We start from the raw sequence: 70,622 nt of genomic DNA, 5'->3' as shown, positions 1-70,622 counted from the left end.
CTTCCCTAGGGAAGTTGCAGTGCCGGAAAGGGAGGAGGAAGAAGAAGACGCGGACGATAAGAGGAGGAGCAGAGGACAGAAATAAGGATCTCCTCCTCTTTCAGATCGAAAACTGGAACGATAAGGGCCGTTATATGACTCCGTACGGAAATTTTGGTAATATTTGACGGCCAAGATTTTGTTTATAGAGCAAATGTTTATTCCAGAAGACTTGGACCACAAATATTCCTGTATAGCAGATATCTTTCACCTTTAAGTAGGGCCGTAGGCATGTCAAAACCTAGCTCAAACCGATAAAATCGGTCAAAATCAATTAATAAAATTCAAATCGAATCAAATCGATCTTTATTGGATTGATTTTGGACCAAGATATGTGGATACCGACTAAAAATCAATTCAAATCAAATCGATCAATAATCAAACCAAATAAAATCGATAAAAAAAATAATAATTATGTGATTATAAACTGGTGAATTGACTATCCATTTTTTACAATATGAATGAGAACATTTTTTATTGTAAGGGGAATTGTTACAAATCATTGAATATTAGGTTAAATGAATGATTGCATAATAGGGTTCATTTTGTGATCTCAATATTAATTATCTTCTTAGTAATTTGTTATCCATTGATTTAAATATTAGTTATCTTTCTCTTACAATGATAAACCATAATTTAATCATAAATTTAAAGTGTTTTTTTTTTGTTCAAATATTGTCACTATAAGTTATGAATGTAAGATCCATTATAGTTTAAGCCCAATAATAAACTGATCTAAATCGGTATTAACCCGATATTGAAAAATCAAAATAAAACAAAATCAAACCAGAACTAAATCGAAACCAACTGAAAACCTAAGTTCTTTAATGGATTGGTTTTGGTCTCCCTCATTCCTAGACCGAAACCGAATCAAACCATCCAATTGACACACCTACCTCTAAGGTGTGAAAAAACCATACCGACCGGTCGAACCAACCGAAACTGACCAAATTAAAATGGAATCGATCAATCGAACTCTTTATTTGGTTTGGTATTGATTTTGATTTTAATTTGTTATAAGTTAAAAAAAAAATTGATAAAAGGCAACGTGTTCCCTACACCTAGGGATGTCAACAGGTCGGTTTGCCCTAGTTTCAAATTGGGTTGAATCGATTTCAATGTGGGAATGGTGAAACTAAATACAACCAATAAGGAAATTATGATTTTGATTTGATTTCGGCTTTTTATCCGGTTTCATTTTGATTTTCCAAACAATATGCAAAAATTTGGCTTTTCAATTAATTTTGGCCTTTTTTTGCTTTCTCACCGGTTTATTTTGGTTACAATCCGGGTTTTGAGTCAGTTTTGATTTGGCTTTGGGTTCATTCAGTTTATGGTGCAGTTCGGATTGTTAATGTGGCTACAATCTCCCAAACTGAGACCAGCTCAATAAGCCTTTGGTTCGGTTTGGCCTAGGTTCAACCGAATCGATCTAGGTGGTTCTTTTCGGTTCGATTTATAAATTAATACCCCTACTTACACCTAGACACAATGGGGTACAAAATGATTGTCCCACGCACCCCTCATAAAAAGGAAGAAATACCATCATTGTCGGTGTTTCTATGAGTGCTTCTATTGATCCACGTACTAATAAAATGCAATTTTTTTTATAATTTATTTTTGGAAAAAATAACGCTCCCCTAGTGCCCATACATCAACACGGGCAAATCAGGGGATGCACATGGGCAGCAACAAGGGATTTGACTCCTCTAATGTGCAATAGAGGCGACAACCCATATCCAACACCCCGACACAAAACCAAACCAAACACACTGGCACATGCCTTGAGGTACTCCAAGATGTTAGATCTGAGTTGTTGCCTCTGTTGTGCAGCAAAGGAGGCCCGTCCATCAACAAGGGGGTGGATTTATTGTATTTCATAGGGGTGGGAGTGTCATATTGCCAACTTCTGTGTCTAGGGATAGACGTCGTAGTGGTTTTGTGATCAGGGAGCATTTTATATATAGACCCAACATTTTCCCATATATATATATATATATATAAACCAAAACAATTCACCGAACATCTTATTGATTCGGTTTCCAACTAATTCATATAAAATAACGGAAAAATTGTATCAAAACAAAACTCAACTACCTATTTGACAATTGGAAAAATTTGGCTGTTGGCCGAGTGTCAACTCCTGCTGACAGTAAGTAAAATAGAATAATATATTTTTTTTTCTGAGTAGAAATGAATTTACCATTTACTATTAGGGTCATAAATTCCTTCATAAATTTTGATATTTTTAAAAATAATTTTTTAGATTCTATTTCATTAGCTGTCAATAAGAGTTGCAACTCCGCAGCCAAATTTTGTCCAAGAAACTAGAAAGAGTGCATTATAGTAATAAAGGAAAAAAACGAGAGAGACAGAGAGACCTCCAGTACTTTGTTTCTATGACACGCATGCCCTCATGTGTTCAAACTCTGACTTTTCCCGATAGACCCTGCCCAAAAACCGATAGACTCAGAGAGAGAGAGAGAGAGAAACATTGGGTTGGGGCTTCGCCAGATGCTGGTGTAGCTGAGGGGTATATAACGCTCCCCCACGGCATAATCGGCTTCGCTATTTCGATCATGTTGGGGTTGGAGAGAGCTCGACCAGTCATGGTAAGTCAATTTCCCAGATTCCCAATTCTTTGCTTTGTCTAAGATCTGTTAGATTCTTTTCTCCTTTTGGTATATAATTCATCTCCTTCCGGATGGGATTGTTGGGTCATAGATTTCTGTTTGTGGGTATCCTTATCGATTCTCCGATTGGTTTAGTAATGGGTTTTCACTTCTTTTGTGTTGTTAATGGAGATTATAGTTAGGGAGATGTGGAGCGCATAGAAAAGGATTTTGGGTATTCGCGTGGTTCACTTCTCTCAGCTTTTTCGTTCTTGTCTTTCATTGTCTTTTTTTTTTTTTTTTTTTTTTTTTTTTTTTTTGAGGAGTTGGATTCCGATAGTGAGTGTTTAATCAATTTATGGGCTTGACTTTCTCTTATTGGGAATTTTTGGGCTAGCAGTAAGTTGCAGTTCTTAGGAATTAGTTCTTTGTAGCTATTGTAATCATACATAATAACATTTCTAACCCCTGGCAAGGGTCAGTGCTGTTCTAACTCTTGTGCAATTAATTTTTAGGTTAAATACCATCCTTTGATCTACGCTCATGATAGGATAATTTTAGTTTAAAAGCTGGTTTTTTGTCTTTTCAGTGGATTTTAAAGTGGAAACAACATGGAAAAATTTGGACTTTGTTTACAATTCTCACATCAGGCTCTCTCATTAAGGCTAGTTTAGGTTGAGTCGCTTTGTTAGCTTCCTTGCTGTTAAATGTATGGAGGCTCTGAGATGCTGTGTGTGTATGGAAGGAGTGGAGGTATGAAGCCAGAATTTTGTTGGGTCTGTTACATCACTAGAGTTTGGAGAAGTTGTGGTGAAGGATTATGGGATTCGAAACCTGCTGTTTTTGTTTTTTTAGCCTAGCTGTGGTGTCTTGTTTGATTCCTTTTATGGCATGAATTATGAAACCCCACCTATGCTATGAGTAGTGTACATAATCTTGAGAAGTCCCTTGTTCAAGTAACTGCATCATGGAGTAACTTGTCCACTTAATATGATGAGGTTTTCATTTGTTTGCATTTTAGGGCCCGTTTGATAATGTTTCTGCTGTTTCTGTTTCAAGAAACGGCAGAAACATAAATTTCCGTTTCTAGAAACAGAAACGGAATTGAAGGTGTTTGATAAGTCATGTTTTTAGAAGTCGATGGTAACCAGTGAAAGAATTGCCACAAGTCGTTTCCAGAAACGGCGAAACAAGTTCACTTGGGTCGTTTCTTGAATTATAAATAAGTAAAAATTTCTATTTCTATTTCTAAAAATAAGTGAAATGGAACAGTTTTATCAAACGCTTTTTGCTCTATTTCTGCTGTTTCTGGAAACAGAAACGCGTTTCTTGAAACGTTATCAAGCGGGCCCTTAGATTTCTACTCCTCTGATATATATATATATATATTTTCATATTTTTTGAAGTTTATTAACCAAAGAGAATCACAGAATTTATTTAAAATTATCCCCTAGTATTTGTAATGCACCTAAGGTTTACCAAATCCTCTTTTCCTGCCAAATTTCTTTAGTATATGAAAGCATCCTAGTAGTGTGACAGGATGTATTTTATTAAGCTTCGAGGTTGATGTGTGCTTCAGAACTGTTCTCGGTTGATAATGCAATTGGAATTTTGCCATTGTTTTTTTACTCTTTTGTTCTCCATAGTTGTTTTTGTGGATTTTTTTTCTTTATAGATGCTAGTTTCATTGTAGTTGGAAGGTGGTCGAAATTTGGGAGGGAAGAGATATTCTTAGTATGACGCTTGGTTTTCAAAGATATGATGAATGGCATGTTTGATTACCTATTCCTCCTTTATTTGTTTCATAGTTAGATGGAGAATTAGTTTTATCTCACCTTTTTCATATATTTGTGTATGTGGCAATTGATAATGTAATGTGGAATATACTTTCATGCTTTCTGCTTTGGCACTCATGCAAGAGGAAAGTCCAACTTGGTCCTGGACCAAAACTTGGCAGTTGTTCCTAATCCTTAAAATTGATCTTTATAGCAATACGAAAATTGTTCTTTGCTCTTTTCTTGAATTATATTGATAAGCACTCTTTCTGTAGATTCATATTCACATCTACCATGTGCAGTGAGATTGAGTTTTTTAGGCGAAATCACAGTAGCCAATTTAAGCACATCTGGAATGCTATTGTCTTTGGAATCCTTGTAAGTCATCAACAAATACCATCAATTTAAGCATGGGCACGCCTCAACCACTCTCAAACCAGCAAAGCAGGACTTCCTCACAAGGGCCAGTGGCAAGCACATCTGGAATGCTATTGTCTTCGGAATTCTTGGAAGTCAATGGAACAAATACCATCAATCTAAGCATGGGAGTGCCTCAACCACCCTCAAACCAGCAAAGCAGGACTTCCTCGCAAGCGCCAGTGGCTATTCTCTGGGATATTGAAAACTGCCCTGTCCCAAGTGATGTCCGCCCCGAAGAGGTTGCTGGTAACATCAGAATGGCATTGCGTGTCCATCCTATTATTGAGGGAGCTGTTACAACATTTTCTGCCTATGGAGATTTCAATGCCTTCCCAAGGCGGCTTAGGGAGGGCTGTCAAAGGACTGGTGTGAAACTTGTAGATGTTCCAAATGGAAGGAAGGATGCAGCTGACAAGGCTATTTTGGTTGATATGTTCTTGTTTGCTCTTGACAATCGTCCACCATCGACCATCATGCTGATCTCAGGGGATGTAGATTTTGCTCCAGCTTTGCACATACTGGGACAACGTGGTTACATTGTCATCCTTGTCATTCCTGCTAGAGTAGGCGTTTCATCTGCCTTGAGTAATGCAGGCAGGTTTGTCTGGGACTGGCCCAGTGTGGCTCGTGGAGAAGGGTTTGCGCCTCCTAAAGCATTAATGTCCCGTGGGCCTTCTGACATTACTGGCTATCTCATGGGGTGCAATATGAATGACAATGCTAGTGGCCAGACTGAAGAGGAAGCAATTGTCTATAGAGGAATATCACAAAGTGAGTGCACTGCTTGGGCCAACTTCAATCAGTTTTACTGCTTCAACTCTAGGGATATCTCAAAGACATCACAGTCGTTGTCTGAATACAGCAGTAATTTGATTACCATGCCTTGTTTTCCCACTTCAAGATCTCATAGTCTCCCCTCTGGTCTGAACAATGATTCGGCAGGACCTGTTGATTGGGACCAGAATGAATTAGCAGAACCAACATTGTGGGTCCAGCCTGGAGACCTCAATGGTCTGAAGTGTCAACTAGTGAAGCTGCTGGAGCTGTCAGGAGGGAGCCTACCCCTCACCCGTATTCCTGCAGAGTACCATAAGATTTTTGGACGGCCCCTATATGTGGCAGAGTATGGTGCTTTTAAGCTTGTGAATCTTCTCAAGAAGATGGCAGATCGCATAGCCATGGAGGGGAAGGGCAATAGGAAGTTCGTGTACCTCTGCAACTCCACTATTCGACTTGACAAGACAAGCTTGAATACTCCAATAAGTGTGGCAAGGAGGGATAAGGGGAAGGAGCCGCAAGAGGAGGATACTGATGTAAGGGCATGTGTTAACACATGTTGCTCCTCGGATGAGTTTTCAGATGATGACAGGGTCATTGGTCATGAGAGGAGTGTCAATACTACGGGATTGACTCAAGAAATTGACAATCAGTTTGAACAGTTCAAGCAGGAACTACAAGAGCTTCTTGTTAGCTGGAGTGGAGGGATCTTCCTTGGTACTTTTGAAGCAACATACCAGCAGCGGTACAAGAAAGCACTGGACTACAAGAGATTTGGTGTGGATGAGCTCGAGGAGCTGATTGAAAAGGTGAAGGATGTTGTGATTTTACATGAAGAACCAGAGAGCAAGAGGAAGTTCCTGGTTGCTATTACTGGATAGGAATTTGTACCATGGTTGAACATTTTGAGTTTTGACTCACATCATGTCCTTGACCCATGGTTGAACATCTTGACTTGCATAACATCGAGTGGTCAAGGACTTGATGCTTATTCAACCATCTTGGTTTCCTCTTTTATGATGGCTTGGAAATTCAAGAGAGAGAAAATGTTCCTCTTGGTTGTGTCCAACATGGACTTAGGAGGCTGCATAGAATGCATGCAGAGGAACCCTCATTGACGAGAGTGGGAGTGTGTGTAGCTGGTCAACAACAAATGGGAGATAATCTGTAAAGTAACCTTCATCTTCAGTTATTTGATGTGATAATGATCCAGCTTTAGTGAACTTTTGTGCTTCAGAGCTGGATTTTAGCATCAAGTAAATCCATAGTAAATAATTAGTTCTGCAATGAGGAAGTTATGTGTTTGATGGTGAAAAGGTTGGACTCAAATTTTGATAGTTCCCTCTTCTGAGATTCCTATGCAAAACGAAGTGTCATGTCTATTACTCTGCTTTAAAATGGGACGACAGGATAGAAGATGGGCTATGGGAGTTATCTGATTACATCCTCTCTAGTGTGATATCAGTTATCAGACTACATCAATAGCATAACTACATGCCTAACTCATGGGGTTGAAAATGGTTCTTTCTTTTTCATTTTTCTCCCCCTTCAATGACTCAGTGTACCAGTAAGGGAGATTTTGAAACCCAAGGAGTGTCAACCTCAACAATATCAGGAAATAAGATTGAAAATTCAGTCTCTTTTCTTTTTCTGCTTTCCATTTCAGTTTGATGATGAGATTACTGATCAGTTTGTCAGGTTGTTAAGATGAAAGTGTGGGCAAGTTCATGAAACCCAATATTATATAACTGAGACGGCCTCAAGGCGTATGCCCAGATGCTCTCGGCCATCCAATGCTCACCTCCGTCGCACTCACTGCAGAGAATAACCGCTCGTTATCCCGAATGATACTAATTACATGAACACAATTAGTCAGACTTCCATTCCATATTATTCTCACATAATCACAACCCTTTTTGGATGCGGATATAAATTTCCCCACTTCTCCACCTAGTTCTGAAATTGTTTTGGCAACTTTGGCCATTGGAAATGTGTCATTATCTTATGAAAGAAACGTGTCACAAGTTTCAAGTTTCAGAGCCAATCATAATCTCCCCCCTCTCTTCTATTGGCATGAAGAATTCCTCTTATCCTGTCTTGGTTTGCATTCCTCTCTGTGTAATAATCTGGATATTGGCAACATCCTTTTGTGCCTTCTCAAGTTATGCTTTAAACTTGATAAGTGAACAGGGAAACCTTGGAGTCTTAAGGGCCCGTTTGATAACGTTTCTGTCTCAAAAAATGACAAACATAAATTTCCGTTTCTAAAAACATAAACGAAATTGAAGGTGTCTGACAAGTCATATTTCTAGAAGCCGATAGTAATTAGCGAAAAAATGACCACGAGTTGTTTCCAAAAAAGGCGACTTGTTTCGCCTAGGTCGTTTCTTGAACCACAAATAGGTAGAAATTTCAATTTCTATTTCTGAAAACAAGTGAAATAAAACTGTTTTATCAAACGCTTTTTGTTCCATTTCGGCCGTTTCTGGACATAGAAACGACAGAAACGCGTTTCTTGAAACGCTATCAAACAAGCCCTAAGTGACCACAAAATTTGAACCTCATCCAACCTGCCAAGTAGAAGATATTATGGGCTAACCAGATAAGCCCCCTTGGTTTCCCTTTTTCCTCTTTCTGGGTCATAGAGAGCTAGAGAATAAAGATTTCACTTTTATGGCTGAGGACAAAATTATCAGGATTTAAAGAGAGTGGAAAGCGAAAAAGAGGGGACGAAGGAGATGCTTGAAAATCTGCAATGAAGCATCATAATTTCCAATGTATACAAAGGAGCTTAAAAAGAATAGGAGGAATCATGCCAATATCCGAACTCAAATTCATTACACAGCTGGTAAACATGAGATTACAGAAGAAGAATCAGAGAGGGGTTGTGCGAACCCAAGTCAAGTACAGTAAGCATGTCTGCAGCAAGTCAGAAAACTTCATGGCCTTTACTTCCCCAGCAAACGACGCCCACGCTGAGTGGCACCTTTCATCCGGAAATTTAACTCATCCACATCGTCACCAACATTGCCCAAAGCTTCATTATGCCTGCAATAATCACAACAGTGTAAAGTAAATTTAAAACACTTTGAAACACAAAAGACTGGCTTAGTAAAACCAGAAAATTAGCTATTCTAAAATTCTGATGGCAAACCATGTTATCAAATACTGATAAAAGAAGTTTGCTAAAATTGTGTATTTCTAACTGGATCAAGAGAATCAGATAATGTCTAGCAGAAGATAGGGGAAAGGAAAACCTGGTGCACCCAGCAAACTACAAGATTTTATGTGGTTTTAAAGAACCAAAGTATTGTTTTTATACTATTTTACCACCCTCACAAAGGAGGAGAAAAAGTTCTGTTCTACAGAAAATAATGAATAAATCACTACTGTACATTATGGATCCAAGAGGTCATCCTATGACTGAGGAGACAAAAGAATCAGACACTCCATACATATGCTCACAAAATAGCAAAACAAGATCCACAAGTAATGAAGCAAAATAGAAACAAGGTTTATTATAATCTCCATATAAATTTGATTGTCAGATTTTTCAAGAAACGGCAATCATCTGTAATCCCCCCCCCCCCCATCAAGGCAATCTCTCTCATATATTAATTTCCAACCATTTTTCTTCTACAAACAATGAGGGAATGTAGAAAGATGGGAAAAGGGCTATTATCCCAAGAGAAACAATAAAGTGTAGGCAGATCATCTTTCAATGGAAGTACCACTGACCTTCCAATTTCAGTCCCCATATCAATGGCCATAACCTTCAGCTCACCCAAAATATTACTCAAGTCTGACAAGGCATCATCTTGCTTGGCCTTCTCCACCTGTTTTAGATCACCAAACAGAAAAAATTACGACCCGAACGTTTTTGCCTCAACCTAAAGTTCTAAAACACAATACAAACCTCTACTTTCTGTATTGCATTTGTGGGTTCAGGAGGAGGTTGTCGTGAGTTTGACTGTTCCTTGGGTACAGGTGCCAACCCCAACTTCTCCCTCTGCTCCAAGTGATTGCCCCTTCTTTTGAACAAGTCATCTGCAAACCAACATGATAAATCAAGCTCCAAAGCACGGATGAAGTAAACAAAGCTGTCCACCCATCAAGTTTGGGTGATTTTTACCTCTAGAGATCACTGGCCCTTTGATTGCATGGTTCTTTTTTGGCTTCCAGGTCTTAGAGAACATACCACCAAGACTCCCAAGAAGTTTCTCCCCCTGAAATCAGCACGAGCTAAATGTTCATTACTACTGAATGCACAACTAGCTCCAGGATACAGTGCTAACAGAAGCAATGCTCCCTATATGGGCAGTTTAAATTCAGGAGGCAAATTTATACAAATGGACACCATGTAAGCAGTACTTCTAGGTTTTAATGTCAACAATCTTAACAAAATTTTTTGAACTCTTCACCATATTTCCTCTGCTATTCAAAGAGGAATGTAATAAACTGCATATCTGATTGTCTACCAGGAGATGATGAATCAAAGTGACCATTTAGATGAGATTTATGCAGAGGGGGAGGGGGGGGGGGGGACCTTTTAGCATGTTAGCTAGAAACCTAGAAAAGAAGCAATGGATAGCTCCTTAGAGAGGTTTTGATAGAAATAAAATTATTTGTAAAAGTGAAAGATGTCAAAACAAAATTGACAGATTTGCTGTGTAAAATAATTTTCGAATAATCAGATTTTTTTATTCAGTTTTTATTTATGTTTCTTTGATGCAACTAAACATTGGTAGAATGCACGAAAAAATGGATGATTTCATGAGTGCTCTTCTACTGGCTGGCAGCCATCCACAAAAACTCATCCGAGAGAATTAGATATTCCATAAAATTACCAGATATTATGGTAGGTCTCACATTTGATCATGTGGAATGTTATCCAAGAGTTTCTCAAGGCGGAGGTCTTATGCCAAAAGTTGGAATTTTTTGCGACCTAAGAAGCATGAGATGTTCATGTTATATCTCCAACATTGCATCATTTAATAATGTAATAGTAAATTAGGAAACCTGAATTTGATTCCTCAAAAATAAAAATTATTCTTCCAGTTAGGAATCCTGAAGACAAAACTGAGGTGACAACAACTACAGCCTGCATTCTAGCTAAAAAAACCTAAGTTAAAGGGCAGAAAAAGCATAAGTGTTCAGGAATCTCCTCCAAATCACCACTCTGTTCATGATCCTCCAGTACCAAACTTAAGGTCTAGCAATTGCACTTTCTAGTTTTTAAGGGGAATATCATAACAGACAAGAAGAAAGGGAACGTTAAGAAGGATGTTTGGATAAACTTGGATTGAACCCAGACTTCAATGTGACAGACATGATTAACCTAATTGGACCTTGACACACATAAGTAATCTAATCCCATCTGAAGCTGTAAATCAAATAATATTCAAGTTTCTAGATACACTAAGATAACTGAAAACTATCTGTGGATGAGAATTTAAAATGAAATGGTGTGGTGGGAGGGGGCGGGGGGTGAGGGAACAATTAAAATTTAATAAATATGGTCACAAGACTTGGCTGAATGGATCAGACACATCTGATCCTCTATCCAAACAAAGAGATTTAACCAATAGAAATTTTCTGAAATTAGTTTGTTTTTCTTGGGAAAACCAGTGCTAACACTAATAATAGGAAGCTCTTAACCACAACCACAACAGCGCAGGGAGGAGGAAAGGAAGCCATGTACCCGACTGAGATCTTGATCAATATCAACAGTAATCTGGTGGGTCCTCGTGATTTGCTCACCCTGCTTATGTAAAGTGATCAGAGTATTAGTAGCATCCTCTCTGATATTCTCAGCAATCTTCAGGCAGCCATTGACGGTGTTCGTCGTCTCCTCGGCCTTGTACACAGCACAGTTCTCCAGTTCTTGTACAGACTGGTTCTCCAATCCTCCAGAGTCACGGAAGTCATTCTTGTATTTGTTCCTTTGGGCTGAAGGACGAGAATATGAAGATGAAGCAGAAGCTGCTGTGTTTCCACCGTCTTCGTCAAAAAGGTTGGCTTTGAGGTTGGGTGTAGTAAGTGTAGGTTCAGAAGAAGTTTTTCTTGCAGGTTTAAGGGTTTGATTGGAGTCAGATTCAGTGTCTGAATCAAAAGGGTTAGTACCAGAAAAAGCAGAAAAGCCAGGGTCAACCGAGTTTTGTTTATTGATCTTGGAAAAGGGTGATTTTCTAAAACCAAACATTTTTCAAGAGTAAAATGACTACAGAGATCGGCGAAGGAATCAGCGAAGAAAACTTGGACAGCCACAGAACTGAAACCTGGAAAACCCAAAAAAAAAGATCAATACATGGGAAGATGTTAGAGATGAAAATGACACCTATTTAAGTGTATATTCAAAGGTGATCCATGAGATCATGAAAACACCCGGAAAATGAGGATTAAGAGAGATTGCTCCAATTCAACAGCTGATCACAAAAATAACTAAATAAATAATTGAAATTATGACTTTAAAGAGTAGGAGCAAGATCATGAAACGGTGAAATCAATGCAAGCAAACACTTGAAGAAAGTAGCCCAAGAAGAAATAGAGGATATAATGAAATCAGAACCCTTATAAAGACACTAAACAGAGCAAAGAATCCCTACTACAAATTCAAAAGCCAATCAAATATAAAAATACCAAAGACGTAACTATATGAAATCAACACAGATACCAAACCGAAGAACCCAACATAAGAGAACAAATTCTGAAATCCAAGAAGAGATAAACAAAGGGTACCTAAAATTCCCTTTGTTAAAGAACAAAAGAGGGGAGTGGGGAGATGGGAAGAATAAGCTTAAACCCAAAATCAAACAAACAAATTCATTTCCACTAGAAAAAATATTAAAATGAAGAGTCAAGCAAAGAAAGCTAATAGAAACAAATCAAACGAATGATGGGTACCCTAAAAGGTACAAAAGTTACAGATACGCAGTTCAAAACATAAAAGATTGAAAGGAAAAAAGATAAAACCCAGATACAGAATATACATTGAGAGAGAAAGAAAGTACCTGAGATTCCTAAAATGAAGAATCAATGTTCTTGATACAACAATGAGCAACAAGAGCAGAGAAGATATAGGGTCGGCTAAAAAATCAAAGAAGACCAGACACGCAAATATCTCATCTGAGGAAGTCGTGGTTTGGAAACCGGTTAGAAAGAGGGAAGGAAAGACTAGAAACGGGTTAAGAAAAATCAGTTCCTCTCTCTCTCTCTCTCTCTCTGAGTTGAACAAATCAACCAGATAGTGAAGGACGCGAAGATATAGACTTTCTTACTCTCGTCGTCGTCTGACAAAAATTAGACCGTTTGTTTAATTTCTTTCGCCTATTATTAAATTAAAATTAAATCATCTTTTTTTTCCCCCTTCCACTTTAGTCTTTAATGCTTTTCATTAACTGTAATCTTTCTTTTAACTTTTTCCCAATTTGACCGATCTAATTTTGATTTTTTTAAATTCTGAAAAAATATTTTCTGCTTGAGAGCATAGCCCCTGCGACAGTGCCTTGACCAATGAGAGTTTTCGCTCAGGCATCGATTAGAAAAGGGATCTGGCTCCTCTTCTGATCGCTGATCGCCTAGGTTGATTCATAACTACTTGAGTAATCGACATGTGTCCAAGTGCTAATCCAATGGCTCCTGATGTGATGCCCATGTTCTAATTAGTAAAAGCATAATAGTTGGATCAATATTTAGACACATGTTGATCGTCCAAATAGCTATAGGTAAAATTTGAGCGATCAATGCTTAGGAGAGGCACAATGGTCATTTTCCACCTACATCTTTTCATCCACCCTTTAGATTTTATTAGCACTTAAGATTCTCCTTCACTTTTTTTTTTTTCCTATCAAATTTGTTTCAAGATTAACTCAATTTTTGTTTTTTTTTTTTTTTTTTTTTTGGGGTGGTAACAGTACAAACGTGTTATTAAATTTAACAATTCATTCGAACTAATATATGCCATTTGGCAGTCCATCGTGTCCTCAAATTTGATGTACTAGTAGGCATAACCATCCCCTATTAACATATTAAATTTATTGCTATCCGAGTTTTCCATATAAAGAAAGGTATATCAAAATATGATTAAAATAGGTAAACCACTTTTAAAATTATGCTTTCAATATTGGTTCATTTAGTTGCTTATGTTTGAAGACAATAAACCATTTGAGAAAACAAATATCTCAAGAAATACATTATTGGCCATATGAACCAACTAAATTTGACATGTGATTTATTCAAAGAATTTTCCATTTATCCAACAACTAAAATGACCATTGGGCATAATCACTTGGTCGTCGTGGCTAATTGAGCTATGCTAGATTTATGAACACATTCTCTCTAGCTGGGGTGGTCCTTTCATCTCTTCCTTCCTTGTGATCATTGGTACTTACACAACGGTGTTTTCCTTTTATACATCTTAAATCATTGAATGCCAACTAAAGCACCACACAAGGTTTTAGTTCATGGTATTGGAATGGATATTGGCCAATTTCAAAACCAATAATGTATTCAATATGTAGCGATTCGTATCAGGCATTTGTCCTCAGAGATATCAAGACAATATCATATTTTTACCATTTTACCCTTTGTCTATACTATATCACTAATCTAGTATTATCACTCGATACAGATTCCTAAAACCTTAGTACCATATAGGGTACCCACCAAGAGAGAGAGAGAGAGAAAAATAAAAACTACCCACTGGAATCTAAAATCATGCATATATGCATGGATTGAAGGCTGAAGCCTTCTTCTTTAAAAAAAAAAAAAAGGGCTGAAGCATTCTTTTAATATCCTCTTAAGTTGTGCGAGACATGTTGCTTATTGAAGCCGGTTGTTTGACTGTTATTCGGTTGGAAAGCTCTCCTAATCAAAAGCATGCTTCTTCTTCTTCTTTTTTTTTTTTTTTTTTTTGAGAATCTTTGGGAAGGTTTACTATTCAATGGAAATTTCCAAACACATACAATTATAGGGTGATGAGAGCATAAATTTTGGTTTTTGGTTTTTAGGGTCCTAATACTTTGAGATCTTCCACAAAATAAAGTATAAAACTGGAAAAACTTAGAAATCCAGTTCTCACTTTTTCTCTTTTAATTAAGGTTATGTTGGGTAACTAAGAGAAGAAAAGAAATGAAATGGTGAGAAAATAAAAAATGCATATATGTTTGGTTACTATTAGAAGAGAAGAAAATAAAAGAAAAGATTTTTTTTTTTTGTATTTTCTCATGTTTTCTTTTGTTTTTTGTAAGATTTTTTTTTTTTTTTTGGAGCAAAAGAATATTTTGAAATTCAAAAACTAAATCTTCTCTTGGATCAAGACATGCCAAGCATAAAAAGAAATTCTTAAACTAAGAAAAAAGTACAATTTTTCTTTTATTTTCTTCTCTTGTCTACCAATTGAGTCACACGCAAGCGAGTAGTTTTTTTTTTTTTTTTTTCCTTCCAAATTATAATTATCAAATTGAAGCTTCTACTACTGTTCCATTTTTAATGAACTTATTGTGGGATTATTGAAACCTAAGGAATAAGGAAGTTAGAACTGTTTAAGGAAAGTGTTTGATATCTGATTAGAGGATGAGCTTCTGGTGTGTAAGTTGCCATTATCATATGGGGGCGTATAAGTCATGAAGAAGACTTTTCTAATCTTATCATTATCGACAAATATTACATGTGGTAGTTAATTAAGTTGGAAACTTTTTAATCACAACTACTTAACCTATGAGACGTGTGTGACACTTCCATAAAATTAATTCAATTAATGCTGGGTCGATGTTGTCATAGTCTTGATGATCAACTCGTGAATGGGGCTACCTCATGACCAAGTCTTCTAATAATAATTTTCACCTAAAAAACAAGTCTTCTCATAACCAAGTCTCTCTCTCTCTCTCTCTCTCTCTCTCTCTCTCTTTTCAAAGGTTGTGTTAATGCACATCAGGCAATAGGGTTGGTAGCCTAATGGAAGGAAACCCTTGCTTATCATCCTTCAGGTCTGCTGGGTGTGGATTCAAATCGGCACGCCTCACTATCGCTTATTGGTCATGCAAAAATGCTATTTATCATATGGGGGCTTTGGCCTGGGGCTATGATATCAATCGTGGAGCACCCTTTTTATTGTATCAAAATCCTTCATATTGTGGCCCATGAGGCGGCAAAGTAGCTTAGATCTTTCTAGGCTAGCTCCTAGATTGGCAGGGTGCCTCCTTGGGTCTTTTCTATGGTAAAATAACCCAGAAAGAAGAAGGAAAATTTCCCCTCCCATTATGTTGGACAATCTCTTAGAATAAAGATTGACTATGTATTTTACCATCTATGATAAGGGTTCATGGCTAGCGCACCTCAGAATTAAGGGATGTGCCCTTGAATTTGCCACATGGCAGGTGAGATGGGACTGAAATTTTGTGGACAGATCATGGCTTAAGGAGAAGGATCCCTCACTCACATGTCTAGGCTTTAACTCAAACAGAATTAGCATTGAAAATTTAAGTGGCCCTATCCATGGTGGATGAGCACCCAGGAAGCCTTTTACCAGTTATCACATAAGTTTTAAAACCATATATGATTTTTAAAACAACTATATTCTTTCTTCAAGCAAAATGTAGACCTGGAGTGTCTGTACTCTGTATCTGCACAAGTAAAGCATTCTATCACCAAATAATTTGTTGGCAAGAAGGATCAAGTAAAGAATGTAATAGTGATATGGAGGATCCCTGGGTTCCATCCCTGCCAGCATATATAATTCCATACCAAAAACACATCTGCAGATTCATTTGATGAGGATGGAACTCACTGGGATGAAGAAGTCTTATCAAAACAATATTTGTCCATTTTACTGTTTAGAAATTCTAAAGATCAAAATACCACAGGTTGTTATGAAAGATAGACTGGTTTGCATCAATAACAAAATCTGTTCTGGCCACTGTGAAGCATGCTTGTACCTTCCTAGTGTATCAAAATCACCCAGTGTCATTTTTTTAGGGTTTTTATGGGGAGGGGGGAAGGAGAGAAGTGATTAATTCAATCCCAGGTCAGTACGAAACAAACTTTACCTGCAGGACAAGCTGGCACCTTCAACAATCCTAAGCATTAAAGCTATATTATCCCATGGTCAAAAACTTGGAAGAGTACTGCACCACCAAGAATGATCCTCTTTCTATGGAAATGCATTCACAATATGCTTCCAACTAGAAAGGAACTACTGCTGATTGACATACAACAACCTGTTACCTGTCCTTTCTATAATGTTGAAGAAACCAATGAGCATTACTTATTCAGTTGTGATTTTGCTCAAAGAGTTGGGTGGGGATTAAGAAAGGAAAATTTCATGGTTGACAATACTAAAATGTTGATAAAAGATATAGGTTCCAGAACTACAATACCAAAAGATCTTGTTTAAGTGCGAAGGGCCAAGGTGGGAAGGTCCAAAACAGTCCTTGAGTCAAAATCAATTGTGATGCCTCTTAACAGTTTCAAGTATGATATGTGTAACTGGCTTTATTCAAAAGAGGTGCTAACATGAGACTTGGAAAACTGGACAGAGCTTGTGTAAGTGCGAAAGGCTGAGGGAATCAGAAGCTGCTACTAACTGTTTAGAAAGGGTTAGAAGCAGCCAAAATGGAAAAATCAGGGAGAGGTTCATTTGGTATATTCTAAACAGTCCTAGGGCATGTATTGGTCACACTACATTACAACACCCTCATTTTATTGCTCAATTTCTCCAGACTTAGGATCCATACTGCACATGAAGTGGAAGAAGATGAAAAAGAAACCATCTTCTGGGTATACTTTTGTCCAAGTAGGTCCAAATGTAAGTACATAACATTTTTTTATGCTTCCAAGAAAACTATGCACTTGTGGTGGACATCTTCTGGCTGCATTTTTCTCCAAGTAATTCAAATGCAAGTACTAGTCAACTACTTACTGCATTAGTATATCCTTTTTTACTCATTGTACATTTCTGACAAATCAATTCAACATCAATAGTTGGTGAGAAATTTCTTTTTACAACCCTAGATTTTTTAAGGAGGATGATTTATAAAAAGAAATCCTTAATGGAATGGCTCTAGGATATTTCATTAAGTTTTTGCTCCTATCTCATCCATCATTCACATGCACTAGAAAATAAAATACAGCTTCAGAGGCCAAACTAATATAGAGTGTCTCTTCCTGTTTTAGATGGGAAATATGCTAGGTCATGTGATGCACACCCTTTTCACCAGACCTATGCTCATGAAACAAGCAGTTATGGCCATCAGCAACCAGTCAACCACACAATGTTGCATGTTTCTGGATGAATGAACGATTTTTCCTTTGAAGAATTATAGACATATGTTACAAGAAGACAAGGTAACCAACTGATCAAGAGCCAAAAAATCTGAAAAGGGACCAGACTACAGAGAACATACAAGAAATCTCTTCTAATCCCCCTTGGCTAGTTCATTAGACAAGGAAATAGAAGATCTCTTCTCCCAAAAGAAACTAAAATTTGCACCCAAACAAGGAGACCTTGCTCTCCTAATAACATGGAGTTATCTCCAAGAACCAGCAGAGATAGACTGCATTCATTGATTAACCAACTAGGCACTTCATAATTATATTGTGCCATTGACAAGAGGATTGATCTCCAAGCCTTTAATAATCACATAAGGCTCAGCTGTAGTAGAGTCATATACTAATGGAGCCAAGAAAACCAATAGGACATTGCCATTGTGGTCTCAAAACAAAGCCCCACTAATCCCTGCAGGGCTAGATTTCCCAAAGGACCATAATCGAAGTATAATTAAATAAATTCATGATGAGGGACCCACAATTGCTGAATGTGTTGGTGGCTCACCAAAGAATAGGAATCCAATGTCTCAAAGAGAAGTCAGGTAGGAAGCCTCAAAATTTCTCCAGGGTAGCATTTCATCTGGCTATTCTCAGCAAAATGATATCAACACCATCTCAAAGATCTAATCCAACCCTATTCAAATTCTTCCTCTCTGCCCTTGAGAGTCCAGATACCAACCAACCATACAAAACACTGCAAAAACATACCCTGCATATCAAGTGATATAGAACAAGGGAAAAACACTTGATAGTCTAATCATCTTGGCTCCTAAGCCCTAGTTCTTTTGTTTTTCAGTCCTTTTTCTGTATCCTAATAGGATTAGGCTAGCTTTATCTGTTTACAGATATCATTTTACTTTTAGAACTTCCATGTTCAAATAGGCTTCTAAGTTTCGTACATATATAGACAGATGTGTATCCAGGTCTGGAGGCCACAAATTTCATTACTGAGTCAATTGATTTCCCTCTTTCTCCCCAACCATGTGGATACACCATGAGATTGGATGGATTTCCAGCAACTCTTTGGGTGGATTCCATAGAATTTGATTTTTGGATTCTCAATTAGCTCTGTTCTTTCCTACTCTCTCCTTCAAGTTCCAGCAACTATTTTTTAAGTTTTAGAAGCCATTTAAGTTATCTACAGCAGTAGTTTATCTAATCAGAGATTTCTTTTAATGCAGGGATTATTTTCTTTGAATTGAATTCTATTCTTCAGTTATTCTGCTAATCTAGAAATCTTAAACTGGTATTCTTTTTGGCATCATGTTTTTAGCTATACTTGCATTCAAACATGGGCAGCACCGAAGCACAATAATTTATAATTATTTCTGTCTCTGGGATTCAAGGGCTGGCAGTTTGGATAAGGTGGCCTTTACCATCATTTAGAGTCCATGGGAGAATAAAATAATAGGATATTTGAAGAAAGTAGATTATCTCAAAGAATTTCTTTCATATGAGCTTTAACTTAATGGACTGGTCATGTCTGGATAAAAACTTTAATGGACAAACATTTTCATTTGATTTCAGGTTGTCCTCTATTATGCTGGATAATTGAAGAGTAAAATTATATTGAAACTTGAAAGAACATAATAAGCAAGCAAAAATAGGTCATAATTTTTTTCAAATAGCATAAGTGATAACATGTAACACAAACAACATAACTGGAAAAAAACCAAATATTCAAATGCTGTCCAACAAGTTTTTGTAATGCTCTATAATAGTGCAGTGCACCTCAATATAATGCAGCCTATTTACATTTGAACATTCACAACCCACTTATTTAGCCTTTTAAAAACTAGGAACTAAATCTTCGAGTATACTCCTTGACAAGCTTTGCAAATGATGAAGACTTGATCTCTAGCAATTTGGCTGGGGAATCATATTCCAGTATAAGCCCTATTTAAGACAAGAAAATATGTCAATTTGATTAGTTAAGTAAAAAAAAAAAAAGGATGAGAAGACATATTACCAAACTCAACTGAACCCAAATTGATTATGGTGTATAAATTATTAGCTACTAACCATTATCAAGAAGAAGAACCATATCGACATCAAGAATTGATGTTATCCTATGTGCTATTGTGATGACAGTAGACTCTGAGAAGTGTTCTTTTAGCGTTTGCTGAATTAGATAGTCGGTTGCTGTATCCACTGATGCAGTAGCTTCATCGAGTACTAACACTTTGCTCCTCTTGAGTAACACCCGCCCTAAACAAACTAGCTGCCTTTGACCCACACTCCAATTCTCTCCATTCTCAGTCACTGTTACAACACCATATACAAATGTGTTAGCTATTTAGGAACTTCCCCTACTTTTTTTTCAGAAAAGAGACTATAGGGCTGGGAGGTAGGGTTGTGCACTAGAAGTTAGAATATCATACAATAAGATTTTTGCAAGGGTTGTGCACTTGTGCATGAATAAATTGATGCTGAGCAACTTTGGTATAGAGTGAATATGAAAAGAAACCAACCTGCAGAATCAAGCTTCCTTTCCTTCTTTCTAACTTCATTACCAAGTTGGCATCTATCTAAAGCCTAATACAACAAAAAGTCCATGTCAACTTACCACCTTGCTTGATTATTCAAGATGACATAGAATTGATTATTAAATATGAGCTAAACAAAATATGAAATGAACAAACAAAGGGGTGCCAAAAGGAAATAGAAAATAGAGCAGTAAAAATAGTGCACTTTCTAGGTCCCAATTAAAAGAATCTTTTAAGCCAAACTTGGCCCAAAGATGATCCTCCAATGCATCCAATGGAATAATTTTAATATCTTAGTAACAAATTTAAAAAACTGAAAAAGAAAAAGAAAAAAAGAGAAGATAGATCATGAGAAATAGTTTATAGAGAACATGTCCCAACAGTCAATTGCAAAGTGTTTGTTTTGTGTGTGAACATCAATAAGCGGAAGATATGTCCACCCTATCTTTGTCACGGATAAAAGATTATTCATCAAATGAAAAAAATCCCACCTCCCAGATTTGTTCATCAGTGTATTCTTCAAGCGGGTCAAGGTTACTTCTTACAGTCCCCTCAAACATAGCTGGATCTTGTGGGATGATACTCAATCTTGACCGCAAATCATGAAGGCCAATATTGGATATGTTGATACCATCTATCCAAATCTGACCGGCTATAGGTTCAAGTATGCGAAAAAGAGCCTGTACGAGAGTTGATTTACCACTTCCTGTTCGCCCAACGATGCCAATCTTCATCCCTCCACGGAAAGTGCACGTGAGACCTCGCAAGATAAGAGGAAGGTGAGGGGCGTACTGGACCTACATACATATTATATATATATTATATCATAAAGCTTAGCAGAATTCCATAAAAGAAGGAAGAATTGTTAGCAACATTAGGCTTTTAAGGGTCTAATCCATGAAACAATAAAATTAAGTATAGAGATAAAGACTAAACGAAACTAGATTGGGGATTACCTGTAGATCAACAATATCAACTTCCCCTTGTGACGGCCATTCACGACCTGGCCTATTTTCTTCCACCAACAAGGGGGATTCACTAGGTATGCAGGAATATTGTAATATTCTCTCAACGGATACGATTTTATTCTCAAGACGACTAAGATCCCATATGACCCCGTGCATACTGAAAGTAAGCCCAAATGTGACTGCTAAACCCATAACACCTTCAAGATAGAAAAGAAAACAAAATGAATTCAAAATCATGCATTTTCCCTAGAGGATGAATTTATAAGATCTCAAGTTCAATTTTATACCAGGACTGAGTATTCCTTTCGGCATTGAGATCAAGAAAACCAAAGAGACAACATATGTGATAGATGCCAAAATATCCATGCGGAAGCATAACCACTCCATTGCACCAGAGAAATGAAATCTGGGCCGGGAATACCCATCTACCAACTTGAGGTTTGTGTCCATAAACCTCTTTTCTTGATTGAAGCCCCTAATTGTGGTTAAGCCTAAACTGGATTCAGCAAAATGTTGTATAATTGGAGCTTGACATACTCCGATCAGCCGTGATAGTTCTCGTGCTGCAGATGTGTAGAATTGCTACAAGACAAGGTTCATAAGAAAAGGAAATTAGGAAAAAAAAAAACGTAATAAATGTATATTTAGTGAAAAAAAAATGCTATAAAATTACTTTACAATAGGGATTTCTTAACGTGAGCTGCTTAAATTTAGATGGTAGTGACACCATCATCATTATGGATGAAATTGTAGGAAAATATTTCATTTTCTGTTATTTATTTCAACTGTTCTCTTCTAAATGGTTACTATTTTCTATATTAATTAGAAATTTATTGAATTATAAACATTTTTGTATGTTGACTATATCCAAAAAAATTTATCCCCGAATCCTTCAGTAACTTATCATTTTAACTATATATTAATTTATTGTTTGTTAAATTCTGTTAATGATTATCTTATTTTTAGTATAAGTCCAGGCATATATAATCTTACCACTAAATTAATTTTTGTGTGAACAAAGCAAATTCAGAATTCGTAGATCAAACAAAAGTTGAACCAACTTGTATTACGGCATGTTAACCATGGGAAACATAGCTGAGCTTGATTTGAAACTTTAATCATGAGAAGAGGAAATGGTTAGAATTACCTGGTACCAAATGCATATCACAGTCATCGGAATAAGAACTATTAACATTTGCCAGGCAACCTGTGACATTACTGCAGCAGTTCCCAAGAATTCTATGATTGAAACAAGAAACTCTCCAATTAGATGTGGAATAGAGGTATCAATTGCACTTTGATCCATGGATACCTATATACATAAAATAAGGTTTATTAAAAATTTAAAACGTATGAGTTTTTTCGGTTATCAAATAAGATCATTTAGATCAAAGTATTTAAGTATATTCACTTACTCGATTTAGAATCCTTCCACTCGGAGTAGAGTCAAAAAATGACATAGGAGCACGAAAAATGCATAAATGCATTTTGTTAAAGAGTAGAGTGGCCGTCTTGTATCCAGCAGTTACAATAAGCATGGACCTTGTAAGTACACAAATAGAGCTTCCAAGGGTCAAAGAAACATAAACAATAATGAGAATTGATCCTTTAACAAAAGGTCTCACATCCTCTGAAATGGGAGTAGCAAATACCATCCAGTAACTACTGACTATTAGAAGAAGTTGAAAAAGAATTTGTGCCAACAATATCAATGGTACAAAAGCCCCTTTATATGCAGTGCTAATATACTTCCAGTAGATTGAAAGATTAACTCTACCATTTTCTCTCTTTTCTTCTTGAACAAGTTGCCCTTCTAGCTTAACAAGTTTTTCTGTTTTGCAATTATTAGGTTCTGTTTCTTCATCATCTTGAATAGACTTCTCACTATGAAACTTATTATCATCTTCAATTAAATTATTAGAAGTAGCCTCATGTTCAACAGAACTAAGGTCTGCTAAAGCTTTCTTATGGGCACCCACTAATTCCATCAAATCAGTTCCTGAACTAAGAATTTCTTCATACTTTCCTGCTTGAGTAATCCTCCCATCTCTCATAACCTGCCAAACAAGAGAAGGTAAACAATCACTCCTTAATCAGGTTAAAGGACTTGAAGTCAGGAAAGAAAGTTGGCATATTCTCACCAGGATAAGATCAGCCGAAGGTAAAAACTCTACTTGGTTGGTAACATAAATTACAGTTTTTGAACTCAAAATTCCCAGTAAACACTCCTGTTACAAAAGTTCAGATGTTCACTTAAGCCCCCAAAAAGAATTCCATGTTACTTAAAAGAGTCTAATAGTTATACTTACTAATATAATTTACTTTCCAAAGTGATAAGTAACATCAAACCATAGGTTTATGCATAATAGTGCATTGTTGAATATCGTGAATTTGTATTGTCTTGTTTGTTCAAATATTTATGATTTCACTCTTCAGATCAAACTCAATTTCTAGTAAACAAAGTGACAATGTAAGCAATAATAATAATAATAATAATATTCATGCTAATTTCATTAACAAAAAGCTTTTGAAGTAAAGGTTAAAGAGAGATTACCTTAAAAAGATGAGTTCCTGTGTGAGCATCCACAGCACTAAAAGGATCATCAAGCAAATAAATGTCAGCATCATAGTATAAAGCACGTGCAATTTGGACTCTTTGCTTCTGCCCACCACTTAGGTTGATCCCCCTTTCCCCTATGATAGTTTGATCCCCAAAGTCAAACAATTCTAGGTCCTTCTTTAATGAACATGCTTCAAGGATCATCTCATACCTTTCCTTATTCATCTCCTTACCAAACAATATATTGTCTACTATCTTACCACTTTGTATCCAAGGTGACTGTGCAACATAGGCCTTCATCCCACTTAACTTAATGGTTCCAGATACCTTTGGCATTTCCCCTAGTATGCATGAAAGTAGGCTTGACTTGCCAGAGCCAACAGAACCACAAACAGCCACTCTCATCCCATGGTACACTCGGAAATTAAGATCTTTTAATGTGAGATTAGGGGAATGAAGGTTCCAAGAGAAATTCCCCTTAACTATCTCAACTGCAACTTCGTCACTATCCCTTGGAAACATTTGTACTGTATTCGGATTAAGATCTTCGAGGCAAAGGAATGAGACTATCCTATCAAGGGAAACTTTAGTTTGAATAACCATGGAGATCATGTCTGGGAGATTATAAATAGGACCTCGCAATATCTCAAATGTTGCAAGTGCAGTTAGAACATTCCCTGACTCTAGTGGAATTCCAATAAGCACACAAAACCCAAAAGTAACCATGGAGACAAACATAGGAGCAGACAAGTAGACAAAGGAAGTTATAGCTGTTGTATAAAGTACCTTTTCTAACCATCTTGTTTCAAAGTTTCTAAGCTCAATTATTTTATCTAAGAACTTTATTTCCCATCCCTGAAGCTTAAGAATCCTCATATTCCTCAGAGCCTCAGATGTCACCTTCATCCTTTGATCCTTAGAATCCATCAATTCCCCTTGAAATTTCTCTTGTAAATTTCCCAATGGAACATTTGTTAACATTAAAATCACTGTGGCAACAAAAGCTACAAATGAAGCGAACCCAAGGCTCTTGTACAAGATCAACAATGCTAGAATAATTTGAAGAGGCACCCTCCATAAATCGTGTAAGTACCAACTAAAAAGGGCAGCCCTCTCAACATCAACACTCATCAAATTAATGTTCTCTCCACTAGTGTGGCCCTGCTTTGATTGACTTGAAAGTTTGAGACCCTTCTTATAGATTATTGCAAACAATGCAGCACGGACCTTAATTGCCATCTTTCGTAATTGAAAGGACAAGTGCCTATCTGAGAGAGCCCTTAAGAGCTTTGAAAGAAAGAAAATAAACACTAGTCCATAACCTTTATATCTTAGTTGGTAAGGGCTATTGAGATATTGAACAAAGGTATTAATAAAGTATGGTCCAACATAAGAAGCCAATGTGCATACAATGGAGAATAGAGTTGTCCATAAAATTTCTATCCACATGGAGAGAATCAATGCCTTAGCCAGCTTAAGTGTGGTCACTTGAACTCCATTACCATTGACATTACCCTCACCACGACCACTATTACCCTCATCACGACAACCATTACCCTTATCACAACCACCATTACCACTGCCATTACTATCATATTCAAAAACATTCTCAAAATGAACAAAGACCATATTAGCACTATCACAATTCGCAAGTTGAGGAACGTCTTCAAGGTCTAGTGTCTTTTTACACCCAAGTGTAAGCAAAGGGCTTATCCAAGCGAAAGTCGACATACTAAAAAGATTGGCATTTGCATAAGGTGAAACACTCTCTCCACCAACAATTGGCCCTTGTTCTTTGTCACCATTGTTTCGACTTGGATTAATTCCCAAAAGAGGCTCCAAAAGATGAAAATCTTCAACTTCTTGTCCTTTTCCAAACAAACCAGTATAACAAAAGAGCAAACCAGCAATGATAGATACAACATCTGAGGCCAATAACAGGAATGACACAGATGAATATTTCCAATACAAACCAAGATGTATTATAATGTACGAAAAAAACATCAGGAAATAGAAGACCCACCAAATCCTTAGTAGAATAGGAAACTTGTGCTCACTCGATTGAGAAAATTGGATGTGCAAGTAAGCAAAGATCACAAACCAAGTGAGTGTTCTGAATGCAAAATCCAACTGGGCAACAAGCTTTAGATCAGACCAACCATGGGTATACCCAGAGAAGTAGTTTAGGACACATAGGAGAAGACCAAAGAAAGATAAAACCAAGCAAGATATAAGGGTTGACCAATAACAGAAAAAGTGTGTATTCTTCACCATTGGTTTTACATTTTCTAGGGTGGTCATTTTGTATCTTTTGCAAACCCAGGAAATGGACAAAACTAATAGCAAAATTAGGTGTGATGAAGCAGAAAAACCATGGAGGAAAATTGTCACAGAAGGCTGCGAAAAGAATATCCAGATATTCATATCATTCTTAGATTCTAGAAAAGCATCCATATTTGCGAATTTTTTCTTCTTCTGTTTGTAATTTGGTGCTTAGCTCAAGCAAGTCCAATACAAAAGCTGACTGAAGCAGGTCCAATACAAATCTTGTCAGCTTTACAACATTTTGAACTGATGTAGGCCGTTTGAAACTCTAGCATCTAAATACAGTCCATTTCTGCCTTTAATGTTCCAAGAAAAGGCTTAAACAAATATTGGATTTCTAATATCACCCTTAGATGTAGTTGAACCTGCTAATGAACTGAAAAAACAAAAACTGAATGAAAATATATAAAAAGCAAGAGAATTGGTAAAACTTTCATAGAAAAAAAATATGAAAGAAACTGTAGTTAAATATATGATTTAATCTATGTTTAAATACAAACATCAATAGAGAGAATACAAAGTTAGTAATACGAAATGAAATAAACCAACTAATACTTTAGAATTATCATATTCGAGCAAAATGCAAGGAAAGGCAAATGACTTCATACCATAGGAATAACAAGTGATGCAGTGCAGTAGATGGCCATAACAAATTAAAAGGAATAAAAAAAAAAAAAAAAAATGAACTTCCAAAATATCAGATCTATATACGAAGTTCTAAAAAAATGTTACCATACAAACATTATCAGTACCATAATTAACCTGTGAATAGAACTATTAAAAGTTGACTACAGTAGTATTACCCTTTCTGCAAGAAACCTTGCCAAACCATTAATGGCAACCTGGAAATCATTCAATGTGAAGGTGAAAAACCTAGTGACACAACACTGCGACTAACTATATTCAACCTGATTTTATCTACAAATTAATAACTGGATGGTAACCACATTTTTGAGGCACTAGTTAAAAACCATGCAACTTACTGCACTTGACCTGCTTTTGTCTAAAAAGCAATTACCGGAAGTGTCATTCACTCATTTCAATCTATTTCATATGACCAATATACATTCATTTACTATATACAATAAATGTATTCTTTGAGGTGCTAGTTTTACTTCACTACTCCTAAATTATTTCCACAGATTATGCAAGACGACAATTAGAACTATATTGCATGTGTATTTGTCAAATAACCTTTTTAACAAGATTAGCCTAAAGTAAAACTGCAAATAAAATTTATCAGGTCAGGAACAGTATGTTAGGTCCAAATCATATTTGAACTTGACAATCTCAGGAAGTCTAAAGTGTCCTTTGTCCCCCTCCCCCTTCCCTCTTGCACGTGCTTATTCCCCGCGGATAACTGCTATACTTGGAGGATCAAGTTTCTTAGCACCGATGGTGAAGAAGAATCTCAACATCCACTCCCATTAGTGCGATCGGATTGCATTATGGAGGGGTCATTTTGACTTTGTCAATAGAGGGTGTGAGTGTCATGACAACCCAAGAATCCAATCAGATTGTCACATCACTAGTGAGGAAGTAGTAAATTAGAAAATGTAGTAAAAGTCGAATAAGGGGCTTGCCATTGATAATAAAGTCAACTCCAAGATCAAGTTGATATAGAAGGATAAAGATTAAGCCTAACAAAACTCACAAAATAACAGAATGAATAAAAGAGAAGGCAAACATAAAATTAAAACAAGTAAGAGTTCAAGCACAGAATCACAACTCAGAATTAGGTTGGAAAAAAAAAAAAGAGGGGGCGGGGGGGGGGGGAAAGGGGGAGGATCGAAGATATATAAGATGAAGTTATTGATACCTGGAAAGTAAGGTCTCTTCCTGAGCAAAGCATCAGCCTGCGTCCAGAAATCAACAGGTTCATACGATGAATCTCCCATTGAAGCCTTCCCTCTTCCCTCCTTCTCTATCAAATCCACTATTAAGAACCAGAAGAAAAAGAACCTCCAGTTTCCCGCCAGAAAAAAGTTCCAGTTACTTAGAAGGCCCTTGTGGCTGCTCCGTCTAAGACCCCCTTTTTCTAGTGTGCTCTGCAACTTTGCGTGTCCTGCTTTTCTTTCCTTGTTGAGAGATATCCAAAAATAGTAATTGTAATGTTGAGATTTTTTTACCAAAAAAAAATATATTGAGATCTGAATTTTGAACTCCAGTCTTTGGTCCTTCATTCTTAGTGATTAAGTATCGACTCTCTCTCTCTTCTCTCTCTTAAAATCCAACGTTCGTTTTAAACCCTTCAATTATGCTCTCTAAAAATCAAAGAAAATTAGGAAGAGGAGAATGCCTGCCTACCACGTCTATGCCGTGGAAGGAAAAAGAAAATCCGTAAGAACTAGGAAGGAAGGTGGATCCCGTATCTCTGAAACTGCCAAACTCTCTCCACTATCAACCGCCAAATGGTCAATCTCACCAACTGTTTTTTTCCCTCCATATTTATTGCAAACCTTATGGGGAAGGATGGTTTCCTCTTTTACCCCCTCCATCCAATAGGGGTGGCCCTCTTTGGGCCCATATTTCTAAATAAGTGGCCCTCTTGGTCCTTTAGTGGATCTTGTATGGGCCTTAATGATACATGGAACAAAACAACAAACAAAGCATTTTCCCAATTTAATGGGTCGACTATATGGATGTACGATAAAGCAAGATAAAAAGAAAAAATAAAGCAAAAGGGAAAGGGAAAAGAAAATAAACCTCGCAAATCAACACATCTAGGATATTCCACCTAAAAACGATAGGTAATATGGATCTTTACCCTCTAAATAGTTCTATTTGATGTGATACTAAGATCCAACCCTAGCTAATGCATGTATTTTTTTTTTTCCCAACTCCTAAATGGTCATTTTAGGTATGCCTGTAGCTAAGGGTGTCAATACCTAAATCGAACCGGTAAAACCACCCAAACTGAGCTGATTGAACCAAGACCAAATTGAAACAAAGGCTTGTTGGGCCAGTTTTGGTTTGGGAGATTGTAACCCCGCTAACAAATCGAACAACACCAAAAACCAAATCAACCCGAAACTGACTCAAAACCCATACTGGAATCGAAAAATCCAAAATTTATTAAAAACCCAAGTTTTTTACATAGTTTTGTATGAAAAATCAAACCCAAACTAGACAAAAAACCGAAATTAAACTAATACAATAAATCCAAGCCAAACTACATCAAAATCGAAATCAAATCGAAACCAAAATTTCCTTATTGGTTTAGTTTCGGTTTCACTATTCTCACATTGAAACCGATTCAACCTAGGCCAAACCAAACTGTTGACACCCCTAACTATAGCTCTTTTAGCTCATTCCATATAGGTCTGATCACCTTTTTACAGAACATCTAAAGGTCTACGTTGAACATGTCCCAACAATCTAAAGGTCTTGTCCTGAATGAATTTTGCAATAGAAACAACGATTGCATTGTAGTTTCGTTTGGTTGCAATTTTTTTTTTTTTACAAAATGAGATCACTACCCAAAAGTTGTTTTTCAATAGGAATGCTGGTACTATTGGGCCAAAATGGAGCAACCTTACTCGAGAAACCAATGCCCACCATCTACACAAGGAGAGAGCCAAAATTGAAGGGAGAGACAATATTGATTGATCCCAAAACTCAACAGAATCATGGAACCAGTAGATGTTTCGTTATGATAGATCAATGAAAGTGCCAACTCCTTGGCCGGATTCTCACTTACATGGTATGATGCTCTCGCCTCTCAGTATCAGATTGGGTCCCACTGGACAGGTACCCGAGCAATCTATGGGCCACCGAATGCCACATGGTGTAATTAGTATATGGATCTAGCATTTCCATTGGATCAAGGATGGAAAAAATCTCTGTGGTTGAGACCCGATCTTTATTAATCAATCCAATCAAGTATCCAAGATTCCCATCTAAGCGTTTAACTGGAGGCATATCAATAGGTTCGGGTGTAGCAAGTGATGCTTCTCTCCCTTGGATCCAAACTAGCACTAATTACTGAAGGTTGACCTGAAGGTGACCTAAAACGAAAAAAAGGGGAAAAGTTGTCCCCAGCCCCTCCTAAGGAACATGAAAACGATCTGGAGTTTGGACTTGACCCGATAATTTGGAAATTTGCACGGATTCTGATATCATCATGATTCATGTGGAGAAAGTTGTGCACGAAAAATACAATCATCAATGATCATAAAATGTCGCAGTTCGATTTTTTATGCATCATCTAAATCTCATGTAAAAATTATATACAATTGTTGTATTGGTGCAGCAAGCATCGGGTGATTGGGAATCTCTTAAGATGTATACCTAGATATTCTCAATCATTTGATGTTCATCGCACCTCATCACTCGTTGCAGAGGATGTGGACTCTTACATCCCTCGATGATAAGAAATAAAGGGAGAGGATAGGTTCCTTCATATGAAGGATAAGAAGAAAAAAAGAGAAAGAGATTTATTTATTTATTTGAGGATTTGATCAATCTTTATAATATTGTTACCTGTGATTGTAAAACATAATTTATATGTACTAGTTTTATAAATTTTTTTACTATTTCGTAGCTCCATGCAATTCCTCCTTTTTTTTGTGGGGTAAACATCTACTTGTTTATAATGCTATATCACGTGGTCTTCTTATCCAGTGTACAACTGCAAGTTGCATCACCTTTGGTAGCTAAAAAAATGGTTATATCTCCACTCAATTTAATACCCAAACCATATAGTGAGAGTGGGTGTGATATCTAAAGAAAAATAGCGTAAACTAATTACAATCTAAAGTCGAGAGTAGCTTCAGGGCATCTATATGGATACATAGATCATAAATGCAAATAAATATAAAAACCAAAACATGGACAATAGAATCACCTTCAATGTTTGATCATTTCATGTTTAGAATCACCCAACGGAGAAAATTTCGCAGCTGTTTGGGTTACAGCCAAGGAGTTGCAACCCCATGGTAACAATCAAGATAATGGAATCCCCAGGTGTAGGTTCGAAAATATCCACCTAGGGTGAATTTTTTCACCCATACCCTTGAGATTCCATTCCCATGGCGGGAACCAGGTGTTGCAGCTACTCAGGTTGCAGCCAAATTTCATTCTTACCTAACTATGTTCATTTTGTTGACTGAGGGCTTCCCTTGGTGGTTGGCACTCTTCTCTTAAGAGAGTGCTTCGTGGAATTGGTTAGGGGATCTAATCCTCTTGACATGACGGCATCTAAGTCACAAGACTATTAGTTATCTAAACCACATGATATTGTGTATAATACACAAAATTGTATAACCTCACAGATTGTTAATCTAATCTTCAATTAAAGAGAGAGAGAGAGAGAGAGAGAGAGAGAGAGAGAGAGAGAGAGAGAGAGAGAGAGAGAGAGAGAGAGAGAGAGAGAGAGAAATAATACAACATTTGTAATCTGATTTTCGAACCCAAGCTACTTGATACACCATTCCCTCCCCTCTAGTTCTATTTTATTGGATCCTCGGTACCCATCTCATGGAAGATACAAACCCTAACACTTTGTTCCAAGCATACTCTAAAAACATGAACTAGTTATTTTTTTTTTTTTAATGTCCACTCTCAAGTGTTTGAGGATCGAGTGCATTATCACTTTAAGAGTGTGAATTCAAGGATTGAGAGTGGAGCTTCATACCTATGAGGAAGCAACTGGCTCGAGTGAGGAGAAGGGAGGCAAGAAACGCTGATAGCGCAAATTTCCGATTTTCAATGACAATTTTAGCTTAAAGCAGACAAGTTATTCCTATAGCCATGTATCTAGGCTCTAAAATTTGGGTTATTTATTATTTTTGTTTCTCTCTCCAATTGATAGTTCATTCTACTTGACATTACCAAAAAAATTGTTTTTATGGAGCAATTGTTCATCAACCCTACATAAATTATGTGCTTAATTTTAGTTCAAAGATGTGTTGTTTTTCCAAAATAAATAAAATAAAATAAAAATGGATTAAATTATTAAAATGTTTAAAAGAGTTTAATACACCATAGACCATGCAACTAAGATGGACCATAAGAAGTGACATATGCATAAGATATAGATAAGCCATAAAATCTAAACAAATGTTCGAGACCAAGATGTATAAGGTCTCATTTCTTCTATTTTTATGTATTAGTTTTGAATACAAGTATTGTCTGTACATAGTCCGGTGGTAGTTATAAATTTTTTATTTTTTTTTATTGTAGAAAGGGAAGTATATTATGGTTCTATTCCTACCCAACACCCCGATTGGACCTTCATTAGTTCAGAGGTATTATTTGTGTTGATAGACGTTAATTTATTACATGAGTTAGGTGTGATTGCGTATAATAAGGCTCTATCCTTGAATATAAACCATAACGATTTTAAGACTGATCCAGAACGATTTTGGGACCGATCTGGACCCGATTCTGAGTGTCAAGAAAAGAGTATATTTTTTTGGGTAGAAGAGAAAGAGAGTCTTTGAGAGAGTGAAGTACAAGGAAGCCATCCTTTCTTTAAAACTAAATAATACGATTAGTTTGGAGAATCCCTCGGGAGCTGTTGACGACTTTGATTCCTAGTTCCTATTTCTGTTGCAGCGATTTATTAGTAAATTTAATCAAAAAAAAAAGAAAAAGACTTAGTTAATTGTGGAGGACCTATACGTGGACGGTGGACCATATCCGTGGAAAGTATCTCGTCCTGTTTGGCCACTTGGAATGTTTATTTAACGTTAAAGTCATTTTCACAATAAATATTATATTATTTCCACACTCGAAGATTGAGCTTGAACGATGGAAACGTTCTCTCTCATTTTCTAGTGAAGAAAATGTCTGTTGGACGCTCCGTCACTGATAAGTAGACAAAAGCCACTCTCTCACGCACTCCCTCACTCCCCATCCCTCTCTCTCTCTCTCTCTCTCTCTCTCTCGCAGGGACTAACAATGGCGACTTCACCCTTTCCTGTAACCTCTACTCGAACAAATGCCTTCACACGCTGCAATTCCATGTCTAGATTCTTAGATTTCAGTTCCAGGAACAGCAACTTCAAGCTGCTATTCGTCAGAACCTCTACTTCCCAGCATTTCAGAACATCTCTCGTTGTCAGGAACATCGCCAGTGATCAGACACAAATATTGAAGGATGCTGTCACTGAAGAAGGTATATCTTTTCTAACTTCGTATCATTTCTCTTCTGATTTTGTTCTAACTTTTTAATCATTATTGTTATTAGATTTTCGATCGAGTATCATTTATTGCAGTATTTGAAGTTTTAATCGATGAAGTAGAACTAATCTAAGTTGAGTTCTCTGTTTTTCTTTCTTTTTTTAATAAATTTGATTTAGAAGTTGCAACTCCTCTGGATTCCTTCACGCCTGATTCCGCGTCTATCGCATCAAGTATCAAGTTCCATGCTGAATTTACACCTTTGTTCTCTCCGGAGCGCTTTGATCTCCTTAAGGCTTATTTTGCAACTGCTCAAAGTGTTCGTGACTCGCTCATCATAAATTGGAATGCGACATATGACTATTATGAGAAGATGGATGTGAAACAGGCCTACTATTTATCCATGGAATTTCTACAGGTTTATTTGAATCTCGTGTTCTCAATGAGTTTTTTTTCAATGGAAACTATGCTTTAGTTTGTTATGTCATTGCATCATGTGTTTTTACAGGGTAGAGCGTTGCTCAATGCAATTGGTAATTTGGAGCTCACTGGCCCTTATGCGGAGGCTTTGAGCAGGCTCGGATACAGCCTGGAGAATGTGGCAAGACAGGTAAGGATTAGTTTATCCTTTACATTTTGGCTTAATGGTACATATCATGTCTGGGTGATAATTTCACACTTCTTGACTTAGGTTTATACTCCATTGATGGTGCCATGATGATTTCCATTTATCCATACCGTCTAATCGATTATGTGCTTCCATTTCCTAAAGAAGTTGGCTGTTTTTGGATTGTTTAACCACTTAATAAGTCAATTGGTATCTGATAAGTCGTTACTACTATGGGAAAATTTCTATTAGTCTCCTGAACTTAACCTACCACTATGTAATTCTCCTTTTCTGGTTGTCTTCAATATAGCAAACTTTCATCTCTCCTTCTCACGTGGCTTTTTAAAATATCCATATTACCCCTCAATGGCATATTTTCACTATATTTTTCACCACTTTTAAATATACCTCCTAAGTACATATTGAGATGACCAATTTATTTATTGGTTAATTATTAAATCATTAATTCTACATTATCCATTTAATGCTTATATTTAATTTGAACGTCCGCATGGACACCTTCAATCATACGGTGCACATTTTCCAATTTTTCTCACCGAATTAATAGACTAATTTTAGCATCAATGAATTATAGTATGTAGTTAGTCTAAATAAATACATAGAGAATTTCTCAATCCGCATCACATGCATCAAACATTATGCCTTGTTGGATGTAGAGTGGCCATGTGGACATTAGAATGAAATATAGGCATTAAATTTTTGATATTGCATTAATAGAATCAATACCTAGTTAGTTAATCTCAACACATATTTAGGAGTTAGATTTAAAATTGAATTGAAAAAATAGAGAAAATTTGCATCGAGGGGGTAATATGGACATTTTAAAAAGACACTGGAGAAGGAGAGGTAAAAGTTTGCACTATTAGGGGAAGCGGAATCAGAAAAAAAAGGTATTCCATAGGACAGTTTGGTTAAATATAGATTAAGTTTAGGGGAATGACATATATATCCCGTATTCTTCCTAATGAGTCTATTGATAATCAGACTCCAGCTGGTTGATCAGGGGTGCATGTAAAATTCAAGTTGTCTACCCCTCTACCTATTGGGTGTTCATAATTAATGGTACATGTACCTATGATTAGGGTTTGAATAATAAAAGAAAGAAAGAAGAATTAATAAGATACTGCAATTGAGAGGGGGATGAGGTATTATTATGTGGCCCTGAATAGTACATGTGGACAGTCGCTTTAGAGAGAGGAGACGAAAGAAAATAGTAGAAGAGAAAGAAGGGAAAGCTTCCCCTGGTTTCGTAGTTTGACAGTTGAACCTCCATGGTTACAATGTCCTAAAACATGTGAAGTACATCATAAAACCTATATTTATGAAAGCCCAACTAATCCTTCTAGAGAATTTTTCCCTACTTGATTTGACTCCACCAAGATTTTACTAGGACTCGATGAATTAATACCTAGGTAAACCTAACTCTGAATATGACACAAAGCCAAATTTACTATTAGTAGTAAAAGTGAAGTTAGAAGAAATTGCATTTTTTGAATTTAATATAAATAATAAAATACTTTATTTATGAAACAGTAAATCAAATGTACTAAAACTAGTGTATGAAACTCAAAAAAAGACTCAACATACAATAGATTAACCCCATAAATAATACAATAATCCCAAAAAACCTCAAGATTAAGTCAAGAATAGCCAACAACAACAAAATCCTTTGTTGACCAGTTTCCACATCAGCACCGACTATTTTGTGAATTCTCTCTAGTCGTAAGAACTTTCCTCAAGCTTTAGAAATTTGACCTGAGATACTCTCTCAAATTCCTGAGGATAAAGATTCTTATACCGTACTGTTTTATGCATCTAATACATCTGTTGACTGGTTAATTATAGGAACCAGATGCTGCCCTTGGAAATGGTGGTCTAGGCCGACTGGCATCCTGTTTTTTGGATTCTCTAGCGACATTGAATTACCCTGCCTGGGGTTATGGACTTAGATACAAGTATGGCTTATTTAAGCAGAACATTACAAAAGATGGTCAGGAGGAAGTTGCAGAGAATTGGCTTGAGGTGTGATTCTTCATCTTCATTGTTGGCTACATTGCATGCTTTTGGCTTGAGATTAGCTGTTTTACTTTGTTTAAAACTGCAGAGGAAATTCTGCACTTTATTGTGCTATTGATAGTAAAATTATATCTTTAGTTATGCTTATATATATTGGTAAGCTTGCTTTATCCTACTTAATTAGGTGTATTCTTGCAGATGGGAAATCCTTGGGAAATTGCTAGGAATGATATTTCATATCCTATCAAGTTCTACGGCAAGGTTGTCATAGGATCAGATGGGAAGAAACATTGGGTTGGAGGCGAAGATATACAGGCTGTCGCATATGATGTTCCCATTCCTGGATATAAAACTAAAACTACAATCAACTTTCGACTATGGTCCACAAAAGTGTCATCAGATGAGTTTGATTTACTTGCCTTTAATGCAGGGGAGCATGCCAAAGCATATGAGGCACATACAAATGCTGAGAAGGTTTGCGTGAATTCAGGATCAATAGAATCTTAGTCATTGTATTTGTTGCTGCTTAATTTGAATCTCTCTCTCTCTCTCTCTCTCTATATATATATATATATATATAGTAATAATATGAATATATCTACTGAAATAAAATTTGTTAAAAAATAAGAAAAAAGAGCTAAATTACCCAAGGAGATAGATGTTATATGAGCAGGTTCATGACAAAACCAAAATCCGCAAATTGGAGCCTAAGCTTCACCAATTGCAAAATTACACCTAACCCAATGACTAAGTCCTCGCTTACGGAATACCACCAGATTCTCAGGTAGAACTAAATTTACTTGAAAACAGAAGAAAAATGTTCATACAATTTCATGACACAAAGGACATCAGGGAAGAGGATGATAAAGTGATCTTCCATCCCTTAAGCACAATGTAGCATGCTATTTAAGGAATTTGAGACTTGATGGAGGGAAGGCAAGTTTTCCATAGGAGATAAGCTAAAATACATTGGACTGATTTAGGATTTTGCATCCATAATTTAGAGGGAATTAGGATTAAAGTTTTGTGTGAGAACAATAATATAGTAGAGTTACAGAAAAATAAGATAAGAAAATAAAGTTATGCAATCATTCCTAGGGTTTCTGGGAAGTTTTACATGTGTTTTTAATTCGTCATCTAGAATTTGAAAGCAATCTTCAAATTAAGAAATTCTCATGCTGTGCCAGACATTGAATGAACTTCACACCTAGGGATTCTAAGCAATTGCACATGGCTTGTTAAGTGATCACTTAGAACCTGAAAGCAAACTCACTTTCGCATTGAGAAAAATTTCCAAGTTGTAGGAAAATTTCATAAACTTCATGCTGTGATATCCAAAGATTAAGTATATAGGGTAAAACCCTGGACTCTTGCTTGAACTTTAAGAGTTGAAAAAAAAAAAGATCCTGCCATAGAATGATATCTTACCGGTATTTTGTCCACAAGCTTCCTCAATCAATTTGGATTTGGAAGATCTCTAGAATCACTGTTCCAAGTCATGCAAAGCAATAAGATAAAAAATAAAGACCTGAAGAAAATGGATGGCATTAGTACTTATATTCAACTTAGAACACAGATAAAAAGTAGGGTTTAGAGTACTCAAAACTTAGTTTGCACAAAATAGTAGTGACCAAAACTGACCTCGAGTAACTCTGAACTTGACTTGATAAATTCAAATTACATAAATTTCAAACCAACCCATGGCTTATTTCCACTAAAGAAGCCCACTTTTGCTGATTTTCAGCTCCCTTCCGAGTACTTACCTTTTATCAGTACTGTTTCTTCCCATTCCTTCCAGTTTCTTTTCTATTAATTTCTACTTTAGCTCCTCGGGGAGCTAGCTTGGTTGGGCCTTCCTGTGTCCTTTAAGGAATCCCTTCTTTATTTTGATGGTCCACTGGAAAAACAATTTAGGTATCACTTTGATCAGATTGGTCACAACCAATACTTGGAACCCTGCATTGGAATAAAATTCTCACAATTTACCACCTTATCTTGAGGACATTATATTTATACATGTATGCTATTAACCAAGATTTTATTGCGGAAGAAAAAAAAGAATATACAAAATGTAGAATACAACAAGAACAACAGCAGCCACAAAAGGGCTAGAATAATATTTTATGACAAGGCAAGTTCTTGGAGTAAAATGGCTAACTAAGTGAACAACACTGGTTTTTTTAGCCATCTTCCTTTCTTTTCTTTTGTCTTTCCGTTTTGAAGGAGCTTCAAAGAACACAGTTCTTTTGCTTTTTATGATTGCTGATGCTCATTAGTTATGGACGAGGATGACAAGTTTCGTATTAATTTTTCCTTTGTGATGCTCTGTTCTTGATGATCAACTGTATATTTCATCCTTTGTGCTTGCTTTCTCGGTTAAAAGAATTCCTTACCTTATGAGGTTAGAAGGGGGAAAAAATTAGAAAGTGATTGCCAATTGAAAACTGTATTCTGAATCAGATTTGCTACGTATTGTACCCTGGGGATGAGTCAATGGAAGGAAAAAGTCTGCGACTGAAACAACAATACACACTGTGCTCTGCTTCTCTTCAAGATATTATTGCTCGTTTTGAGAGGAGATCTGGAGAGTCTGTGAACTGGGATGAATTTCCTGAAAAGGTTGCAGTACAGATGAATGACACTCACCCAACACTCTGCATTCCAGAGCTGATGAGAATATTGATAGATATAAAAGGCATGCGGTGGGAGGAAGCTTGGAATATTACTCGAAGGTAATTTGGTTTGTGGTTGTTGCACATTAGCACAAAAATATAGTCACAAATCAATAATTATATAGTTTTCAGGACCATTAGCTGTTGTTTGCAATATCTATTGAGAAGGTTACTTTTTATACTAGGTGGGATTTGTATGATCTCATAAGAACCCCATTTGAGTCTAACAAAGATTTAAATTGCCGTTACATATTTAATTTGTAAAACGTGATTGGTTCACTAATCGTCCTAGGAGCATAGTTGTCAAGGTGACTAGGTAAGCCAAGGTGTTGGAGGGGTGCTTAGGTGACAAGTTGCCTAGTTAGGCATGCAGCATATGTAATATAGCTATGATAATTTTATATAATTATGCTTTATAGACAACATAGAAGCCATATGAAAGCAATATGATATAATTATGCTAGTAATGTACTAATATGGGAACCAACATATAATAAATAAAGCATACAATATAATATAAGAATATTCATAAAAAACTAAGAAATAAACATAAATTAACGTAAACTCGTGATTGTCACAAAACTGATATAATATAAGGAATGCTGTCACAAGGCAATGCCTTGACAACTATGCCTAGGAGGTACCTAGCTTAATATTATAGTCCAGTTAATGTAGCTGATATTCCTCGTAATCCTTACCTATCTGCCAGGACTGTTGCTTACACAAACCACACTGTTCTACCTGAGGCTCTGGAGAAATGGAGTTTGGAGCTCATGCAGAAATTGCTTCCTCGACATGTTGAGATTATAGAAATGATTGATGAGGAGGTATTGTTAGAAAAAATATACTAATCCCTCTTGTTGATTCATATAAATGATCTAATGTACTCTTATTTTTTGATAACTGTAATATTCTCTTGTATGTTATTTCTTATGTGTTCTACATTTTCTCTGATTTTTATTTTTGAACCAGCTAATTCATACCATAATTGCTGAGTATGGTATAAAGGATACTGACATACTGCAGAAGAAACTGAAAGAGATGAGGATTTTAGACAATGTTGATTTACCAGCCTCTGTCCTAGATCTATTCGTATCAGAGGAAACCTCTGCTGCTGATTCCAGTGAAGAAGTTGAAGGATCCGTTGAAGAAGTTGAAGGATCTGTTGAAGAAGTTGAAGGATCCGTTGAAGAAGTCGAAGGATCCGTTGAAGAAGTTGAAGGATCCGTTGAAGTTGAAGGATCCGTTGAAGAAGTTGAAGGATCCATTGAAGAAGTTAAAAGTTCTGATGCAGAGATTGAATCCAGTGATGGAGAAGATGAATCTGAAGGAAATGACACCAAGAAGAAGCAACCTGTGTTTTTAAAACCGGATCCAAAACTGCCAAAGGTGGTCCGAATGGCTAATCTTTGCGTTGTTGGTGGCCATGCCGTAAATGGGGTTGCTGAGATTCATAGTGAAATTGTTAAAGCAGAGGTCTTTAATGACTTCTATAAGGTAGTTTTATTGTGAGGCTATCTTACAATGTTTTGCTTTTCCAGGATTTCTGTAGACGTGGAGCATTTTAGTCCATGTTCCCATGCCAGAGAAGTTAAAGAGATATACCCACTGATTTTCCGTTCATTGCTTTGGCAGTTGTGGCCTGAGAAATTTCAAAATAAAACAAATGGTGTGACACCAAGAAGATGGATACGTTTTTGCAATCCAGATCTAAGTAAAACCATAACCAAGTGGGTTGGTACAGAAAACTGGGTCCTTGACACTGAGAAGCTGGCAGAACTCCGAAAGGTAGTTTTCCCTTTGTGAATATTTCATTCCTAGAATCCGTCTATTACTCTTTTGGTAAGTGAGGAAAATGTTGATTGCCCCTGTTTCCCATCGCCGTTCAGCTTCTCCTAATTCTTTCAAACAATTGATCTTTAGTAATTTGAAGTGAGACCTTTCTCTTTCAGCTCATGAAACCTTCTATAGCTAATATAATATGTAGGTCAACATCAATTTCGAACCTCTAACACGCCCAACAAAGTATTAGACACTGTACATCTGGTTATTAATTAATACAATATTGCATCAAATTTTTTCCATGGATGCTCAAGTATATATTCTGTAATCTTTTTTTGTTTGAAAAATATTTTTATGTTGTCCACTGAGAACATGGTTCTAAAAAACGGAATGGAACTGTCAGTGTCGGCCAGATCGGAACGGTATCAGCCATGACCAATCCCTGATCCTGACCTTTCCAATCTGTTCCACATGTACGGTCCAAGTGTAAAATAGTAAAAAAAAAAAACTGATTTAGAAAAAAAAGAGGGTAGAACTGTCCGATATGGTCCGATCCAGACTATTCAGGAATGGTTTTGGCCTTGACCGATCCTGTGACCGTTTCCATGTTTTAGAACCTTGATTGAGAATGAAATTTCTGTTGACCAATGTGTGAAATGATGACAAGTTTATTTTTGGAAGTAGATGACCTGTTTTAACCAAATGGTTAAAACAAGGAGTGGGCCAAAAGTCTAATGAATTAAAAAAGTGTCATTTTTCCATTTTCATGTATACCATGTGTGAATTTCAGGCACCGAAATGCTGAAAATTTCATCTTCTTATGGTTTATGCTAATGAAGCTCTTTTTATTTTTGGTAGACTTTTTTTTTTGTCACATGTTATTCTTTTCGTTTTCCTTTGCGGTTCCTGATTTCCATTTTTTTGACTTTTTCTTTTCAGAAATTCTATTCAAATGTTTACAACTGTGACTCAGCCAGCCATTTAATTTGCTGGTTTAAAGGACTGTTTGCTTCTCCATTCCTTGTTGTTATTGTTATTTTTTCCGGCTGGATTTTGGAAATGGCTTTTAGAATTACATTAATTAGGATAATTGTTGTGTTGGTGTCTTCTTTTGGTAATTGTTCTTTTTCATGGTCAAACTATCTTCAGCTGCTCTTGGAAGTAGTGGCCTTTATTCCATTACTGCAACTTTTGTTCCACCAACTATAGCTGGACCAACAGGAAAGGAAATGAATTCCACTGTTAATATTGATTCCCATGGGGAAGTTTGAGCACTAAAACTTAATATTTGTTCTAACAAGATCTTTTTGTTAACTTAATAGTTGTTCTAACATGACTTTTTTCATTTTCCACAGTTTGCAGATAATGAAGACCTACAAACTGAGTGGAGGGCAGCAAAAAGGAGCAATAAGGCGAAAGTTGTATCATTAATAAAAGAAAAAACAGGTTATAATGTCAGTCCTGATGCAATGTTTGACATACAGGTCAGCTTGGCAACAATAAAGTCTTGTATTTTTCCCCTTATGCTGTAGGTTTTGCGTGTACAATAACTAATATGAAAACCTATGAGATCCATCTGAAAAGAAAGATGACATCTGGTGTTGGGTCCCTATGAATAACATTAGCTTATTTTCAGGTGAAACGCATCCATGAATACAAGCGCCAATTATTGAATATCATGGGCATTGTTTACCGCTACAAGAGGATGAAAGAAATGAGTGCTGAAGAAAGGAAAGAAAAGTTCGTTCCTCGAGTATGTATGTTTGGAGGAAAAGCATTTGCCACATATGTGCAAGCTAAGAGGATAGTGAAATTCATCACAGATGTTGGGGCTACAGTAAATCATGATTCAGAAATAGGAGATTTATTGAAGGTATGCTATGCCTTCTAAGTATTCTTTATGAGCTCTGAAGACATCAGTTACTGCTTGCATCAGGGATATTTGACAATTCTTATCATCCCAAAATTCCTTTGCAAAATGCACCTGTTATTTTCAAATATTGATGTTCAGTTGTTTGTGTGTGAAAAATTTACATGGTATGGCGGCATTAGAGTTTTTTACCTGACCAAGTTGATTGATTTGCTTAATTGGTGAAATTTCACTGTTTTTAGTTTTTACCAGTAACTTGGTTCAGAGCCTGTCTTCATTTACAAACTCTCAAGTTACTAACCGATGACTTGCATGCTTATCAATTAAAGAAGGGAAAAAATGGAAATAAACAGAGAAGACGGTTCATCTTTTTGGCATGAGAGTCAGTTTTTGGGTTTTTCAGAAATCTCGTTCCACCCCAACCCAACCCCCCCCCCAAAAAAAAAAAAAAAAAAAAGAAGAAAAAAACCTTCTATCAAGGGCATGTTAGGATCATTAGTAGGTGGCAATTAAAGCTTTGGTACCAATAAGCATTGGTTTTTTTTTTTTTTGGGGGGGGGGGGGTTTTGGGGGAGGGGAGACATGCTACTGTGGATTAGTCATTAGAGCCATAAACAGAAATACAGGTTACCAAGTGGCTATGGATTGAATTCTCCCAAGTGATAATTTGGTGGGACCTTGTATGACGTAGGAAGGGAGGACCCCAAACCCTCAGTAACACTTAACAAAGATATGAAGAGATTGAGGAGAAGTAAAAGAGATGAGAAGATCTTGGCTACTGTTTCACTTGGTCATCGGAAACTACGACTTGATTTCATCAATGCCGTCAATGCTTCAGAGTTACATCTTTAGTATTTATGAGTAACTCACTCCTTATATTAAAATTCTCTGGAAATTCTAGTTTACTATTTAGAGGAAGGAAATTTGCTGTTTATCGTAAAATACAATTAGTAGAATGAAACCTTTCACCCCCCCCCCCCAAAAAAAAAAGAAGAAGTAAAATGGAACTAATATTTACTTCTTGTATTTATCAACAAACATAAGATTTCTTACTATTAGTAACAAAACAGAATTTCCTAAAGGGTAAATTTGTTTTAACCAGCTCAATTACTAACAGATTTTCGTAACCTCTTTTCTTTGTCCTTGGTCACTTCACTTACACCCTCTTTTAGATGAGGTCATTTTTGTAATTTCACCCTCCCTCTCTCCTTGTTTCTTTGTTTCAGAATTGGACCCTCTGCACCTCCACTGCCCCTGTCCTCTTCTTCAGCATTGCCTCCGTCTTATCCTACACTGCATCCCTCTGATTGGTCTACTATTTGATTTCTTACCACCCTCTCTGATTAGGACTTTCAGAGTTCCTTGATCTTTGATTCACATGTGGCTGTGTAGCTCCAAAACCAGGTGGGACAGATTTGTCACGCCATCATCCCTAACTTCAGGTCTGTCTGGTTTCTCTGGAGTGCAATAATGTTCCCAAAAACAATGACCTCGACAGAAAACAGCAGAACATCCCCATCTATGACGGCTACAAGCCCGGGAATATTGAGCAAACCTCTTATCTTGATTTGAATTGTTGATTCACTGAAATCTGAAAATAATTCTTCTAGTTCTTCTAATCCACCAGAGGTAGCACCAAATTGATTGAAAATACACGTTTTCATAATATGAAAAGGTAAACCCCTTGGAGCAACCCAACTATCCCACAAATTACAATCAACTTTGATGTTGCAACCATGTTGACACCCAAGAAGGAGGTGGAAGAAAAGGAGGAAGGGAAAACACGAAGGAGGCATGGGCAAGTGAAAAAGTTATGGGCAAAAAAGTGAGTTATAATTTCTATTTGCATCCTTCTTGGTTACAAATAGATATACTCTCTCTCCTAAATTGTTTAAAAAAAAAAAAAAACTGATAATGACCAAAATTACCTTTTAAGAACAAAATTTACAATTTTAATTCTATGAACTCTAGAGTGATTATCCAATGGACCTTTGTATATTGTGATCTATAATATCATTTATTTGTTTGCTTTGGTATGGAAATAGCACTTTACTGTTTCAGCACAATACTAGCAGGAAGTTTGTAATTGTGGAACCGATTTTAAGAAGATAGACCAGAAAATGTGATGTAGGGGATTTTCTAGACAACTAAGGTCCCTACAAGAGTGACTCAATTAGGGTAAGACAAACTTAAGGGGGGTCTTGGGATTAGGTTGGGATTTTGATATGCTCGGCAAAACAAGATTCAACATGCAATAAATAGAGACAAATTAACATGTAGCTAGGAGCAATATCAATCTAAGTGGAAAAACACATAAGAAACTTACTTAAGCTTCAAGTGGGGACATAGGGAAGGGAACAAACGTCATGCGAATGTTAGGTTCATCACAAATCAATCTAGACACAAAATAAGATATGCAAACAATCAATGTCCTCTAGCAGCCAACTAAAATAAAAAAATCAGCAAAGGTTTAGGAGATATTACAGCGAAGAAAAGGCTTAAAACAATAGGTAAAATAGGCATAAACGAAGGGTAAGGGGCTGGTTTCAATGATAATGGGCTATAACATATAACAGGGGATTAATGGAGGTGGGGGTGTTTTAGTTTAATTACTTACCTGCTGTCCAAGTCAGAGGAGTAAAGAAGAACTCAAGGTCCTCCAAGATAAGAGTGCAGTCCACCTTAGTTAATGAAGGAAAAATTCCAGTTTGGTGATTAATTGTTCAGCAGCATTTTGATGAATATTTTGCAACTGAGTTGATCTCCATTTTGCAATACTTAGTAACCGCAACAAACTAGAACAGTAATCGATAAAACAGGGAAGTGAAAGAGAGAGGGATGAGGAGAAAGAGAGAATAGCAAGAAAGAAAGAGAGAGAAAGGCAAGAAAAGAGAAGCCGAGAGTGAGAGGAGATCGTGAGAGAGAGGAGGACGACAGCCTTTTGCATTCAAAATATTCTTTCATTGACTAACTCCATCGTGGCCTAGGCCATTACATATATCATAAACTTAGTTACTAAAATAAAAAGAGCCAATTGGAAAGTAAATTAAAACTTCCTAAAAACTAACAACTAATAAAGTAGTTCCTTAATTAATTAAAAGACTAACAAGGAAAAGAATATTCTAAAAATAAACTACTAAATTAACAACTAATGGGACCCACAAGATTTGCTGAAATCTGGAAAGAGAGAGGGACTCGATCCAGTGCTGGAAAGGCTGGATCGAGCCTCCCTTTCTTCCTCTTTTTTCTTCTTCTTTCTTCTTCTTTCTATTCTTTTAGCCACAAAGATAGCTGTTTCTTCTTCTTCTTGCGTCTATACACCTTGATGTCCCCATCAAAATGCTGTATGATGGATTGTATTCAAGATTGGATATTGATTGATTATATTTTGTGCATCAATTTCTTGTTCTGAGTTGGTTCTGATTGGCAAAATACTGTTTCTTTCTTTTTTTTTCTTTTTTAGGTCGTTTTCATCCCTGATTACAATGTTAGCGTTGCAGAATTGCTTATACCTGCAAGCGAGCTTTCTCAGCACATCAGGTATTTAAAATATCTTGGTTGCAGGCTTTCAGCTATAATTTTGAACCATGGTATCCCCCCTACTCCATCCCAACACCCCCCCTTCAAATGAAAATAATAATAATAATAATAATAAATAAATAAATAAAGAAAAAGAAAAATCTCTTACCCTCTCTGTAATGTAGGAAGCTCAACAGATCTGAACGCTAATTGGAATGTGACATTAGAGATATAAGAATATTCTTAAAAGGCTAGAATTAGGTTATGGTTTCAACTGGAGAAACTTGGAAAATTGAGAGTCAAACCAAGAGTTTGATGGAATCTGGGGTAGATTTGGTTTTAAGACTGCCCAATTAAAGTTATAGCATGAAGAAAAGGATTTGATGGTTGGCCTTGATAAATACAAGGATATACTATCAGTTGGAGGTCTAGGGACTCTTAAGGTTAGCTTTCGTGAGGAGAGTTTCATCAAATAAACAAACAAATTAGGGGTTTTGATAGCATTAAAACTTTGAGAGATTTGGATTTGGCATCAAGCCAACAAGCTGGCAGGCATTAATCTTCACTCATTGTAATGAGGAAAATAACTAAAATAGCCTAGATATAGGCTTCTTATGACCTGACTGGATCTTCAGATCCTAATTAAAGTTAAATAGGGTGATAAATTTAACGTAACCTCATTACTTATGGTATCCTTCAATAGTTGCCATGGGTTACACTTGGATAAATTCATGTGGGGTCATGCGATAGAGGACCACACACTCATCTGGATGTTCAAGTTTGTGCTCAAAACAAGAAGGTAAGTGAGTTCAAGGTCATAATCGCTAGATTTCGTTAATAGTGAAATGACATTTTATTTATTTATTATTTTATTATTTTTTTATTTTAGGAAACTTAAGGCTCATTTTTTTAACCACATCTCAGACTTGTCTTGAGTTGAAATTTGACTACTAAAATGGGTGCAGGTTCTTCTATCACATGTACCCACACATGTCCATCCAAGTCTGCCTTATCCAAAGTAGTTATGGATAGAGATGTAATGAGCAGTTGGTTACATTTAGTTATTTATCTAAAAGCAAATTCTGTAAAGTCAAACTTGATACAAGGCCCTAACATATGGATGTCTTTCCTCACCACTTATCCCAGTGTCATTTTAAGCCTGTCCATGTCTCTTTAGATCCTTCAATCTGAATGAAATCACTCCTCCTAATTAAAGCATCTAAAGGCCTCCGTTGAGCATGACCATGCGACCTTAGACGACTTTCTCGTAGCTTATCATATATTGGAGCTACTCCCAAATCAGCTCTAATTTGATCATTCATTACTTTATCCTTCCTAGTTTTGCCACACATCCATATCAACATCATCATTTTATCTATCCTTGCTCATTATTTGCTTCACCTGGGTCAAAGTATAGCCTGTCGCTTATGGGGGACACCTAGCATTAGGTTGATAATAATAAGTTCTACACTCCATGTAAAAAGATTTGGATAAAGTCTTTTTTGGTCCTTGTGCCCGACCTGACGCACCAACCCTCTTCCTTTATCCGGGCTTGGGACCGGCAGAAAAAACGGTGGAGTTTTAAGTTTTAACACCCACCCACCAAAATAAGATTAGATCCTCTAACCAGGTAGTACTGTGACTCCACTTTACTAAAATAGAGTAATATACTGAAGACACCTCAAAACTGGAATGCTGCTCTCCTGGAAAGAAAAAAAAGGAACATGACTAACATTAAGTGTGGCAAAAGTTAAGCCAAACAGTAAAATTGATTATACTCAAACTCTGATTCTTAACAGAAAAGCTAGAGTCTAAAGTCAAATAGTCCTAACAGAATGGATATTTTCAGCCAGTGAACTGTGCACCGCTATAAAATTTTCGTTTTGAATCCTTTGTCTTCCTTCGCCTGTCTGGAAACCGTAGAATTTCGTTTAAGAAATGGTTAGTCGAGGCAACTGGTTTTAACTCAAGATGCATAACCTCTGTACCCTCAAACATCAATGTGTACACACATATTAATTATTGTATTTGGTTGCATATATGATTGTTTAGTTCACTGTGTGGATCTTTGAATTTTTTATTTCATTCTTGTTGCAAACTGCTGCTTGTTCTGTGCGTCCATTGAGCAAGAAAAGCCTTTACAACGCATGCACATTTATTATTAGATTTGGAAGTATATGTTTTAGAAAATTAATGTAAAAATAGGGTCTTTTTGAAGGGGGAAAAAATGGAATTTTTATAGACGGTTGATCCAAATGTATCAACACATTGTATGGTGCTGGATTCACAAGCTTGGTGAGGTGAATAATGCCAGCCCATTCCCACCACCCCCTCCTAGAAGCTTACAGTGTGTGTGTATTTAAGATTGATTGAGGTTGAGATTGTGGGTCAAAGAGTTGTATCAAAGGCCTCTCCTTTTCATGGTTTAATATTTGCAAAACTTGTTTCGGGGTTTGATATTTACCTAAATTCATCTTTGTTTATTTCTTTCCTTCTCTTTGTACCCCTGGGCAGTACTGCTGGGATGGAGGCCAGTGGAACCAGCAACATGAAATTTGCAATGAATGGTTGTGTCCAGATTGGGACCTTGGATGGGGCCAATGTTGAAATAAGGCAAGAGGTTGGAGAAGACAACTTTTTCCTCTTTGGTGCACAAGCTCATGAGATTGCAGGCCTGAGGAAAGAAAGAGCTGAGGGCAAGGTATGTAAAACAAATTGATATACTAATTGTTGCTGGGAAAAAATGATTTGCAGATCCAGCTTAATCATAGAGGAGTGAATTGATATTGGGCACTATTGCTACATGTTGGTCACAGGTTTGAAACTTGGAAACAGTCTCTCCTGCAAAGCAGGGGTTTAAGCTGCATACATTTGCCCCTCCCAGACCCTGTAATAGTGGGAGCCTCGTGCACTAGGTTGCTCTTTTTTTTTTTAATGCCAAAAAGAAGATACATGGTGTATACAAAACATTACAAAATAAGTATACACTACCAACCATATCTTAACTGCTATACAGGAGCTTCGTATACAACTATTATGGCCCTATGTATATGACCTCTCTTCCTACTCCCTCTTGAGCTAGAGTATCCCCAAAGGGTTGGCTGATCCTGGCCTCCAAGAAAAAGAGAGGTTTTGATGATGGGAAAGGCACCCAGGTTTTGGGATTAGATGAACCAAGCCTTAAAGGTACCTTTCCATTCCATTACAGCTACTTGATTATCAAAATTGAGATTCTCCTTCAACCACTAAGTTTGTCCATGGTTGCATTGTGTGTACCATCAAACCTTGAATGATTGCTTTAAGCTCCGCTGTATACAAATCTGCCCGTCCCACTGGACCTGAGAATACTGAAAGGAAATTTCTCGAATGATATCTGAAAACTCCTCTCAACTCCTACAGGGTCTGGATTTCCAACACTATGGTCAAAATTCAGTTTAACAGTAGAATTTATACTCTATATTTGATCTAATCTGTTCTTGTATGCAGTTTGTGCCAGACCCTCGATTTGAAGGAGTCAAGGCATTTGTCAGAAGTGGTGTTTTTGGACCCTACAACTATGATGAACTCATGGGATCTTTGGAAGGGAATGAGGGTTATGGGCGTGCAGATTATTTCCTTGTTGGCAAGGACTTCCCTAGTTACCTGGAATGCCAAGAGAAAGTAGATGAGGCCTACCGAGACCAAAAGGTTGGTGTGCTTATTACATGTGCAAAAAAGTTATATTATCTTTTTCATGCAATATTAAGGTAGATGCATGATTATTATGGATTATTATTTTTTTTTCTTTGCTCGGAGATTTTCATAAATGAAGACATTTAATCCAGTTTGTCTTCACAATTTATGCAATGAAGCCGCATTTATTTATACATAAATAAACTTGTCCTTCATCAATGTCCATGAGAGAGAAATGAATCTGTGACTGCTCTCATGGGCCAAAAGTAAAGAATCACATTTATTCATATCATGTGTATATGTGTAATTTCATAGATGAAAATAAGCACATGCACCTGTAAGAAATTGATGCAGGTTTTGCCTTTCACTTCTTGTAATAGATATGAATGCATTCCTATTTGCAAATTACTCAATGTTCATGGATCTACATGATGAGATTGAATCTGCAGTTTACATAGATGGGTCAAATTGACAAGTCATGTATAATCATGTTAATCATGTTAAGAAGCTTTTAATGTTCTACAGTCATACTCATCAATGCTTATCTGCATCTTCTGCGCTGCATGTGCCTTAACATTGCTGAGGTGAAGGTATGTGTGACTGATATACAGACGAGTGTGTGTTCTTGTGTGCATGTGTGTGTGTGTGTGACATTCATTCACGTTCATTGATTTGAGAATGTGCATGTGTGTTTGCATGAACATTCCACAAACACCACATATAAATACAGGCACACACAAAAAAATATATTTTCTTTCTCTGTGCGTTAACAGTTCTGTGAAGTATGTGCACATCCATGTCTGTTAAAATATACATGTCTGACATTTATTACCAATGTTTGTGCAGAGATGGACAAAAATGTCAATTTTGAATACAGCTGGTTCGTACAAGTTCAGCAGTGATCGGACAATCCATGAATATGCAAACGATATATGGAACATCAAACCTGTTGAGTTACCCTAGGATGTTTATATCCGGTGGTGAGCTCAAGGTTTTCCATGGGTATTCCTATTGGGGGTTTACCTATTTCTTGCCGTCTGTAATATAATTTCCTTGATGCTTGAGTTGTAAAGGTATCAAAGCAGTAGCTCGTATAATAGTAGAAGAGGTGAACGGCACTTCTAAAAATTGGTAGTCTTATGTAACTCCTTGCATTTTGTTGGATTAATAAAATTTTAATTCCTTTACCATTTGGAAAATTTTCAACAGCTTTTGGATGAATTAGATTAACGAAATAGGCTGGGTCTTGCTCTTGCTCTTCTAGGCATCTCAACTGATTTATTATTGGTATTCTCTGCCTCGGACATATATATATATATATATATATATATATACACTGGAGGAGTTGAGGTTGTTAATCCAGGAAAGAAAAAGTTGAGGGGTGGGAAGGAGGGAGAAGAAAGGGTGGGTTGTGTATTGGACAGCTGGGCAGACCTGTAGATGTGTGCTCGGGTCCTCCCACAAGTCCGATGTGCATTAGGACACCGCGCATTTATATTCTCTTATCTACCCATCTAACTGATCTTGAGCAAAGAAGTTTCTTCTGCACAATGTAAGTTTCACAACATTTTCCCGATGGAATTGCATGGATGAAGTATTACCAAAACTTCAGGGTCTGCAGACAACCCCCCCCCCTCTCTCTCTCTCTCTCTCTCAAAAATGGGTAGGAATCCATACCTCTGCTGCAGACACTGAGGTGGCCAAGGCATTGGCAAATGGCAATCCTACGCGGGTAGGTAAGTAGCTTAAGCAAGGAAAATGGGAGCCTAATTCTGGGTATTGAAGCCTTGGTTATTAGAACTTAGTGTGCTGTGCCATACTACTTGATCATAAATTACACTATGCACACCAGTACCAATACAACTACATTTATGTTAGGCAAAATGGGTGCCATTCGCTCGATTTTTAACTTGGGTGTCCCAGATCTGAAGCCAATTGAGACCTCCTCAAGTTTCTCTTTTATAGCTTGGTTGGACTAGGATGAGAAAACCCAAACCCAAGGTTTTTTGAGCTATGCTTCATTTTTTTCCTCACATTATGGGTCGGCCAACCTGCCACCAAAGTCGCAGCTCATTGCCTTACAAGGCACACACACGCCGGTGGAGATGGGGGGAGAAGAGGTATGGATGCTCATCCACTGCTCCAAAACATTTACAATCCTGCACTACTTCACTTCCCAAACAACAATTTTTCATCTTAACCAAGTGTAACAGGGACACGAGGGGAGAGTATAGTAGGCATGACCCAATCTTCTTATCCAAGCATGGAGTAGATGAAACTTTTTTTTTTCGTCTTCCCCCCTTGAGGATGGTTGAACTTGTACCCCACCATTAACTGGGGTGATGGTTAATACTTAATAGAGATCCAAAGATACAGCTACATCATGATAGATGCTTCTTCCAGAATTTCATTCATATCGCATATCAGTTAATCCAAATTTTTGTTTCACTGACTGGGTGTTTTTTAGAGATTCTCTCTCTCTGTGATCCTTCATTTTCATTTGGATGCCATGTTATGGCTACTCTAGAGATTGTGTCATCATCATTTGAATCCAATTCAAGAGATTCAGCTTTAACAGGCTTTTCTGTATGACTAGAAGCGGAGATACTTCTTGCGATTGGACAGTTACCACAGCTGCACACTTCATCTCTCTCCGGATATTTGCTGAGCCCCTAAAAGAGGAATAATACAACCAATAGTAAGTAAATACAACTCCGGCAAAAAAAAGCGTCGCAAGGAAAATGAAAAATAATAATAAAAAGAGTTACACATGCTACAAGCAAGAATAATCTAGATTTTGTTACCATTCTCCTCACCGAAGTGCTCCCTTTGATAAATGTCAAATAGGAATAGATGATAATTTTTTTTGAAAATAAATATAGAAAATAGATGTTTACATAGGAAAGCATATAAGCCTTTCAGCTCCTGGTTATCTCCAATTAAGGATTAAGGAGAAGAATACCTCCCAAACATTTTCTAGACCACGAACCTCCATTGATCTTGATTCAGCTAATTTCTGCATTTCATGAAGTTGCCTGGTGGCAATAAAAGACTTCCTCTGTTCTTTGCGAACCTTTTGTCAAGAAGAGAAATGTATTCAGGAAAAGGAAGTAGAAATCCCTTACTCTGTAATTTGGGCAATCAACGAATCCATACCTGTTCCTCTAACTCAACTATTCTTCGTAGTGATACTTGTTCAATGAAAGCACGGCGTTTGCACTCTTGTTCAAGCATGTCCATAATTTGGTACCTCAGCTCAGCCATTTCTTGAGTTAGGTCTTCTGCCTCTTCCTTTGCCTTGGACTTCTCTTCCCTCAGCTCTTCCTAAGAGTCACTTAAACTATATAGTTTAAAATTGCCATTATGGAGGGTCCAAGTTTAAGCTCACCCATAAACTCGGAATAAGATACTTAATGTGAAAGAATTTAGTCTTTGAATTTTCTTGGAAACTTCAATTTTATAGTTACTTTTGAGAGTTTGTCTTCAGGAAGCATTAAGTGAACCACATCACCACTTCTAATTCACATCTTCATAAATTAAATGGGTCATCTTGCAGAATTGAGTGGAAATTCTTTTTTTTTTTTTTCTAGATGCCTGTTGGTTTTTTAATAACTTGTTTTGAGGAAGCACCATGATATTCACATGTAGGATCATACCTTGAGCTGCTCCACAAGAAGCTCATATTCATGGATCTGATGTGACATCTTCTCCATCTCCTTTAAATCTTCATCTGAAGCAGCTACAACCGCCATTTTTGAGAGGAGTGGGCCCAAAAGTTTCTCCCAAGTGCTTCATAAATAGCACAATGTATTACAAAGAGTACAAAAATGGAATCCTGGATGTCAATTCCAACAGATGTTCAATGAAGAAATAACTGCTTATTGGAAATAAAAAATTGCAAGGTATTCCACCAAAATCAAGCACCGAATGAGTTAACCTAAAATATATGCATGGATACAAGCATGACTGCATGAGGATGGAAAGGTTCAATATATGCCACCTTTTGTACGCCTACAAAATGGAATTGGATAGTTTGTAAAGGCCCCATAGGTGAAGAAACATTTATCAAACCTAGCATGATGCATGCAACTTCAATTCACCTACCAGGCAGAAAAATGATGCATGTAGCTCAATTCCTATACCAGGCAAAATGAGGTATCTACAAACTTGAACCTTACTGTCACTAAAAATCATACCAGTCCATAGCAATACCTTCCATAAAGTGAGTCGGAATCCTGCCCCTGAACCCATGAATCGTTTCTAACAGAATGCAAATGTTCACTCTCCATCTTGATAAGTTAAAAGGTTGGAAATTTCTTTGAAATACATGGAGCTAATATCAAACGCTTCATTTAAGTAGCTAAGTACACGTGTAACTTTTGAGATGTAATTAAATTTAAAGCACTAGTAGGGGCACCAACAGTGCTATGAACATAGTTAAGCATCCTTCTATATCCACCGATACTAATTGATACCTATCGTATCTTTAAGGTACCGCGACGATACCTAAAAAAAATTTGGTATCAGTACATATAAGAAACCTCATTCTTTATAAATAATCAATCGAATGCACTTCATCATACTTTGTTGTCCTTTTTATACATGACATATTTTACACATTACTTATTTATAGTGTTTTATGCTTCAAAACTGTATTTTACATATATCCTAAGCATTTCCATATGTTTTCTACCATTTTCATACGAATCTTGCATCTCTCCGATACGATACGTCTCTTAAAATCACCCACCTAATATGATACATACCAATACTTTAAATCTTGGTTACCAAGGCATTCTTGAACGCCTAGGTGACAGTTGCCATATTGTTCACGGCACCCAGAAAAAAGAAAAAAGGTGTGGGGAGAGGGGGGGGAGGGGACAAGGAAAAGTGGGGAAATGGGAGAAAAATCAGAATGGAAAAATAAGAGGATAAGTAAATGGGGAGAAAAAGCAATAGCAGCGGCCACTACCACCAGAAAGGTTGTAGCGGCAGCCACTGCCACCACCATCCTCCGCCAATCATGGTAGTAGAGTTTGAAAAATCAGATTGGATTGGCCAATCCTGGCCGATCACAATCGGACCCATTCTGTATGGAAACTAGAGTTTAGGTGATTTTTTGCCAATTTCCACGGTTCCACCGATTCTAGACGGATCGGATCGTCATCAGCCCTGACCAATCCGGATATAGATTCCTGGTTTTCAAACCCTAAGGAAGAGGAGGAGGTACGTACCTGGAACTCACACTGCAACCACCGCCACCTCCTCCGCGACATCAAAGAGGAAGAAGACCAAATGGGTCTCATTTGTTAAATAACAAGTGCGATTGATAGACTGATATAGAATATAAAGTGGAAAAGTATCCATGTCTTCGGTTTTAACACAAAGCGGCAACAAAAAGAGCCACATTCTAAACCCCATGGGAAAGCCAACCCAATATTGGTGATGGATAAAAGGAAGAAGCATTCTTCCATGCCACCACCTCAAAGTGACTCGTCAAGGACAGTTTTTTTTCTAATTCACTATATCAATGGAGGTGCCAGCAAGGAGATCTGCCCAGTTGAAGGCCAAGATTCCCTAGTAACTTACATAATTACCCAATCCACAGACTTCGTTCTGGACCATTAATTAAATTTTATTGTTACCAAAAGAATGACTCACAAGGTGGCTAGGCTGGTAAAATAAGGTTGACTGCAAGAGAATCTCAAAGGCAATAACTTACTAAATGGTGTGTCAAAATAACAGTTCAGGTATGCCATGCTACAAGCACTACCACAAGATCCTTGCTGCCTATTTTCTCAAAATATGAAATATCCAATATTGTCCACTATGAGAATCCATTTTCAGATCCAAATTGGTTAATGAAGCTACTGCAACATACCTCATATCTTCTGATGCAGAAAACATGTTCTCCAGCTTGATCCCAGAAGATTGAATACCATGTCCAGATCTCTCCTTGTCTTCCAGCCATCCTCCAAGGTGTTCTCCAACCTTTTGACAAAATATTTGAGCATTCCTCTCTGATACTCCTAGCTTTTCTTTCAAATCTTTGTTCTCCTTCTCCAAACATTCAATCATTTTCTGGTAATTCTGAAACTGGAATTCAAACTCTTCCACTAACTCATCCACCTGAGGTTTTTCTTGGTCAGCTGCTTCCTGAAATTTCTTTGTCTCAAAGGAACTTTGCTCCAAGGTGATCAGATCTAGCTTCGTGCTCTCTATTTCACACTGGTATTCCAATGCCATAGATGAAATTGACTCATCCAGTTTCTCAATATACAATCTTGAATCATGCAACTCCCCTGCTCTGTTCTCTAATTCTTGCATCAAGAAAATGCGCTCAGATTCAGATTTATCCAGTTCCTCCCTCAGCTTTTTCATTTTGTCATTTAAGTTTCCAAACTCCGCTAGCTTCATCTCAAGGCTTTGTACATGCTCACCCAAACAATTTGCCTCTATACTTCTCAGGTTCAGTTGATCTTGCAAGTGTCCTGGGAAGCCAAGATAGGTTCAAGTTCAAATTAACCATCAAGATGATGTCTTAATGAAGCCAATTGAAATAGACATGTTTCAAAAAAAGACAAAACATCAGATTTGGGAGGACCTAAAGCAAGTGTTTACATAATGGGCAGCTTCTTTAGGCCTTAACTTGAGTCCTATTATTAAATGGAAAAATAAAGAAACCACCGAAGAAAAAGTATCAAATTGCAACAAACTAAATTCTCAATTTTGGCAGTTTCTCATACTGTCACAATAAACTGCCTCTTCATTTTTCAGCAGGATCTAATAAATCTTGATGATAGTAGGATCACTACTGAAGATGTGAACCTTTCTAATAGATTTTATGGAATGTCTTTCAGCTCTCACAAACACACATGACAAGAAAGTTCTTGTCCACAATAAAATATTAATTTTGAATCAAAATCAGTTTCTTTTAAATACTAATTTTGATTACACATAAATAATAGATCGTTAGAAAGGAGCAAATGTCAAACTATTTTGTCTCATAATTTCAGAAAACCGGAATTCTTGTTCCCTAATATAACAATGGACGGTTAATGACCATCTTACCCAAATCCAGGTTCTAGATCTTGACCAAGACAACTCGGTTTCAACCTTGTCAGAGACTAAACCAAGGATTGGAACTGGTTTGTATCAGGTTTCGCAGGATTCGACAGCTTCACTGAAGCTGGGAATTTCCTATGCTTCAACACTGCCAAGAGGGATTTTGCCAAAAACTGCACAAATCACTTGATTTCTTCCTACTTTTCTACTCGTTCAACCCTTCTACAACTTGGATTTGCATGATTGGAGTGCTAGGCAGAAAAAAAAAGGTCATGGGCCACATATGTGTTGCATTCGGAAGAGCGACAAAGGCATCTTCAGTGGTATGCAGCTCATGGATTAGACCCCACCAAGAAATTCCATATGGTGGTGAGTGGTGATTGTGGTAGACTTGTATTTCCCTCACCTAATGTATGTTTTGATTGTTTTAATTGTGTATTTACACTTCCAGTAACTAAATTATATGTAATCAGTGTTTATGGTAGGGTTACTGTACAGCAGCATTGAGTATACATTAGCAAACTTGGGTCCAAACCAAAAGTACCTTCTTTTTTTTTTTTTTTTTTGTAATTATCAAGGAATAGGTGTAAAACGGAAAAAAATACGCAGCACAAAAAAAAAAAAGGTAAAAAAAACATGAACTTAGTTTTCGAATCTAAACCAGAAACCTAGCCGTAGGTTTCAATGGGTTTCGACCAGGTCGAAACTGGCCTCGAAATCAAAACCTCAATCCCTTGACCCCAATACATGGTTCACTTGGAGTGATTTTGTGACAATAAATACCCCAGAAATAAGATCTCCCGGATGGATATAAATGTTTCTTTTTTTTGACATGTGTGAAAAGATAAATAGAAGGTAAAAAGAGAATTCTGAGTCAGCGGCAGATGAAAATGTGAAATTGTTATCCATACTCATTTCCACAGAATAGTGCCTAACTTCTGTTTCCAACTCCTGAATGTATTTTCCGTCTTCTAAGCGGGCTTCCAATAGTGACTCTATATCAAATTCTAGCCTCTGCATTAAACAAAGCTTGAACATCAGAGACAATAATAGACTACTAACATAAATATGACATTGATATGATAAATCCATTTTTTTTTCCTTCAATTTTTTCAATAATTGCAAAACCTGAATTCAGAAACTATATAAGAACCTGAAACATTTTCATGTCAACTCATAAAGCTAGGATCTAAATAATGACTCGGAACAACAATTTCATGAAGATTCTGACAAGAACATTATCAAAAGACTTTCTTCGTTGTTTGTATGGTTCTTTAGGCTGTGCCTTTCTGTTATTGTTAGTGTTGTATACTATGTTTTATTCCACTCTTTCTTTTAGCGATGAAATCTCTTTGTAATCTATAAATATATATATATATACCCCAAGTCTTAAACTGACTTTTCGGGTTTCAATACCTCCATTGAGTTCCAAAATTGACTTTTGTGAAGCAATGAAACAGTATGCAATGAGACTTCTACACCTTCTAATAAAAAATAGTTGTTGAACATTCATTTCTACTGTTTTGATGATTAGCTGATTAGGAATACATGCTCAAAATGCTCACACAAAAGAAAATAGTTTAGTAATTTTCAAAAAATATGGAGAGACCACTATCTTTGGTTGGACCCACTTTTTGCACTGCCTTAAAAGGGTGCAGTTACAAGGACGAACAGTTGGAGAAAGATGTACAGGCATTCACAGGCCTAGTATTGGTTCAAGCATAATTGCAACTTGCAAGGCAACAAGAAAAGTCATCCTAATAAATGATTGCATTCAAGTCAACCCTCCACACAAGAACACTCTCACAAGCATTAAAAATCTTAACTCGGACATTCCGTTCCCCTTCCTACAAAGCCTGAATCCACACTTTGCTATACAAGATAGCTATGCTTGTCCATCATAGCCCAACTAGTTTCGGAAACCAATATTTGTTTCCAGAGGTCCAGCACCTTAGTTATATTACAAACTGACCGAAAAAGCATATCCTAACACATGTCCACATGACAACTCTTTAGAAAACTAGGTGCCTTGTTAAATGGGTAGAAAATTATATTTAGTCAATAAAGCTTAATTTACTACAGAAATTGAATTACTGAATCATAATTATTTTATAGACTCCCCCGACAACTATATATGAGAATTGAGAAACTGACCGAGTACTTGCACTGTTTTTGTGATTATAGACATGAAATTTAAATAATATAAATATCTAAAGAGTATACATTACTTTGATCAGTTCAGTGCTTTGGGACTGTGATTCTCTTAGCATGTCCTTCTCTCTCCTCAGCTGCATCCAATGAAATCAAAAGATATTAATTATAAGTAAAATAAAAAGATACAAGATTCTTGAAACCACCATCAAATAAATTAACTGTATACTGATACGCACCAATACATACCGAAATGTACATTTCATCTCGATTTTTAATTTTCCATATCGGTGTGTATCATATACCGTGTCGTTATGTATTGGTATGTAAGATAGTCATATAATGGCCAAGATAGTTTGATTCATAAAAAAACAATTTTTTGAGATGGGTTTTTGTTCTAAAGTTGCTGCTAGCTATTTTCTCTCTAACTAAAGTGGAAATCAAAGTTGGAAATCCATATTACACCCATAAACAACTACAAACTTTGGATTCAACAAAGGTAAAGCAAAGATTCAAAGCGTCAAGGGCCTCCTCAACAACAATTTCAATTGAATCTACTTAGAGTTCCCTCAGTGCCATAGTCTCCATTTTAGTGTTTATGCATAATACATGTTATAAATAGCTTTTTTCTTAACTGTTTTTTAATGCAAAAGGGTGTAAACAGTGTTTCATATCCACATTTATGTGCGTACCTCCGATACGTATCTTAATTTTGGCCGACTGATACGTCGACCAATACTTTAATTTATTACTATTTTCTCCTCAGCTTAAAAGATACGAGATTCTTGAAATCAAAGGAGATTAAATATTATTTTCTCCTCAGCTGCATTCAATGAAATCATTATTAGACCCCTCATCATATAAATTAATGAGAAGGAAAATAGGATTTATTTTTTTTCCTGATAGGCAAAAAGGCGTACCCAGTGCACAAGGTTCCTACTATTGCAGGGTCTGGGGAGGGGCATATGTACACAGCCTTACCCCCACTTTGCGGAGAGGCTTTTTCCTGATTCTTTTCCCCCTGACAGGCAAAGAATAAAAATACAAGATTCTTGAAACCACCATTCGACTTAACTAAAAGTTCTGATAAGTGGAATCAACAATCAATCACAAAATCAGCTGATCAAATCTTGAATTTATTGCATTTTCTTAAAAATTATCGATTTTCTATATCAGTTTCTCCTCTCATCTTTAAGATTCCTACTCAGTTATCTCATGTCTTGGGTTTTCCATGGTTCTAGTTGTTGGAGAATTATCCGGGTATCATGATGGATGGAGAAGTTCATTAGCGGGTTTTGAATATTGGGGTTCATACACTTTATGGGGCTGGAATTGTGTCCTTTTGACCAGTCACTCCCTTCCATATGCGCTGTAGGAACAGTTGGCTGGTCATGATTTTCCAAGCTCCATCTTTCCACATTCTCTTTCTTTGGCTTCTCCGCCGTGGTATTGATGGTTGGTGTCTTTTTTATTGTGCTTCTTGTTAAGACTTAGTAATGTGTGGTGACATTTAGTATTCTGTTGTGGGTTGGATTTTACCCCTCCTACGGTTCTCTCTCTCATTTTTCTTCTTCTTCTCTTGCATAGGTACTGATCTTAATTCTTACCTTGTCTCATACTGTCAAACTTCTTATATACATCTTTATTTTATTATATTCTTACTCATTTTGTAAGAAACAAAATTAGGACGATTTCTTTTTTATGTATGTCCTCCTTGTGCTGCGCCATGCCAATGTTCCCACTTAATAAACTACATGTTATAGAATCAGATGAAAAAATAGAGCATCATAATACTAGTCTTGTCACGAAGAACTTTCAAAAGTGCAATGATGAGGGCAATTTCCTTTCCCTTCAAGCCGTCCTTTTCAGAACTGATTGACATGTGGTACATTCCTGCATCATTCTTTGGGGAATTTCGAAGCATACCTGTCTTTACCTCTGGCTCATATGTTCATAAAGGTTAGCAAGATAGTAGTTTAGCAAGGACCACATGATTTACAATAATGCTTCATTGATGCTTCAGTACACACACACTGGTTGTAGTCATACCTCAGTACACATCATTCCTAAGTGCAAGAGTTCATCAATATTGAATGAAGAGTCATAGTCACTCCTGAAGCTACTAGACATCTGCAAAGGTGTAAAAAATTAAGCATCTGCAAATGCTATATCAGAAGACTAACAAAAACCATCACATGTACTATTTATGCACTGCACCAACAAGTGCTGATGTAATGGGAAGCACTCAAAAAGAGTCATTACTACCATAAAAAAAATATTATAGATCAATTTGATTATGTCAATGTGAATCAAAGGAAAAGATAAGCGATAATACTTAAGCCACCATCCCAGATATATAGCAAATGAAACAAGTACCTCTCATTGAACCTGATGGTTGGTATGATGCTTTAATAAGTTATCAATGAATTGGATTTGGACCTTCATTGGCTTTAATGCAGGGCCGGGGTTGGTGTGGTTCAAGTTGGGTTTGGTTTGGTAAGTTATTGAACCAGTTTTTGGTTTCCTTAAAATCAAGATCGTGGGGTTCTTTAGGACATATTAATTTCCTATTTTAGTTATTATTCTACTTGTTAAGAAAGGTGATGTAGACAAATCAGCAAAAGTGGCTTACTTGAGCAGAAATAAGCCTTGGGTTGGGTTTCATACATGTTGGGGCCACTTTAATGTGCCTAAAATATGGTAGAAGGTAGTAATACGGGATTACTTCATCAGTTTAATTAGAGTCTTGTTTTGACTTTTGAGTCTGTTTCCTAGTCAGCTTATATTTCCTTATCAGTTTAGGGTTGGTTTAGGCCTTTCCTTTTTTTATTGGGGAGTCTTATACTTCCCCTTGAAGACCACCCACGTCATGTCAGATATGCATGTTGACACTGCTGTTCAGATTCAATTTTTGCTCTCAGTTGTTAATTTCTTTCATATGTCTTCCACTAACTTGCTTCTAACCTCTACGACACTATTATTCATCTCGGACAAATAGATAAGAGAACAATACTATTACTTTTTGCAGTTTAAGTCAAACAAAGCCCAAAGCTAGGGATTCAACCTCTGAGCATGAAGTTCAGATGTTCTTCAAATATATGCCAAATAGATATTATATAGTCCCTCTGTTCCACAATAATCATCCCTTTGAAAAAGCCAATGTTTAAGGAGAAGGGGTTAAAGAATTAAAAACTCCCCCATTTTTCAAATTTGGCCTTCCATTACTTATCTAACCTCTCTCCAAGTTGGGTGATAAATAAATGTGCTAATTAATACAAGAGGGAAAAATAGTAATCTGCATAAAATCTCATTGCTGAATTTTTGCGACAGACAAAAATTTTGGAATAGAAGAAAATGGAAACAAAAGTCTTTGCAGAATGGAGGGAGTGGTTGTCTACTCATTCCTGGATTTTGGGAGGTTTTTGTGCAGGCAGTTCATATACATGTTAACACAAACAAAAAAAAATTGATTTTGTCTAGAGGGAAATAGTCAAGTACCACTGTTTAATGGTTTTGATCTGGAATCAAAGGTAGCAACTCCAGGATGAACCAGCAAGGACCCACCACATACTTGCCTTTTGACATAGTTTACCTTCTTATCATCGGGACATGGTTAAAAGATGTTATAACAATGTGATTTATGTATAGTTGAATTTTAATTTTCAGCTATCATACGAAATTATTCCTGAATCCTGGGTCAGAGAAAGTAGAGAAATAAAGAAATGGACAGATAATATTTAGTGAATATCTTTGGGTTCCTGCAAGAAAGTCACTCCTCTGTTGGTACAGTTTCGTCATTTTATCAATTTGCTCATTAATACTTTTTTCAACAATTGTGGTTGTTGTAGATTTTTTTGCCCCTTTCTCCCCCCACCCCCACCCCTTCTTAATCCTAATGGGGCATAGAAATTAGACAAATAAAGGAAAAGTACTCTATGATAAATCTCTGAATTGCTGCAAGGAAGCCACTTCTCTGTTGTGATAAGCAAAACTCCATAAATTATTTTTCCATTTATTCACCAAGATCATCTTTCTTCAACAATTGGTGTTCCTTTTTTTTTTTTTTTTNGGTGGGGGGAAGAGAAAGAGATTCCTAAAGGTAATAGCTTTCAAACGAGGAAGAAACTAATTTATAGAACCAAACAAGAGGGACGACATAATAAACATTTCCATGATAGACCTACTATAAATCCCACATAATAAACATTTCCATGATAGACCTACTATAAATCCCAATTCAAAAGCACTAAGAAGGTGTTTTATCTGAACAATCAGCTCATTCAACGTGACACATTCAAGATCAGAAAAAGAAAACCCAACGCAGAAAAAGCTAAAATATTGCACAAGAAAGAATGTTCAGTTTCCTCAAATGGCTGAAAACCTCTCAATCTCCATATACCCTCGAAAGAATCACCTGCGATGTCAGAAACAGTTTCAAAACCCATCATCCACTGAATACAAAATAAGGGTTTGAGCAAAAAACTGTTAAGGAAAGACCCTATCAAAGAACAAATAAGAAGGATTAAAATTTGTACCGAGCAACAAAGAATCAAGGAGACAAAGAGGATTAAAGAAAAGGAGAAGGGGAGAATCGCCTAATCGGTCTGTCTCTCCCAACGATGACGCTTTCTGGACAGATCCCTGAATCTTTGCAGTACTGCCAGAGCCTCCAGACCCTCGATCTGTCCGGTAATAGTCTCACTGGTTCGATCTCTTCTGATTTCTGCATCCGGTTGCCTTACCTTGTAGACCCACAGAGAGTGAAAAAGTTTAGATTTTTCAGAGATGAAGGCACAGAGGAACAAGGAGAAGAGATCAAGAAAGAAAGGGAACGAGAGTGAGAGAAAGAGAAAGAGAAAGAGAGAGAGAGAGAGAAAGAGAAAGAGAAAGAGAAAGAGAAAGAGAACGAGAAAGAGATCTTGCAATACAATTTCATGCACAGAGGAACCTTGAAGGCTCGAACTCGTTGGAACAACAAAAAACCTGCAAAATAAGCAAAATCAGTGGATAGAGAGAGAGAGAGAGAGAGAAAGAGAGAGCGAACGCATCCCACCTCGCGGACGGATGGTAGATCGAAGATGGTGACAACTCTGCTCTTCGTTTCAGCAGAGCTTCTCGCCTCTTCTCTTCTCTCCTCTTCTCTTCTCTAGATGTTCTCCAAGTGCAAAGTGGGGTTAGGGTTTACAATTCCCTTGAAACATAACTTTTATTATGTTTTGAGGGTAATTTCCCCGTTTACCCTTCGTAACTTAAGTGCTACATATGTTTCGGCGCCTTTTGCTCAGAATCAATTCTGAAAGTGAAAAGCGAGTATTTCATGCTCCAAAAAAAGGATTCAAAAGTCTCATATGTGCCCGGTTCATTTAAAAAAAACAAGAAATTGAACCGGGCTTCCCATACAGGTTTTACCTCATTTCTATTTTAAAAAAATAAAAAAACATCAGAACCCATTTTTTAGAATGTTACAGTACAGACCCTAAATACCCAACGCAATTGAAGAGGATCTAAAACAGGATTCCCACAACCCCATATGTAGGAAGCACAAGGCCCACCTTGCATTAATGCAATGAGCTGGAATATTTTCAGCTTCTACTTAGGAGAAGATACACAAATCAAAGCTTTGTTGCACTTGTCTAATGTCACTGAGGAGTGAGGACCGACGGAGATATGTGATGGTGGTTGGGACAACTCGTCTACTTAAATAATGAATGAACCAGTGCCTGGGAATTGGAATATGTGATGTGTTGCTTACCCATCCTAAGTCTCCCATGTGCATTTAGTACAAGGCATCTTAAAAGTAGTTGCCTTTGGTTTTATTGAGAATGCTACATCTTAAAAAACATGGAGTGACAATCAACACAAAGGTAAGATTGCTTCATTGTGAATTTAGTGAACATGGATTTAAATTAGAAATATTTTTTCTATAAAGTGGGGTAAGGCTGTGTATATTATGATTTTCCTAGATTTTTGCTCACCAATAATATCCAATCTTTAAATGGTGGGACTGTTTTCGATACTCTTGAACTTCTTTGCTTTTAAATTTCCTAAGTCACCACTGAGGGCGGAGAGGTTCTCGTTCTCATACGGGATTGATCCACACAGATAGAATCCAACTAAAGAAAATCCCTATGGTGAATTTCATCTGTGTGGATCAGATCATATGAAAATGATTTTGTACAAAAAATCCACACTCCTATTGTATTGATTGCAAAGAACAGTTCAAACAATTACATAGGTTGCAATTTGTTCTCACACACCACATTTAGTTTTAATTAAAGATGATTACCCACTTTAGGATTTGAAAACAATTTATTTTCAAGCCTAATCAGACCTAAACAAATTTTTGAATTTATTTAAATTTGTCTACCAATTTAAGTAAAAGTTAATGTGCTTGATCTGAAAACAAAATAGTTTCCCAAATCTGGGACCAAAGATTTTGGCTAGACATAGAAAATGGGCTTTTGTTGCTGGCATGAGCATGACTGAACATTGTGAGCAGCGGGGACGTCGAAAGCTGACATTAAGGGTCCGTTTGATAACATTTCTGTCGTTTCTTGAAACACAGAAACGGCAGAAACATAAATTTTCGTTTCGAGAAATAAAAACAGAATTGAAGGTCTTTGATAGTCATGTTTTTGGAAGTCGATAGTAATCAGTGAAAAGAATGGCCACAAGTCGTTTCCAGAAATGGCGAAACAAGTAGTAGCCTGGGTCGTTTCTTGAACCATAAATAAGTAGAAATTACAATTTCTATTTCTGAAAACAAGTGAAACAAAACAGTTTTATCAAACGCTTTTTGTTCCTTTTCTTCCAGAAATGGTAGAAACGCGTTTCTTGAAATGTTATCAAACGGACCCTAATTTCTGGATCTTTTCTGTTTTATGGTTTGTGATTTGGATAAGAGAATAATAATATTTTATATAAATATTAGCTTAGTTTAGTAGTGACAGTTTTGATTTGAAGTGTCGGCGCCTAAGGGAGGAAGTTGTGGTCTTGTGGGATCGAACCTGTGGTATGCTTGTGTGAATGAATATGTATAGAAATAGATAGCCGTTGGCCCTACTAAGTACTAACGCCTAATATGGTGATCATCGGCCAACGGGGCTCAATAAGATAATAGATTTAAAAAATAAATAAATAAAACAAAAGGTTATTAAGCCAGGCAAAAATCATTGAGGGGTGAGATAGAGAGACCCACAAGGGGGCAGACGAAGGACCCATTAGGGGCCAACTAAAGAGGTCCACTAGACCACACTTATTGCAATACTACAATAACAATTACTATTTTCAAGAAAATGAGGATAGGGGGATTTGAACCAATGACCTTCCTTGGACTTGCGTTAGAACTCAATTGCCTATCAATGTGTCACCAAGCTAGAGCCTCCTTCCCACGCAATCAACAATACGGAACTATTGCACATGTGATCAAAAACATCAAATATATTTTCTTGCGTCAAAAAATAATATCAAATAAATGCTCCAATGGAAAAGGCTAGTCTCCTTAATATTGGCTTCTAAAAAGAAATGAATAAGGAAAACAATATAATAATATTGATAGTAGGAAATTTTTATAATGTGTCCAAACTACCAAACCAATCCGATAAGTTGGGGTATAATAGACGCAATGCAAATTCAATCATCCAATTGACCCACCTACCCATTGAACTTAGGCTTTGAAAATGGACAAATAACTTCCACTTTGAAAGAAAAATTCCCAAATTTGGAATTCTTATCATGTATATATAGGTGTGGGACCTTCTAATATTGTCCAAGCTAAAGTCTAAATTGCCAATTTTCATCTCAACTACGACATGATTGTATGAGGCTAACTTATAGACTCTCATATGACTCAATAACCACATCTCAAATCATGCAATCAACAAATTTGAATTGATATCTCAAGAGAGAGAGAAAAAAAAAATATTGGTACCCTAGTTTGTGAATGCTTGATGTGGTGTGACCAAATGGAAAATCAAAATACAGCATCAGTTGCCTTGGTGAGAGAAAAAATGTGAAACCTTATCACATAGGGAAAAGAGAAATATTTTTTGGTAAGATAAAAGCATTTTATGACCATAAATAGGTTGGAATAAGTGAGTAAAAGTTTGTATATTTTCTTGGGGTCACTCATACGGGGTGTTTAGTGCTCTTCATTACTTTTGATGAAAGTTGAATTGTTCTCATTTAACCCTGGTATAATCCGATCTATGCAATAACGTGGTTAATATGAATTTGCAGGACTAATCAAGCCGATGACTTAAATACCCGTCATTAGTAAAAAAATAAAAATAAAAATCCTTCTCAATGGCAACAATCATTATATAGCAATGGAAATATTGTGCAAGTGTTTCTCTATGGGAAGTAGGGGTGTCAATCGGTTGGGTGAGTCCGATCTCTATCAGGCATAATGGGGCTTGAAGACTTTCAAGGGCTGCGGGCTGCACCGTGTCCACCCATTTAACTAATCTGGCTTAATTAGTGAGGGCATGATATGTTTTATATTCGATCGATCGGTCTTGAATTATAATTAGGCTATTAAAATCAAGCCTTAATCGAGCTTTAGTCGGGTCTTAATCGGGCTGTAGACTTGTTTAACGTTAAATAAGCTTTAATCGATTTTTAAATAGACCCATTCAAACATGTTTAGTGTTAAACAAGCTTCAATCGATTTTTTAAGAGGCCCATTCATAGACTCTCCCCTGTAGGCCCTTACCCCTAAATAATTAGCCAACCTTCAATTGCAGTGCTTCACACGTTTCTTTCTCTAGATTCTATCAGCAATTTGGCTCATTATGAACCAATAACCTAATCCATGTGCCTCACTATTTTGACAAGCCCTTCTTCTCTAGTCTTTTCTGTCTACTTTAAACTGATTTACATGAAAACCGACTAAAGATGAAGATTTCAATGGCCTTAACATCTGGCTTCTTCACTTCTTCCTTTGGTACTGTGACAGTGAGTACTCCATTCTCCATGGCAGCCTTCACCTGATCCATCTTGGCATTCTCAGGCAACCAAATCCTACGACGGAACTTGCCGCTGGTCCGCTCAATTCGGTGCCACGGATCATTTTTCTCTTCATTCCCTCTGCTCCTCTCTCCAATGATCTGATCTTAAGGACTCTTGCGAACAGTGAAGAAATGCTTCAAATGGCGACAATGGAGACGCACAACCGGGCAACACAACAAAGGGCCAAGGAGAAACGAAGAGGAAGGAGACTGGTTAGTTAGTTAGGGTTTTTGGTTACTTTTTCTTTACATTTTATTCTTTAATTTGGTGGGTAAAATAGGAATTCCACACATATTAAAAGGGTCAGGGTCAGGTCAATGCACAATAGATCGGTCTTGGTCGGTTCTTATTCAATCGGTCTCGGGTGGGTGCTCAACCGGCCAAGTAATAAAACCAAGATTGATTGTTTATAAATGGATCAGACTCAAACTCGACACATTTAATAAATAGTCCAGATATGATCGATCTTTAAACAGGCGGTCCCAATTGATTTAGTCGGGATGGTCTTACGTTTGACACCCCTTAATGGGAATCAACACATGGAGAAATACAATTTTACTCAATGACAAGGACAGTGGTCCTCAGAGTTGTTGGAGAAAAAAAAAAAATCATTTTCACCCCACCAAACCTTTGCTTGGTAAGAAGCATAATAGTCCAAAGGATGGATCCACTGCAACTTCCTATACTTCTCCAAACCCATCACTCCATTTCTTTCACCCATCTTTTTCATCATTTCTATTCTTTGTTTAATTTTTTTACTACATAATGTTGTGAATATATTAGGATTCTATATCATATGGGGGGATTAATTTCATTTGTTACAAAATATATTTGATGTGGGTTGATAAGATTTTGATTTCTCTTAACTTATAAGTCTATGTAAATGGACACACTCTCTTGAATTTTATATCAGTAGTGTCAGAACAATCGATACTTGGTTCCAACTCTTACACGAAAGGAACGATTTAATGCGTGTCTGTTTTGATATATGGGTTGGGATATCTGGTTCAACCATCCAATCGGACCAGATCTGTTGGCATATGGTATGAAAGAGAGAGTTGGGAGTTTGACATCACGCTTACGCATGTGTTGGTGTGTAGGGTGGGGCTGGTGTGTGGTTGGTAAGCTGCGCACGCAGTCAAAATCCCCGAATCCAAATATCCAACAAAAAATTAAAATTTTTTTAATATTTTTTTTTATTATTTTTTATGAACCTACCACCTTCTTAAACTCACTGATTTTAGAAGGAAAACGTCGGTGTCTCCAGAGTTGGTGAAAAATATTAAATATCTAAAATATACCCTTTACCCACCGGAAGGAAAAGACAAAATGCAAACCAAACCCCAAACGAAACCGCCACTTAAAGTCATGGCCCATCTTACCCACACCCCCCCCTCCCCCAACCCCCAAAAAAAAAAAAAAAAGTCATGGCCTAGCTCATGTCCATATATATATATATACAATAATATTATTTATAAAAAAAAAAAAAAATGTATTTCTTCGGTTATTAGTCACAAGGCAATGCATGGGGCTAAGTTTGGATCTTCCACTTTTCTTTCCCTGCAAATTCTTGAGTCACGTTTGTTCGTTAATTTGCAAGGAAAATGTTTCTCGGAACTGGAATCAAATTTGATTTTTTTTTTATTATATTCTCTCTTTTTAAGAAAATGAATAAAAAATTTCATGTGTAGGTGTTTTTCACCCATCATGTTTAGAGGAAATAGAATAACGTCCTGTTGAAACATGAAACACCCAAAGGTAAGGTACACGAAAAGAGCACACTGCCCTCTGCCCTCTGCCCTCTGCCCTCTGCCTTTTGCCCCCAAGTTATTGACGATGCTGGCATGTTGTAACGTTTCAATCCTATTAATCTTACATAATATTATCCTCTTTGATCCATTAGCCTCAAGACTTTAAAATTGTAACACCCAAGAATACGGTAAGTATCGGATCAGCCTGAGAGATCGGTGAGGTATCCCCACTAAGAATACGACAAGTATCAAGGGGTTTGGGAGATCAATGAGGATATACAAACTTTAGTCCCACATCATCTAGGGAGAGATTACTGAGCTAGTTAATAATTTCTAACCTCCTTAACATAAAGCCTTGCGACCTATAAACCAAATAGGACAATATTGTACCAAGGCTAATTGGATCGGGGCATTACAAATGGTATCAGGTGATGCTGTGCCCTTGTAACACCCAAAAATATAATAAGTATCAGACCCACCTAGGAATTCTAAGAATACAACAAGTATCAAACCCACTTAGGAGATCGGTGAGGCTTTTCCACCAATAATATGATAAGTATCAAGGGGTTTGGGAGATCGATAAGAGTGTGCAAACTTTAATCCCATATCGTCAAAGGGAGATTACTGGACTAGTTAATAATCTTTAACATTCTTAACATGACATAATGCGTTTTAAAGTCTTGAGGCCCATGTGCTAAGGTTAATGGAGTTATGCTCGCATTATATTGTCCATTAGAGTGCTTGTCTACATGATGGGTATGTACATCTAGTAGACCTGAGTCCTAACTATTTGGGGTTTGGGGATAGTGATTGTTGTGTAGGGTTTGTGAGACAACTTAACTTTAGGTAGTAATACAAATTGTGTGAGTGAGCTCTGTACAATATTAAAAAATAGACAATTATATATATAGTAGCTTTGGACAGCATCGGTAGGCTATGTGTATTTATTAATATGCCAATAGTAATTGCCACGTCAAGGGTATAGTTGAAAAAAAATAATAATATAGCACACTGGTTCATCCCCTCTCAGTGTTAATTGAGACTCAACAACTTTAATATGGTATCAGAGCGGGTAT

At 36.8% G+C, this 70,622-nt stretch overlaps 6 protein-coding genes across 19 annotated transcripts in view; 2 read left to right on the top strand and 4 right to left on the bottom strand.

Moving 5' to 3' along the window:
* LOC122091082 (pentatricopeptide repeat-containing protein At5g39350) overlaps nt 1-148 on the bottom strand; it is a 10,154-nt gene extending 10,006 nt beyond the window's left edge. For 7 of the 11 annotated variants that reach the window (XR_006143804.1, XR_006143806.1, XR_006143808.1 and 4 more), the window contains exon 1: nt 1-147. This exon is cut by the window's left edge and continues 10 nt beyond it. The gene's annotated coding sequence lies outside the window, so the exon portion shown is untranslated. The other 4 variants (XR_006143809.1, XR_006143810.1, XR_006143811.1 and 1 more) reach the window with 1 other exon arrangement.
* A 2,279-nt stretch (nt 149-2,427) lies between these two features.
* On the top strand, nt 2,428-6,939 carry LOC122092129. Its single transcript, XM_042662452.1, has 2 exons — nt 2,428-2,651; nt 4,729-6,939. The coding sequence occupies exon 2, from the start codon at nt 4,837-4,839 to the stop codon at nt 6,502-6,504; it is 1,668 nt and encodes a 555-aa protein (XP_042518386.1). The 5' UTR covers nt 2,428-2,651; nt 4,729-4,836; the 3' UTR covers nt 6,505-6,939.
* A 1,423-nt stretch (nt 6,940-8,362) lies between these two features.
* On the bottom strand, nt 8,363-12,888 carry LOC122090814 (SNAP25 homologous protein SNAP33-like). The gene is made up of 6 exons (XM_042660537.1): nt 12,634-12,888; nt 11,325-11,901; nt 9,756-9,849; nt 9,540-9,670; nt 9,362-9,459; nt 8,363-8,671 (listed from the first exon to the last, which is right to left on the bottom strand). Exons 2-6 carry the CDS (start codon nt 11,823-11,825, stop codon nt 8,572-8,574), a joined length of 924 nt encoding a protein of 307 aa, XP_042516471.1. The 5' UTR covers nt 11,826-11,901; nt 12,634-12,888; the 3' UTR covers nt 8,363-8,571.
* Nucleotides 12,889-19,537: 6,649 nt separating this feature from the next.
* LOC122092092 (ABC transporter C family member 3-like) lies at nt 19,538-28,660 on the bottom strand. Its single transcript, XM_042662403.1, has 11 exons — nt 28,106-28,660; nt 23,956-26,662; nt 23,543-23,629; nt 22,817-23,458; nt 22,549-22,713; nt 21,689-21,983; nt 21,390-21,598; nt 20,925-21,230; nt 20,419-20,482; nt 19,970-20,209; nt 19,538-19,843 (listed from the first exon to the last, which is right to left on the bottom strand). Exons 2-11 carry the CDS (start codon nt 26,413-26,415, stop codon nt 19,743-19,745), a joined length of 4,569 nt encoding a protein of 1,522 aa, XP_042518337.1. The 5' UTR covers nt 26,416-26,662; nt 28,106-28,660; the 3' UTR covers nt 19,538-19,742.
* Nucleotides 28,661-33,028: 4,368 nt separating this feature from the next.
* Nucleotides 33,029-50,760, top strand: LOC122091665 (alpha-1,4 glucan phosphorylase L isozyme, chloroplastic/amyloplastic). Of its 2 annotated transcripts, none has more exons than XM_042661709.1 (15): nt 33,029-33,406; nt 33,594-33,829; nt 33,920-34,021; nt 35,885-36,061; nt 36,254-36,529; nt 38,516-38,787; nt 39,437-39,554; nt 39,700-40,224; nt 40,363-40,515; nt 41,865-41,993; nt 42,146-42,382; nt 45,843-45,919; nt 48,413-48,599; nt 49,385-49,585; nt 50,417-50,760. In XM_042661709.1, exons 1-15 carry the CDS (start codon nt 33,190-33,192, stop codon nt 50,531-50,533), a joined length of 3,024 nt encoding a protein of 1,007 aa, XP_042517643.1. In that variant the 5' UTR covers nt 33,029-33,189; the 3' UTR covers nt 50,534-50,760. The 2 variants fall into 2 exon arrangements, with proteins under 2 accessions (XP_042517643.1, XP_042517642.1); XM_042661708.1 differs by having other exon boundaries at nt 33,030-33,406; nt 33,591-33,829.
* A 943-nt stretch (nt 50,761-51,703) lies between these two features.
* LOC122090513 (intracellular protein transport protein USO1) lies at nt 51,704-63,937 on the bottom strand. 3 transcript variants are annotated; one of them, XM_042660137.1, is made up of 13 exons: nt 63,840-63,937; nt 63,715-63,769; nt 63,322-63,528; nt 63,050-63,200; nt 60,836-60,916; nt 58,864-58,923; nt 57,547-57,649; nt 55,452-56,061; nt 53,227-53,359; nt 52,727-52,894; nt 52,533-52,643; nt 52,033-52,242; nt 51,704-51,993 (listed from the first exon to the last, which is right to left on the bottom strand). In XM_042660137.1, exons 5-13 carry the CDS (start codon nt 60,914-60,916, stop codon nt 51,982-51,984), a joined length of 1,488 nt encoding a protein of 495 aa, XP_042516071.1. In that variant the 5' UTR covers nt 63,050-63,200; nt 63,322-63,528; nt 63,715-63,769; nt 63,840-63,937; the 3' UTR covers nt 51,704-51,981. The 3 variants fall into 3 exon arrangements, with proteins under 3 accessions (XP_042516071.1, XP_042516070.1, XP_042516072.1); XM_042660136.1 differs by having other exon boundaries at nt 51,704-52,242; XM_042660138.1 differs by lacking the exons at nt 63,050-63,200; nt 63,322-63,528; nt 63,715-63,769; nt 63,840-63,937 and adding exons at nt 59,539-59,609; nt 59,707-59,807 and having other exon boundaries at nt 51,704-52,242; nt 60,836-60,891.
* Between the last annotated feature and the right edge of the window lie 6,685 nt (nt 63,938-70,622).

The sequence above is a fragment of the Macadamia integrifolia genome, chromosome 10 (assembly GCF_013358625.1).
Source record: "Macadamia integrifolia cultivar HAES 741 chromosome 10, SCU_Mint_v3, whole genome shotgun sequence".
Taxonomy (NCBI): Eukaryota; Viridiplantae; Streptophyta; class Magnoliopsida; order Proteales; family Proteaceae; genus Macadamia; species Macadamia integrifolia.
The sequence above is the reverse complement of the archived record's forward strand: the minus strand, read 5'-3'. Positions and strand labels throughout refer to the sequence as shown.

What these genes read in the sequence shown, in the direction of transcription:
- LOC122092129 (XM_042662452.1), top strand. Translation starts at nt 4,837, where the DNA reads ATGGGCACGCCTCAACCACTCTCAAACCAGCAAAGCAGGACTTCCTCA.
- LOC122090814 (XM_042660537.1), bottom strand. Translation starts at nt 11,825, where the DNA reads ATGTTTGGTTTTAGAAAATCACCCTTTTCCAAGATCAATAAACAAAAC. An exon ending in AGGGCCAGTGATCTCTAGAG is followed by an intron (nt 9,671 to 9,755) that starts GTAAAAATCACC and finishes GTTGGTTTGCAG; the next exon opens with ATGACTTGTTCAAAAGAAGG. An exon ending in ATGCAATACAGAAAGTAGAG is followed by an intron (nt 9,460 to 9,539) that starts GTTTGTATTGTG and finishes GATCTAAAACAG; the next exon opens with GTGGAGAAGGCCAAGCAAGA.
- LOC122092092 (XM_042662403.1), bottom strand. Translation starts at nt 26,415, where the DNA reads ATGGATGCTTTTCTAGAATCTAAGAATGATATGAATATCTGGATATTC. An exon ending in GAAAGGAATACTCAGTCCTG is followed by an intron (nt 21,599 to 21,688) that starts GTATAAAATTGA and finishes TCTATCTTGAAG; the next exon opens with GTGTTATGGGTTTAGCAGTC. An exon ending in TTGATATTGTTGATCTACAG is followed by an intron (nt 21,231 to 21,389) that starts GTAATCCCCAAT and finishes ATATGTATGTAG; the next exon opens with GTCCAGTACGCCCCTCACCT.
- LOC122091665 (XM_042661708.1), top strand. Translation starts at nt 33,190, where the DNA reads ATGGCGACTTCACCCTTTCCTGTAACCTCTACTCGAACAAATGCCTTC. An exon ending in AGCTGGCAGAACTCCGAAAG is followed by an intron (nt 40,516 to 41,864) that starts GTAGTTTTCCCT and finishes CATTTTCCACAG; the next exon opens with TTTGCAGATAATGAAGACCT. An exon ending in AGGCCTACCGAGACCAAAAG is followed by an intron (nt 49,586 to 50,416) that starts GTTGGTGTGCTT and finishes ATGTTTGTGCAG; the next exon opens with AGATGGACAAAAATGTCAAT.
- LOC122090513 (XM_042660136.1), bottom strand. Translation starts at nt 60,916, where the DNA reads ATGTCTAGTAGCTTCAGGAGTGACTATGACTCTTCATTCAATATTGAT. An exon ending in TAGGAATGATGTGTACTGAG is followed by an intron (nt 58,924 to 60,835) that starts GTATGACTACAA and finishes CATTGGATGCAG; the next exon opens with CTGAGGAGAGAGAAGGACAT. An exon ending in TCTGCATCAGAAGATATGAG is followed by an intron (nt 53,360 to 55,451) that starts GTATGTTGCAGT and finishes CTATTTATGAAG; the next exon opens with CACTTGGGAGAAACTTTTGG.